General features: G+C 42.9%; 1 protein-coding gene across 1 annotated transcript; it reads left to right on the top strand.

Annotated features, from left to right (window-relative positions):
* Nucleotides 1-8,534: 8,534 nt before the first annotated feature.
* c1qtnf6a (C1q and TNF related 6a) lies at nucleotides 8,535-60,291 on the top strand. The gene is made up of 3 exons (XM_084328827.1): nucleotides 8,535-8,650; nucleotides 26,649-26,867; nucleotides 59,709-60,291. Exons 2-3 carry the CDS (start codon nucleotides 26,660-26,662, stop codon nucleotides 60,254-60,256), a joined length of 756 nt encoding a protein of 251 aa, XP_084184953.1. The 5' UTR covers nucleotides 8,535-8,650; nucleotides 26,649-26,659; the 3' UTR covers nucleotides 60,257-60,291.
* Nucleotides 60,292-72,089: the final 11,798 nt, after the last annotated feature.

A 72,089-nucleotide genomic window follows, 5' to 3' on the forward strand; every position in this document is an offset into this window, starting at 1 on the left:
TCAAGTTCACTGCCGAAGAGAATCTCCTTCCGTCTTCCGCCTCCATATATCACGTCCCATCTCTCTCCGACACTCTCTGCCAGACACCGCCCCCTGCTGGTCCTGCCTACTAGGCACACAGGGAAGGATGTTGAATATGGTCCAGCGATACTGTGTATGGTCCATACTCCAGCCGATAGAAGGAAGAGAAACTCATATCATTGCTCGTGGGAATATCAATGATGTCTTTGTGTACAAAGGGGATATAAAACACAAGTCAGCAGTTCTGAATAATAGACAATATTTTCAGGCTGCTACATCAGGTAAGGAATCTATGTTATCAGTGTTAGGATAATCAGACTAATTTTGATGAAGATATAGGCTGTTTTGTGAAATGGGCTCTATCGGTTTTACTGAAAAAATGCAAGAGGAAATGAACACAGCGATTATCAGCGCGCGCCTCGAATGGGCGTGCGTGTATGTATAATATTGATCATCTAGCGTTTATTTGAAAACGATTCATAAATAGGCCGACAAATATCAACGTTCTGGAATATTCCAGTAAAAGACGATTTTCATAGAATGCCCCAGAATGGACAGTTTTTTACCTCAAAACGGGTGCTTTTCAAAATGCTCTCAAATGGAAATGAAGCGATAAAAAACCAATCTGCCTCGACAGCACTGACTGGAAAAGGATTCTTTGATAAGCGACGGGCAGATTAGACATTATTTAAAACATAGATTAGGCGATATTAACGATAACATTAAAGTGGATGGTGGCATTGAAGCGCTAACTCTGGCGCCACCTCGTGGCATAGAAAGTGTTAATAAAGAACCTGGGGGGACTAACCCCTTGGATCAAATCTGAGGTCACTAGTCTTGGGGTTATCATAGATTCAGAACTGAACTTCAATTCTCATATTAGCAAAGTGACGAAAACATCGTTCTTCCATCTCAGAAATATAGCAAAAGTACGACCATTTATTAATCAGAACGATGCTGAGAAACTAATTCATGCATTCATATCTAGCCGGTTAGACTACTGTAATGCACTTTTCACAGGTGAGGTCTCCCTAAGAAAACCACAGAGAGGCTTCAGCTAATCCAAAACTCTGCAGCCCGACTGCTAACTAGAACCAAAAGGAGAGAGCTATTAGTCCAGTCTTAGCTGCTTTACACTGGCTTCCTGTAACATTTAGAATTTACTTTAAGGTCCTTCTCCTTACATACAAAGCTCTAAATGGACAGGGACCTAGCTACATCGCCAACACTCTAATAAATTACACACCAGCAAGAACACTGCGATCATCAGCTGCTGGACTACTAGAGGCTCCCAGAAGCAGTCAAAAGAGGATCGGTAATGCGCCTTTATCAACTATGCCCCAAAACTATGGAATAAACTACCCCAAAACACCAGGGAAGCCAACTCGCTAGACATCTTTAAAAGACAGCTTAAAACCTATCTCTTTGCTCAGGCATTTCACTGATAGATATCTGCTACCACCTAGTGGCAAGAGGAAACATCAGGGATATCCTGACACAACTTGTACTTACCTGCACTATTCTTACCCTGCCTACTCTTATACACTGCCTATCAAATTCATGTGTCGGTTATTGCACTTTTTACTTCTTACTGATGACAATTTTTAAACTGAATCATTTTAAACTATTTTTATTATTTGCTAGATCCAAATGTGAAACACTGTGATTATTTGTATTACTGAATAGAGAGCCTATTAGGATGCTAGATCCTAATGTGAAACACTGTGATTTACCATACCTTGCTATGCTCGCTCATGCCTGTATTTTTTATGTCCGTTCTATTTTATAATTTTTAGACTATTTTTAAACTGAATCATTTTAAACTATTTTTATTATTTGTGTTACTGAAAACTGTAAGCAGAGAGCCTATTGGGATGCTAGATCCTAATGTGAAACACTGTGATTTGCCATACCTTGCTACCTGTCTATCTTTTTTATGCCTGCTTATGCCTGTATTTTTTACTGTTGTGAAGCACACAAACTGCAACCTCTGTATGAAAAGTGCTATACAAATAAAGTTATTATTATTATTATTATTATTATTATTATTATTATTATTATTATTATTATTATTATTATTATTATTATTATTATTATTATTATTATTATTATTACTTTTAGCAGAAGTCAGATCGTGTGTGTTTGACATATTCTGTCCATTTCGACCAGATCCGGTAGAACTTCTCCTGCTGAATTTGTATTGAAAATGACATCTTTTCCATTATGTAGATGTCATGAGTTACGTCTATCCAATCATCTACTGTAGGTGCCTCTGGTTTTAACCATCTTCTTGTGATAGCTTTCTTGCTTGCTATCAGAAGTATCATTATCAATTTTTTGTTGTTGAAGTCCCATTTTTCATAGGGAATATTTCCTAGGTATAGGGTGTCAAATTTGAAGGGGATGTCAATCTCAAAAATTGCTTCTAGGTTCTTGTGTATCTCTTGCCAGTATGGTACCAGGGTTTGGCATTCCCAGAATATATGTGAATGATTGGCTTCGTTTAGCCCACATGATCGCCAGCATTTTTTCCCCGGTCCCCTGATGTTTTTTTTGTCATGGGGTGATAAAAAACCTTACTAGGTTCTTCCAGCCAAATTCCCTCCAGTTGTTTGAGCCTGTTGTTTCCCATTGTTGTGTACATAATCTGTCCCATACCTCTCCTGAGATTGACATATTGCGTTCTTTTTCCCATTTCTCCTTTATGTACATTGTGTTAGTTGATTTCGATTTGGCCTGGCAGAGTCCTCCGTATATTCTGGACACGATCCTATTACATTTTGATGATTTGACTGCTGATGTAAACACTTCCATGATTTCTTGTTCTCCCGTTCCTATTTCTCCCATAAAATTTTGATTGAAGTAATGTCGTACCTGCAGGTATCTAAAGAAATCTTTTTGCTCCAGTCCGTGTCTTCTCTGTAGTGATTCGAAGCTCTGAAACACCCCTTTGTGGACAAAAGTAAAATAATTTGTTAGGCCTTTATCTGTCCATACTTTGAATCTGCCATCTGATTTATTGGGGGGGAATTGGAATCGAATGCACACCATCTCAACATTCTGAGAGGACCCTTCACTCCACACAGCTTGATCGTGTCCTGCCAGATTCTCACTGCTACATTAATCCAGGGGTTGTTTTTTTCTTTCATGTTGTCTATTAATTTGTTATCTGCCACTAGTGCTGCTAGTGGGACCCCGTTTCGTTTTCAATTTCCTTCCATCTTGCTGAATACGATGGGGCGCACCAGCAAACTATTGGCCTCAGTTGGGTTGCATAGAAGTAGTCCCATAAGCAGGGTAGGTTTATTCCCCCTTTTTCTTTTCTTGTCTGTAGCGTTTTGTATCTGATTGTGGGTTTTTTCCCCTGCCAGAGGAATCTTGATATTAGTCTATCCCATTCCATGAATTGCTTAGTGGGTATCTCCACTGGGAGTGTCTGGAGCAGGTATAGTAGTCTTGGTAAAATGTTCATCTTTATTGAGTCCACCCTGGAGGTTAAACTTAGGAAGGGGATGAGGCTCCATCTTAATATGTCTGACTTTAGTTTTTCATTTAAAGGGCCATAGTTTGAGATAAAATATTTTTGAGATATCCCTTGGCAGGTTCACACCCAGGTATTTTAGTGAGTCTACATCCCATTTCAGATTATATTTCCCTCTAATATGGTTGGGAGGGTTGTAGTTGAACGTAAGAATTTGAGTCTTCAGGCTATTTAATTTATAACCTGAAAGCGTCCCATATACTTCTAGTACGTTCATTAGTTTTGGTATCGTCTGTGTGGGTTGCGTTAGGTACCCCATGACATCATCTGCAAAAAGGCTTAGTTTATGTTCTCCGTCTGCCATGCCCACTCCTTTTATGTCAAAATTTTGTCGTATCCATTGGCTCAGTGGTTCTATAAAAAGCACGAACAGTCCTGGAGAAGATTCTCCTTATCCTAAACATTGACGCTTCATAGTGAGACAGGATACAGGTGCCGCCAGGGGCGCTGGTGGTCGCTGGGCAGGGAGGACATCAGGTGAAGAAGAATGGGTTCAATGCACGGTGCAGCAGGGAGGGGCTTTCTCTTCGGCGTTCTCCACGGAGGGAGAAGGACATGGAAGGAGAGCTCCAGGGATTCAACACGTGAAGAATAAACTCAGTTACAAAACGGGTTATCCTAGAAGTATATGCGGTAGTTTAGCGTTTGATTAATGCGCCAGATAAACTCAGTTACACAACGGGTTATCCTAGAAATATCTGTGGTAGCTTAGCGTTTGGTTAAGGTGCCAAGAGACACTGTGAATGAACCAACAGGCGAGCATCGCCGAAGACCAGGTGGTAGATATTGTTCACCTTGCGGTAACGTGTATAGGCGGCATAGCAGGAGGGTTCAACACGACCCACAGCTTAGCTTTGTTTAGGCGAGCACCACAGTTTAGCCCGCGCGTCGGCCCACCTCTTCAGCCCAGCAGAGGATGCCACTACACTGCATGCTCCTCCAGCCCCTCCAAGCCGTTTCCCCAGCAGCTCACCTGCCCCAGTGTCTACCCCGCCCCGCTGTCTGTTATCGCGGGATCTCCGACGGCCATCTTAACACCCGGACTAGTGGTGATGAGAGTAGGCCCGCCATCTTGGATAAGTACATCGGCGCTCTGAGTGCTGGAACGTTATCGGTAGACGATTCACTGTGTGTCGCAGGCTCTCTAAGGGCGAAGATAAACAGTGCTTTTGTAACGGGGAAGCCCGTGGGTATGTCCACAGTCACGGAAACAGGTGTGTTGACGAGTGACTGTGGCAGTGCGGGCTGGTAAATTAAACTCACTTCCCCATAACAGGGTTAACAGACGCATAGGTACGGTAGTTAGGAGTGAATTCACTTCTTAGTGCAGCGGCCTGTGTCGTCGCCCACGGACGCGGGAGCCCCCTGTTTGACTCCCCCTCGGGACATTAACATTTAACATCAAACACAACGCAGACCAATATGATCCGTCACAGTGGTGCCCAGTGACCCGGATGTCCTGAGGGGCGTGAGTTTAGGGAGGTGAGTGTAACGGGGAAGCCCGTGGGTATGTCCACAGTCACGGAAACAGGTGTGTTGACGAGTGACTGTGGCAGTGCGGGCTGGTAAATTAAACTCACTTCCCCATAACAAGGTTAACAGACGCATAGGTACGGTAGTTAGGAGTGAATTCACTTCTTAGTGCAGCGGCCTGTGTCGTCACCCGCGGACGCGGGAGCCCCCTGTTCGACTCCCCTTCGGGACATTAACATTTAACATCAAACACAACGCAGACCAATATGATCCATCACACTTTGAACAAATGCTGGTAGCAGTGTATAGGGGCGCCCCAACCATTTCAAGCCGGCTTTAGCTAGGACTTTATTTGCTAATGTGGGCCCACTGTTCATTTCTTTTGAGTGTAATGATAACATGTGGTTCTTTATAAAATTCCCATTGAACTCCTTTACTATTTACCTGGTTCTCACCTACCGCGAAGCGGAGCAGTAGATACTAGATAACCCTTAAAGGGAAGAGGTTCTTACTGTGTCTGTAATGTAGAGCGAGAGCACTAGGTGCCCAGTGTGGGAATAACTTTCATCCATGTGGGAATAACTTTCATCCATGTGTATTGTAGAGCGAGAGCACTAGGTGCCCAGTGTGGGAATAGCTTTGCTAATTGAGTAATGCACTTGTAAATTGAACCAAGTTATATAAAAGGAGACGTAAATGGGATCACTGTGTGCGTGTCTTTAATGTGCATTTCGTCTAACCCTTTTCTCTCCGGGTAATGCTCATTATTGTTTAACCCTTTCCCCACCCCCTGCCTAGTTTATTGTGAAAGGTCTCCACTCATCATTAAGGAAGAGTACTGCTTTGGGGAGCGAATATATCATCCATCTTACTGCCATCAGGTGTGGGAGGGCTCAGGAAGTATTGGGGGAAGTGTGGGTGTGTGGGGAGCTACTGCTGATCGCCCTGGAGGGCAAGAAGGACCAGAGTACCATCCCTAGGTCAGTGAATCCTAGGCCCCATCCACTCCTGCTGCTTGACCTCCACTTCAACATTCCTGGCCTACAGTCGGGGATCCAGCTGACTCAGCTCTGCTGCGTTCCCGCTACCAGGTGGCCGTGTACATTGATTGATTGAAAACTTTATTAACAGATTGCAGAATGGGTACAGTACAGTACAGCTCAATACATACAATTGTTAAGGGGATGCAGACCAGAGAAAGACTTTCGTCTTGTTTACATCAGGGTCCCCCATTTTCAATTAATCGTAACATATATGACATACATGACATACAGATAGACAGAACTGCTACATCTATACATTTATGACATATCAGATTTGCAATTACAGTACTGTTTGTGATACAAAAAGAGTCCAGGAAAAAAAAAGTATATACATTTGACGTAGAAACTGTACATTGGATTGGGTAGGTGGGGGTGGGGGGGGACTGTACATTGGAGGTGGTTGGGTGGGTGGGGGGTTGGGTAGGAGTGGGGGGGGGGGGGGTTGGGTAGGAGGGGTGGGTGGGCGACACTGTACAACTGTACAAACAAAACTGTACATTGGATTATTGACAAGACCATACTTGGTAATTTAGGCTACGTTTAGACGAGCGTTTTGTGAACAGAAACCGCAAAAGTCGTCTTGCGGTTTCACTTTTAATTTTGCGTTTAGACGAGCGTTTTGGGGTGGAATTCTCTGTGCAGATGAGGCTGTAACGACGGAGCACCGCTGTCACACGATTGGCGCATATGTCACATGACGTGCTGTGAAGACCCGCCCTACTCTGCCTCTGATTCGCAGACTGTGGATGGGGAATGTGATTGGACCAAAGCAGAGTCACTCACAGACAGTGGGTCCACTCACGCCGCGGGACAGATTCTTGTGTATTTAACCCTTTCACTGCCACACGACAGCCGGTTGTGTGATAGTAAAGGGTTAACCTTCTGTCGTGTGGCAGTGAAAGGGTTAAAAGTACTGCTATAACGCTACGTTCAGAACACAGAACGGCGCGGGCCAGTCGAGGCACCTGCTGGCCCTGTAATTGGAATGAGTACACTTTAAATCCTTTAACGAGGATCCATTGGAGGGCAAGTCTGGTGCCAGCAGCCGCGGTAATTCCAGCTCCAATAGCGTATCTTAAAACTGGACTGATTCTTGTGTCTTTAAAAGTACTGCCAATGTAGCCTTCAAGTGATCTCCGTTGATATAGTCAGACATACTTGCTTTGTTTACGTCTCGGCTACTGGCGCTTACCTGCTACCTGTGACGTAAGCAGTACGCGCGACCAGAGCCGTGACAACCCTTTCGTCATCGTTTTAACAGATTTATACGGTTTGATAGTTTAGACGAGAGCGCAAAGCTTTTGCGTTTCTAGGAATTCCACCCTGGAAGGTAGTCTCACTTTTTTGCGGTTTCACCCCGTAAAAACGCTGTTTCCGTATAAACGAAAGGCACATCCGTAAAAATATTTTTGCGGATTCACCTGCTAGCGTTTCCGTCTAAACGGGGCCTTACTGTACATTGGAGGGGGTTGTGTTCGGACATTTACAGGGGCCAGTTTCGCCACATCCACTCCCATAAAGCAGGGATAATCCACCCTGCTACATTTGTCTCCTTTTTTTATCCCTTCTCTCTCTCTCATGTTCTCATCTATCCATATACAACTCTCCATTAGTTCTCTCTCTCTCTCCCTCTCTCTGTCTCTCTCTCCCACATGCAGCTGTAAGTTAACAGATGGGAGACGTGGAGAAAGAAGGGACTTCAGCAGAGCGGAAATGCAGAACTGAAGGCCAGGGAGAAGATGACTTGTATTTAGACCCTATAGTCGAACCTCCCATCCACACTGATATTTTCACGTGGGGGCGTGCACGTGTGTGTGTGTGCATGCATCGTTGTGCCTGTGCCTGTGCATGTAATTGTGTGTGTGTGTGTGTGTGTGTGTGTGTGTGTGTGTAGGTGTGTGTGTGTGTGTGTGTGTGTGTGTGTGTGTGTGTGCGTGTGTGTGTGTGTGTGTGTGTGTGTGTGTGTGTGAGAGAGAGAGAGATATAGAGACACTCTGGTTGTCTCTAAATTATGGGTTATTGGAGCTGCTTCACAGCAGGAAGTCCGTATGTTTTGTGTTTTCCTTCAGACCATCACAATGGATTGAGGATACTGGTGAAGTTGTACACAATCCTCTCTTTCTATTGTCAGCAGTTCCTTTTCTCCGAACTTGTTCCCTGACTTATTCCCTTTTATTAGCCAGTACAATGTCACGGTTTGCTCTCTCGTAGGCTGTAAATGTCCATTTAATGTTCAAAACTCTGAGTCTGCTGGATGATGAATGTCTGTAGTCAAGTGAGTTGTTTTCACAATGTGGCTTTTGTCTCTGAAGTTGCGGGAGCCGGGAGGGGAATTCGTTGGTATATAAAAAAAAAGATTCCATTAATCAATTTAGACTTTAGAGGGATGATGACGGGAGAAGATCTCGCTTGACACACAAAACTCGCGCGCACACGCTCACACGCTCACACCAAAACATAGAAAAAGAGAGCGTGAGCGAAAGAGAGAGCGAGAGAGAGTCGGAATTTTCCCATTCTTCTCCCTCTTGTTCTCCTCAGAGGGTTGACGATCTTGCAGAGACACGTGAAAGAGGTTAGTCTTATTTCTCCTAGAATCTCTTATTAAGTTAATTAACCACCAACTTGCACCAGTGTATACGCGCCTTGGGAACAGAATGTTGCATCGCGACGGTTGTCATCCATTATTGATGGAGAATGGAACGAGCGCTGGAACTTTTGTGGAAACCCGGACGCGCGCCGGTTACGCATAGACGACCTCAGTACTGTAGCCACGAAGTCGAAAGCGGGATCGCGGGATTGATCACCCTGATAAGGATATATGGCAAATCTTTTGTATTTTATCTGTATATTCGCTCTTTACACCCTCGTGTGCTGTTATGTATGGCCCGGGCAGGGTCTGAGAAATGTCCGCGCTTGACCGAAATGTGTGTTTGTATTTACGCACTGTGCAACACTATATCCAAACGTCGTGTAGAAATACAGTAGATGTATTGTAGATGTCTTGAAGTACCAACATGGCCGCCCAAGACAACCTTTCAGGTTGACTACATGAGTTTTTGACTTAGGAGGTCTTTGTGTTGTTGAACACCTACTTTTGGGGAAGGTCAAATCAAGATCTTTACCATCAGGGTGAGATTCCTGTATCAATGGACTGTTTCTCAGGAACTTTCTACTTGTGTTATACCATAACTTTATGCTTATTTGCTTCAGTAGGCTAAGCATGCCAGATGCTTAGTATCTTAAATAACTAAGCATAGTAAATATCCACACACTGCTTAGGCAAACATATGTCTTGGAAATCTCCAAGCTATAAAAGCTGTCTTGAAAAGAAGCCACAGATTCCCACCATCATGGTGAAGTGCATTAGGTTGGCTACAGCACCTTGCACCCTCTTTCCCTGTTTTGACTGAGGGGTTGCTGTTGAAGATTATTCAATGGTGCGAACACACGTACACATACACACACAGGGGTGTCATGCAAGCCAAAATTCTATGGGGACACGATTAGGGGGGATATCAAAGGCACACAAAACATTTGGATTTTCTTTGGGTGTGTTTTGCTGTGCACAGATTCTGCACAGTGATTGATTGAATGAAAATTGTATTAACAGATTGCAGAATGGGTACAATACAGTACGGCTCAATACACACAATTGTTAAGGGGATGCAGTCCCCCATTTTCAATTCATAATGAATTGTAAGTAAGGGTGCAACTTAACTGTTTAGATTTTTTTAGATGTCTCTGAGATTATGTGCAAAATAAAAATAAGTGTTGTTTTATGGTGAAATGCCCCTTTACGCTGTAACCTACATCTCCACCGTATATGAGAGTGCTACGTGTTTACTGAACTGTTGTGAACTGATTTCATCCTGAAACTTTGGAAGAAACCAATGCCATAGGGAAAATGTGTGTATGACTTTTTGAGGTCTGATTTATAACATAATTAAAAGAATATGTTCGTGGGGTGCATAGCCCCCCACAGCTTAAATGGGCATGACATTTCTGCACACACGCGCGCACACACACACACACACACACAGTGAATACTTCCTTACAGTTATGTTAGACTAGTGTTTTTGTGGTCGTTTTTTTAATACGTTTGAATACGTTTCATGTCCCTTTTACACAGAAATGCGTTTTTTGGCGGATACGTTGTGGCCCTACTGAAACGCTAAATTGTGTTTTCCGTTTTTGAGCAGCGCCAAAACTCGCCGACAACAGTCGTGTAGCCTTCACGGAGCCGTTGTTGCGAAAACGCCCATGCGCAGTAGATACCATCTGCGTGCCCTTCCGGTGACAGCAGAGCTGTCCCAAATAGCTGCAGCTACCATGTGTTGTCAAGTTATTGTTATAAGGACCCCAGTCCAAGCTACAACAGTCTGCATTCCCTTAACAATTGTTTGTATTGAGCCGTATTGTATTGTACCCATATGCAATATGTTAAATAAAGTTTACATCCATTCATTCTGCTAGCATTACCGATTGCATGAGCAGCAAATGACATGTCGTCAGCTTGTGACTGCAACTTGTTCCTGTTTGCGGACGACTCAGCCCTGCTGGTCTCTGACAAGAACAAGTTACAGGTTGAAAAAGCCCTCAGCTCGGAACTAGGCAAAATCTGCATATGGCTCGCCGACAACAAACTATCATTACACATGGGCAAAACAGAGTCCATTCTCTTCGGTTCAAATAACAAACTCAGCAAGACCGACGGCTTCTCGGTTACAGTGGGTGACAATATTATCACAAGGAAAGATGAAATTACCTACCTGGGTTCCATCCTAGAGGCTAATCTTTCCTGTGACAAAATGGCATCCAATGTAATAAAAAAGGTCAACCAACGAACGCGATTCTTATACCGGATCTCCTCTCTGGTAAACAAGAATACCCTGAAGACTCTAGCAGGAGCACTCATTCAAGGGTACTACGACTATGCTTGCACCTCATGGTACCAAAGCACCTCAAAGGCACTAAAAAACAAATTACAAACATCTCAAAACAAGCTAGTCAGACTACTGCTTGACCTGACTCCTAGAACCCACCTCACCCCTGCCCACTTTGACAACCTAGGATGGCTTAGAGTAGACAACAGAGTACAGCAACTTGCAATGGGCCTGGTCTACAAGATACACTACGCGACCAAGGTACCCATGTACATGTCAAAATACTTCCCAAAGGTCAGTGAATACCACGATCACAACACCAGAGGGAGCTCCACAAATCATGTAAAACCCAGATTCGGCTCAAACAAGGGACTAAACACGTTTCGCAATTATGCCACATCAATGTGGAACGCCCTACCTAAAGCTGTAAAGGAATGTGAATCACTACCCACTTTCAAAAACACTCTCAAAAAACACCTACGTGAGACTGCAATTCGAAACTGGCCCCTACAAATGTCCTAACCTAGTTGTACAGTAAATGACCAAGTAAGGCTTTGTCAGTATTCCAATGTACAGTGTAAAATGTGTGTGTGTCCCCTACCCAACCCCCCCCCCCCCCCCACCTCCAATGTACAGCCCTCACCCACCCACCCAACCCCACCCCACCCACCCAACCTCCTCCAATGTACAGTTTCTATGCCAAATGTATATACACTCTTTTTCTGGACACTTTTGTATCACAAACAGTACTGTATTTGCAAATCTGATATGTCATAAATGTATAGATGTAGCAGTACTGTCTATCTGTATGTCATGTATGTCATATATGTTATGATGAATTGAAAATGGGGGACCCTGATGTAAACAAGACGAAAGTCTTTCTCTGGTCTGCATCCCCTTAACAATTGTATGTACTGAGCTGTACTGTACTGTACCCATTCTGCAATCTGTTAATAAACTTTTCAATCAATCAATCAATCAGCTGGCTAACGTTAGCTATCAGACCCTGTTAGCTCAGAGCTCTTCTTTCAATCTTTAACAAGCATTAAACAAATGGCCCAGCCATCTATTCACCTTTGTTTAATACACACAGCGTTGTCTCTAATGTTATCTAGCTACTGATAGCTCCCGATATCATCAGTTTGGTGCTGGCTAACTAGCGTGAGCTAACATTAGCTTCTAGCCACAATGCTATACTGTTATAATGGCATATTCCATCCACGTTAGCATGCAGCTAACAATCCCCCCGCCGATCCTTTTTGAGACTAAACTATCCGCTCTTGGTGGTCACTTGTGTTGATCTTAGGCAGAACACACAGTGAATGTATCCGTTTTGTTTATTGCACTTTTATTACACTTTGCTGAAAAAGAAGTGCTGCATTGGCGGCGCCCGCTTGTTGACATTTTCTTTGCAGGAAGTGTATTGGCACATTAAAGTTCTGATTGGTTGAAAATTGCCTTCATGTTCGCCACCTACTGCCACCTACTGCTTTGGCAGTGTACTACATCACTGTGCTCATATGACAAAACGAAAGTACTCGGGTTGCAAACGTATGTCTCACTTGGCTACCGTTGCGTTGCGATCTGGAGAAACCGAAAACGAAACTAAGGTGTAACCGGCGCCTAATCTCCTCTACACCCATTTATTCAGCTGTAAACCACAGCAGACTGTCAAACTCTGTTAGGCATGCTTATATTAGCATACCTTCTTCTGCCTACTAATAGACTGTGTGTGTGGGTGTGTTTATACAGGACTGGGTCAGCTGGAGAGTTGGGTCTGTTGTTGAATCACCTATAGCACAACTTTGGCAAATATTCTTTGTCATGAAAGCTGTGTACTGTTCTTGTCACACCAAACACAGAAGGCCACCACATCAGTGGCGTCGTTAGCCCTGGGCTTCCGGGGCTTTAGCCCCGGATGTTTTTCTCCTAGCCCCGGATCTAAAAAAAAAAAATGTTTACATTTTTTTTTTTTTTTTTTTTTTTTTAATTTTTTTTTTTTTTTTTTATGTCAGCATCCCCATTGTCTGTGCTGAATGTTTGTTAGTGTTTGGTATTTTTTGTTGGTTTTTAGTACTTTTACAAAATTTTAGTAAGTAGTTTTCATTTGATCCTATAATTCTTTCATTCACCGATTTGTGGACTTTTTTTTTAGTGTCCTGAAAGGCGCCTTATAAATCAAATGCATTATTATTATTATTATTATCATCCAGGAGGGAAAAGACACTTTGGATAGTAGGGACTGCATCTCTGCCTGTCCTGACCAGGAAACACTTTGCAACTGTGATCTCCTCTGGCAATAGTTGGATATTGTAATGTGTGGCGAGGGGTTGCAGCAATTCCACTGAGAGAAACTGGTCTGAGGCTGGATAACATGCCTGTATGCCTCTCATAAATTGTTATCCAACTCATGAGAACCTGCTCTCAAGCTCTTGCAGCATTCTGTCGACGACTGGATAGAACAGTCTCTGTCTCAGCTGATCTCCTGAGCTGAGGTCTGAGCTTGTGCCACAAGATGACTCAACTACATACTCGTCCATCCTTTTCTGCTTCCTCCTTTGGCTGGTAGTATGTTCCTCAATCCAAAGGCCATTACATATGGCCTTTGTCCTGTCATACTGCCATCTCTGATGTGCGATAACCTTTGAGTGTGTCCTGCACTGTGCTTTTAAATAGTACAGATATTGAAGATGTGCACTTTAACGCAGCAGCACCTGGAGCCATCCATACCCATGTCCAGTGTCCTATAATAAGCTTTAATCGAACCTCGGATAGTCCGGTTGGTTTGGGGTGGTGTGAAAGCTCATTCACTCTTGCAAGTGAACCCTGCTGCGGTTCATTTGAGATGTGAATGCAAAGCGGACCAAAGGCAGGAAAAGACCCAAAAATCGAATCTTTTTTTAATGAGAAGACTGAAACATATGTATATAATGAAACACACAATAGTTTTTTTTCGATTGCCTAAGCATGATTTTGAAAACGGGGCCCGGTGTTTCAAAACACACAATTAGCACAACCACACACACAATTATCAGAACACCTCAGATCCTTTGCTAAATTAAACACTTGTCAAAACCATACACTAATTTTGTTACCATATGAAACACACGTTACATAATGACTTAATTCTGTTTGAACCAGTTACACACACTGCTGTGCTTAACCTAAAACACATTTAGCAATTCTACTTCTCAGTGATTAGAGTACTGTAAGTGAAGTACGCAGATAATGTGCAAATATACAATAAATTCACCAAACACTATACACAAGACCAATGCTGTAGACTGATGAAAATATAATTTATTTATCTACATATACCCAAATCAATGATGCAGACTGATGAAAAAAATTACATTTTCTCTCCATATAACCAAATCAGTCAACATTTCAACATGGAGAATCACAACAATACATGTCCCAGTTTTCATGCTACTATGTGCATAACACTGTAAGCTCAGCAAATATCAGACAAACATAAAATACTGTATCCAGTACAGGTTAAAATTACAGTAACACAATTTTTTTTTTGAAAAAATGTAAACAGAAAATACTAGACATTATCTCTTTGCCTAGCTGGATCTGGCAAGATAATTTTTTGTTGTGATTCTCCATGTTGACTGATTTGGGAAAATGGGAGAAAATGTATATTTTCATCAGTCTGCATCATTGGTTGTCTTGTGTAGTGTTTGGTGAATGTATTGTATATTTTCACGTTCTCTGTGTACAGTACTTCACAGTCCTTCCATTTTGGTTGAAGACAGGTGAACTCACCTGCTGCATTTTTATAGTGCTTAAACCTGATTGTGTATCTACAATTAACTGTGTTTTTATTTTGTTATTGGTGTATATGTGTATGTATGTACAGTATATGTATATATATTATATGTATATATGTATATTTGTACTCCTGTTGGGGCTTCTTGGACCAGATCAATGTTTTATCTGGCTAAATAAATAAATAAATAAGAAACTGATGATTTGGTCCTGTTAACTTTGAATTTTCTAGGGACTGCCCATATCCCTCTCATGGACCTTACTTTGAGAACCTCTAATGATTCTAGTTATTCAGTATTCATCTCTAATTAATCTAAAATTGCGTATTTCTGTGCTTAAAAAATAAATAAAAAACACCCCCCCTGGGCTGAATCCCCCAATGTTTTCTAACCCTAAAAACGCCCCTGCACCACATACAGTGTGCCCTACTATAGCATAGAGTAGATCAGAGTAGAGAAGAGCAGAATAGAGTAGGGTAGAGTACAGTAGAGCAGTGATGCCTAGAGTAGAGTTGACTAGAACTGAACAGAGTGGAGGTGAGTTCAGTAGAGTAGATACAAAAAAAGTATTCAATATCCTGTAGGGTTAATTTACATAACAGCCAGGCATCAAATGAAAAAGAAGGCAATAAATGACTTGCTGTACTAACTACCTGAGAGGGATTATTTGCTGTACTAACTAGACCCTGAGAGATTATTTGCTGTACTAACTAGACACTGAGAGATTATTTGCTGTACTAACTAGACACAGAGATTATTTGCTGTACTAACTAGACACAGAGATTATTTGCTGTACTAACTACATTACATTTACATTTAGTCATTTAGCTGACGCTTTTATCCAAAGCGATTTACATGTTCTGTACGACAAGCCATCAGGAAGGGCACAACTCTATCAACTGAGCAACAATGTTCATCAAAGTGTTGAGTGCTACAGTGTAGGTTAGTTTATTAGGACAAGTGCATGACAGTACGGTTAGTTAGGGTTAGATTTTTTTATTTTTTTTAAATTCAGATAATGGTTGAAGAAGTGCGTCTTTAACTAGACACAGAGAGATTATTTGCTGTACTAACTACTAACTAGACCCTGAGAGATTATTTGCTGTACTAACTAGACACTGAGAGATTATTTGCTGTACTAACTACTAACTAGACCCTGAGAGATTATTTGCTGTACTAACTAGACACTGAGAGATTATTTGCTGTACTAACTAGACCCTGAGAGAGATTATTTGCTGTACTAACTAGACACATAGATTATTTGCTGTACTAACTAGACAGAAATTATGTGCTGTACTAACTAGACACCGAGAGAGATTATTTGCTGTACTAACTAGACCCTGAGAGATTATGTGCTGTACTAACTAGACACTGAGAGAGATTATTTGCTTTACTAACTAGACACTGAGAGATTATTTGCTGTACTAACTAGACACTGAGAGAGATTATTTGCTGTACTAACTAGACCCTGAGAGAGATTATGTGCTGTACTAACTACCTGAGAGATTATGTGCTGTACTAACTAGACACAGAGAGAGATTATTTGCTGTACTAACTAGACCCTGAGAGAATATTTGCTGTACTAACTAGACCCTGAGAGATTATTTGCTGTACTAACTAGACCCTGAGAGAGATTATTTGCTGTACTAACTAGACACAGAGATTATTTGCTGTACTAACTAGACCCCGAGAGATTATTTGATGTACTAACTAGATACAGAGATTATTTGCTGTACTAACTACTAGACCCTGAGAGAGATTATTTGCTGTACTAACTAGACACCGAGAGATTATTTGCTGTACTAACTAGACCAGTGGTCACCAACCTTTTTAAACCCAAGATCACTTTTTTTTTGGTGAAGGCAAGATCTACCTATTGAAGCGTTGAGAGAAAAAGACAGCCAAGATTGTACTTTAAACTAAATTACTTTTATTTGCCTGTATTCTAATTACATGCAATGCTTTGGTCCAACATTAAAACGTCAAAGTAGAACTGTAATATGTACTTTCTCAGTCAGTGCTAAGTGCAGTCATCTTATGCAGCATCACTTTTCACATCAAAACAAAAGTAGAACTGTAATGTGGACTTTCATATTATTAACATTGACAAACATATTTACAATTAGCATTTTATAAAGTAGAACTGTAATGTGTACTTTCTCAGTCAGTGCTAAGTGCAGTCATCTTATGCAGCATCACTTTTCACACCAAAACAAAAGTAGAACTGTAATGTGGACCTTCTCCTATTAACATTGTCAAACATATTTACAATTAGCATTTTATAAAGTAGAACTGTAATATGTACTTTCTCAGTCAGTGCTAAGTGCAGTCATCTTATGCAGCATCACTTTTCACATCAAAACAAAAGTAGAACTGTAATGTGGACTCTCATATTATTAACATTATAAAATGCTAATTGTAAATATGTTTGTCAAAGTAGAACTGTAATATGTACTTTATCAGTCAGTGCTAAGTGCAGTCATCGTATGCAGTATCACTTTTCACATCAAAACAAAAGTAGAACTGTAATGGAAATGGAAAGTCTCAAAGATCTACCAGTCGATCGCGATCGACGGGTTGGTGACCACTGAACTAGACACTGAGAGAGATTATTTGCTGTACTAACTAGACACTGAGAGATTATTTGCTGTACTAACTAGACACTGAGAGATTATGTGCTGTACTAACTAGACAGAAATTATGTGCTGTACTAACTAGACACCAAGAGAGATGATTTGCTGTACTAACTAGACACTGAGAGATTATTTGCTGTACTAACTAGACACTGAGAGAGATTATGTGCTGTACTAACTAGACCCTGAGAGATTATTTGCTGTACTAACTAGACCCCGAGAGAGATTATTTGCTATACTAACTAGACCCTGAGAGATTATTTACTGTACTAACTACCTGAGAGAGATTCTTTGGAAAATCTTACAATAGGCTACTAATGCAGACATCATCTTGTATGGCTATGGGAACGGGCCTTTCTGCACATGGGTAGTCTATCCGGTCCATTCTGCTCTAACCCAGCACTTATATAGTACATTATACTCTAAATGGTAAATGGTGCATTTATATAGCGCTTTTATCCAAAGCTTTTACCCATTCACTCACACATTCACACACCGTCGTTGGAGGCAACCATGCAAGGTGCCAACCTGCACATCGGGAGCAATTAGGGGTCAAGTCTCTTGCTCAAGGACACTTCGACAAGCTGCCTGGTAGGAGCAGGACTCTAGTGTTGTATATTGTATTATATATTCTCTAATCAGTAAACCTGTCCTTTTCATATAGGGTCCACTCCTTACTTCCTATTGGTCATAGCGTTATCACTCACAAAGAAGAAGGTTGTTAGGATATTAGGGTTTCAAGGTTGGAGTCAGATCACTGTCAAAGTGTCAATTCAGTAAATTCAGAAAGCTGAATCAAAATGAAAGTTTTGAGAGATAGTCCTATGTAACGCATCCAACCTACAAAGAAGCAAATGAGAATAAATGCTATCATTTGTAAATAAATTGTGATTCATGTTTACAAATCAAATTGATTGAACTGAAAGTGAGTGTATCCACCATTGGACCACCACGCTCTTAAATTAGTCTAATCATTTGTGTTAATTGTGAGCAAGAGCAGTTCACACAGGCTTCCTATACTCACTTCATAAAGATTCCATATGATGGTAATTTCCTAGTTTACCATTAATATTTTTATGGTTTATTTACAAACATTAGCATATTTCTATGGTCAAAAAGCACCTAGTTACAGCTTTGTGTGCACTGCAGCAGCCAGGCTCACTCAGCTTCAAGCAGGCGTTTTTCGGATCCTGTCTTCATTTAGAAAAGTCATTCAAACGTCTCAAGTTTCTTCAAATGATGAAAAAATACATGGTCCAAATGTATATGAATTGGAATGGATGACGATTAGCGATAGTAAAACAACATTTTGCATCATCTACCTGCCAACGTTTTACCGGACCAATCCTACCCATTTAATCATGATCCTGCCCTACTCTCACTTGGCACGGAGCGAGTGTTCAGAGTAAATGCAGATCAGTGTCACATTAAATGCAGGTCGATGTCAACCAAAACGCAGAGCAGCGCTTTCTGTGACACCAAGTGAGCGGCACGGACGTCCGCGCATTAGAAAATTGGAGCTTCGCCCTTGGAGTCCGCTTTGAGTCCGAACGGACCTCCGCGGAGTCCGGTCCGCGTACGTTCCGCTCGACTATGGGAGGGCCTTAAGTCAGGAGTCAGACCACAGTGAATATTAAACATCAATAGACATATATGGCAAGAGTAAACTATTGTGTTACATAGTCATAGTGACGTAGAGACATGTAACGGAAGAAAAAAATGGACTAAAAACTGTGTTTTCTGTCAGAGAGAATAACTCCCTTGGGCGTGGACTTTGTAACTGCAGATGTTCTATTAGGCATGCACCTCCAGCGATATAACACGTTAAAAGTAAGGGGGAAAACCCAAAAAGCACAACATGGCCTCTTTAAAAAGCCAGCCTCTTGACACCTAACTGTTGTGAGGCGGAGTAGCCTATGGGAATTCTGAGGGTGATTTATGATTCTCGTCACATTTATGGGCACCCTGTGGTCTGTCACTGCCACTCTGGCACTGGACCTCTTGTTTGTGTTGGATGGCTTCAATATATACTGGGCATTTCTTTACCCGATGACAGGCGACATGCAACCGTTCATGCCTGGCTGAGCCAGAAGGAATCAGTGTTTTTTGACTTGAGAAGACCTCAATCCTCTTGGCTCCTTTTCGCCATTCCTGACCTGACCCTTCCCTGCTCTCTTTGGGCTAGTAAATGTTTTCCTTGGCTCAGGATCCCATTCTTCTCTCTTTTCCAGTAGCAGATGCTTAGGGACTCTGGTGTTTAAGGGATTCTTTCCCATTGATACATGTGGTTTTTGGACAAGTTTTTCCCTTCACCTGCAAACGTTGCCTCGTTTGACTTTTCCACGTTGGTGTTAGCAAAACATTTAAATAGAATACTCTGGATTATGGAATGTCTTTTCGATATGTGAACAAATTTCTCTTTTATTTCTCTTTTAAGCAGAATACTTTGAAAACGCTATGATCTTTTGTCTCAAACACCCAAACACCTTTTCTCCTCATCACAGTGGTTAGGACTGAAAGACAATTAAGAGGAATATGCCCCAGATGTGTCCTACTCGCTGCTTGTGGGAACACTTTGAGTACATCAGTGAAGTCACACCTTTTTAGGGTTGGGTACCGAATTCTGTACTTTTAAGGGTACAGACCGAATGACATTGGTACTACCGAGTACCGATTCACGCTAGATCAATTACATATTTAGTATAATAATAAGAAGAATTCATTACATTTATCTAGCGCTTTCTAGACACTCAAAGCGCTCCCCACAATGTAGGGTGGAAATTGCCTCCTTCACCACCACTGGTACTGTAGCACCCAACCTTGGGTTACGCAGGCTCAATGGCTGCCATACACTGGCACCAGGCACACATCACACTACACAATGGCTGAATGGCTCAGGAGACAGGGATTGATATCAGCCAATTAACACTTTCTGTGCCAAAAAACGTTGTTATTGGGCGCCGACAGTTGAGTGCCAAAAACGTAAAAAGTCATTTTTGGATTGTTTTTCCTTTTTTCGATATTTAAATTTTTTTCGACATTATTCATCCAGGGACCTTGGTGTTACTATAGGGAATGAGTCTGAGATCGCCAAAGTGCAATACCGGCCGCATCCAGCTAGACGGCGGTATCGAGCACCCTTTGAAACCTTATATCTTGGCCTGTGCCACGGTCAAATGTCACCGTTTTCTGAGTAAGGACTATCTGACGTCAATTTTAGCTTGATCGTGCAATGCTTTTATACCGATCGGGCTGATAAGCGTTTTTAGTGTTCAATACGAATGGTGGTAATCAAATAATCAGAAACGACCCCCCCCCCCCCCCCCCCTTCCATGCATTCATGATGAAACATAATACCTACTATATAGATTTGATTTGGGAATAGTAGCGTGTCCAGGCAAGAAACGCCAACGCTTATAATATAATTGACGTACAAGGCTATTACTCAGCCTTTCGGGAATTACCCCAACCACTCTGAAATTATACTTATATTCACCATGGGATAACGCGCAAATGTATGCATGGAAAAGTTATCTCTTTTTTGCATCTTGACCAGAAGAAAGTCACTGTCAAATGACCATAGTATTGTATCCATGGCTATAATATAGAAGTGTTTCTCAACTGGTGGGTCGCGACCCAAAAGTGGGTCGTGGGGCCATTTTGAGTGGGTCGCGTCGCAGATGTGTGTGAAAAAAAAGAAAAAAAGTAAAACTTTTATTTTATTTTTATTTTTTTATAATATCTTTTTTGCACTACCTATCTTTGTGAAAGTGGCTTCTCAGCTCTGGTCCAGCTGAAGACAAAGCAGAGGAACAGATTGGACATTGAGCATGACCTCAAGTTGCTTTGTCTACCATCACCCCAGACTTTGAGACTCTTGTCAGGAGCAAACAACATCCCCAGTTATCCCATTAGTTCCCTGGGATGTTAAGATAAGAAGTCTGCTAAGAGGGATATATTATTTATTATTATTATTATTATAATTTTATTTCATTGTGTTTTTAGCCCTAGTTGCACTTTTGTTGCAACCCCAGTTATCCCATTAGTTCCCCCAAACTTACTGTAGGTCTGTTTAGGGATGCACCGATCCGATATTGGTATCGGTATCGGCCGCCAATATCAGTAAAATAGCTGGATCGGGTATCGGTAATTTTTTTTTTTTAATATAGGATTTTTTTATTTTCTTTTTTTGAATAATAAATTAAATAAGAAATAACCATTCAGTACATTTATATCTATGTGTTAATTTGTTACATTTAGTTTCACTAAGTTAGGAAAGTAATGTTTTAAGTCAAGCCTGATGTTGCCTTGCACAAAAGAATGATCCCAGTCTCTTCCACACAGTGACAGTGAGGCATACAGTTTATTAATTGAATGAATGAAGTTTATTTTCTGTCTTTGTTTACAACAAATCAAAAACACACTTGTGATCCTTTACAATTCTTAAAAACAAAATATATAAAAATTTAAAAATTTAAAAAAACGTGGATACATTTTATTTGTTTTAACTTTTTTTTGGGGGGAGATTGGTATCGGTATCGGGACTGAAAAAGTCAGATCGTTGCATCCCTAGGTCTGTTATGTTAAGCTAAGAAGTCTGCTAAGAAGCATAATTATTTATTATTATTATTATTATTATTATTATTATTATTATTATTATTTGATTTCATTGGGTTTTTAGCCCTAGTTGCACTTTTGTTGCAACCCCAGTTATCCCATTAGTTCCCCCAAACTTAGGTCTGTTATGTTAAGCTAAGAAGTCTGTTAACCCTTTCCCCACCAATAACGTCATACGTTTCAAGTTCATGCGAATTCTGCCAATAACGGCGTACGACGTGATTCTGATCATATTTCATATTTTCGCCATTGTATTCATATTTCACTCACGGAGCCTTGTCGGATGCTGTGTGAGCCAGCACAACTCTGCAACGCTTAAATACTGCCACCTGGTGGCTGATCGGCGAGTTGCAACCGGAAGTGGATCTCTTGTGATCCCGGTGCGTCTCCCTATTCCGTCCAGCCACTCGTTTATCGTCGCGGGACTCAATACACACACCGTGGATATGGATCCGTTGCCATAACTCAATAATCTACATGACTTGGGCGTGTATTAGTAATATACAAACCGGAAATGGATCGCCTCGATCCCCACCACATAACTGGGATCTGTTTGCTCCACTCTCATCGCCCAACGGTACGAGGAGACTGACGTGAGTTTCAGCGTTTTTGTTTATCATTTTCGATACAAACTGCTCTGATCTATATATCACCCATACTACATAAATCATTTAACGTCGGTCACGGAATTATAAACGACCCCCCCCCCCCTCCTTTCACCCGCGCATGATCAGTCATAATGTTTAGGACCATGTACAGTTGACATTTTTAATATAGCGTTGATCGGTATCAAACGGCATTTGATAACCTAATATATGCATTTATGTCTATATCTCACGTTCTAGGAAATACTGCAGAAAACGATAAAAACATATTTATACTCTAGACGGTATTTTCGTATTAATGTGTGAATGAAAAAGTAAAACGTTCCTACATCCTGAACGATAGATAATCGATGTTGAATGGGCCATAGTAATGTCAATTTAGCAATACAATTTAAAAAGTTATAGCCCTGCAAAGAAGGTGAACATCTCCATAGACTTACAGTACTGGCAGAGAATGGTATAAGATGATCAAAGTGGTGGCAGGGAATGGGTTAAGAAGCATATTATTTATTATTATTTTATTTCATTGGGTTTTTAGCCCTAGTTGCACTTTTGTTGCAACCCCAGTTATCCCATTAGTTCCCCCAAACTTAGGTCTGTTATGTTAAAGGGGAACTATCTTATAAATGGCCTTTTTGAGTGTTTAGCATTGTTTCCTAGCTATGTGAACTTATATTAATATGATCTATGTCTCAAAATTCTCATATTGGTGCATTCTTCCAATTCTCCTCTCACAATATTCACCCTCACTGAACTGAGTCGTTTGAAAATGTGCCTATATGTGATGTCATATAGTCACTGCTGCATGTTAATGTTCAGGCGAAGACGACGCTCCGCAGTGGTTTAGGAGCCCAGGCTCAAAACAGCTCGAGATCTTGAGGTAGAAAAATGCTGTTTTTGAGGACTTGATTAGAAATACAAAACAATGAATAAAAAAAATATATATATTACAGAGGTGTTCCATAGACTCACAGGAATTGTGTAAAAGTGCCCAAATAGTGAAAGAAATAGTAAAATAGTTCCCCTTTAAGCTAAGAAATCTGCAAGAAGCATATATTATTTATTATTATACAACGGCATGCAAATTTCTCTATTCTGATTGGCTGAAACAGTCCATTTACACGTATGTATCCTTCATAATCCACGCTCCTGGTCCCAGGACCCGCCCACCACCGAATCACATCACTCCGCCGGATCACTCCGTCGGAAAAAACAAGATGGCGGACAATAATCTTTAACAAATGGATATGTTGATAGCGTCATAACGACTAAATATAAAGCGATTCTGTCAAGGGGAACGTGTTAGTATTTTAAACAATGTTGGATGATGTAATTGATGGGTCTTGACTCAATCTAGAACAAAAGAAAAATCGCGGATTGATTGATAGATTAATTGATTGATTTAAATTTCTTCCTTCCTACTTTCCGACTGCAGCGTTCTCTCTCACACTGTCCGACGCTGGCGTACCCACAAACACACACATACACACACACACACACACACACACACACACACATACGCACACACACACTGTGACACACACACACACACACACACACACACACACACGCACACACACACACACACACTCCTGTCTGCAACAGCGGGGGAGTCAGACTGAGAGAGAAGCAGCGCTGTTTTAAGTGAGCATGGTCTATTGAATTGATTGATTGGTTGATTGCTAATTTTATTACTGTACCCCTGGTTTCCAACTGGTTAAGTTTAGGCTAAAAGAAATAAATAAAAAAATAGGGCGAAGAAAACGTTTTTTTCCTATAGGGCAAAGAAAACGTTTTAATAAATTTTCAATCAATCATTCCAATAATACACAGTTGGATGTGTTAGTTGGTTGGATGCACTTCAAGCTGCTTCCACATGAGGCAACTTCTCTCAATCATTCCAATAATACACAGTTGGATGTGTTAGTTTGGTTGGATGCACTTCAAGCTGCTTCCACATGGAGTTGTGGGAACTACTTTTTCTGGCGGATGGTTTTTTCAATAAATCTTCGATTAATGTGTGTTTATTGTATAGAAATAAGGTTGGATGAATCTGGCAGTTGTATAAAAGCTTTACACCACGTGCAGTCGTGATTTGTGACCAATAAACCATGCCTAGGGGGGTCTAACGACCCTCGGCTGCGCCTCGGGCCTAACAACCACCCCTAGGCATGGTTTATTGGTCACAAACCACTCCTGCGTGTGATGTAATGCTTAATTATTTTATTTCATTGGGTTTTTAGCCCTAGTTGCACTTTTGTTGCACTTTTTGTGTTTATTTCATGTTTTTAACAGTGCATGAAAGATTGTGTATTACTTTTTTTTTGTAAATCATAGTGGTTAAAAAATGTGGGTGTGAGTTTTTTTTAATTCATTGTTTTGTATTTCTAAAGTACTCTAAAGCAGCATTTTTCCACTTCAAGATTTCAAGCTGTTTTGGGCTGGGCTCCGCCCATACTTGCAAAGCGCTTTGAGTGACAGTCACTCACAGTCTGCACTGGCAGACAGAGAGAGACATAGAGAGATAGACAGGGAGACTAATTAATTTAGCCGCAGGGGGGCATAATCCCACGGGACAATGCATTGGTAACTTGTTTCAAATGAGAATATATACCCCTGTGAATATTATTGCACAGATCGGAATACGCGTGGGAGTGTGCGTGTGCGCTATGATATTTTGCAACAGGTTGACGAGTGCCGACAGAGAGAGCAGAGAACGAGCGAGAGAGGGAGAGAGAGTGTAAATGCTCCGTATCCCTCTCTCTCCCTCTCTGTCTATCTCTCTCTCTCTCCCTCTCTCTCGCTCGCTCATTCTCTGCTCTCTCTCTGTCGGCACCTGCGCCACATCAACCCGTTTGAGGAAGTGTCAGTATTTCCACTCGCTCTGTTGTTGAGCGAATTGTTGATTGTGGGGGGTGACTACAACCAGTGCCTTATTCACGTCAGCGAGCGAGTCAAATCAGAATGGCTTAGTTCAGTGAGGGAGGATCTCGTGAACTCGAGACTGGACTGATGAGCCAAAATGAGAATTAGAGACACAGACCCCATTGATACAACCCCACATTGCTAGAAAACAATGCTAAACTCTGGAAAAGGCCATTTATAAGACATGGGACCTTTAAAGCGTTGGCATTGCTACAGCGGGTCCCGTCTAATAGCTGGCACTGAATGTGTTAAGGGGAAGGGATGATTAGGTCGCCTAATTTGACCAGGAACGTCGGGGAACCCCCTACTCTTTGCGATAGGCGACCAAATTCAGTCAGGACCTCGGTTTAGCATCTCATCCGAAGGACGGCACTCGCAGCTGTACAGTGTCCCTATCACCGTAACAGGGGCATTGTTATCGACTAGTCCAGAGGACAGAGTGCCCCCTGCTGGACAACAACAGTCCAGAGATCTACTCAATGTACTCATGTAGCCACGCTGCCGGACAAGAGTGTAATATACTAGACAAGAGGGAGCCTTTTCCACAAATATACATATTACTATCCCATCTCTTGGGTCTTTGGAAAGACCAGACGAGGTCAGAGGAGTTTGATAATATTTACTGAGGACGGCCAGATAATGTTGATATTTAATTTAAACATTTAAAAACATAATGCATGATCATGGGTTTATTTGGGATTTTTACATTGGATTTATTTTGTGTGGTGTGTTACAACAATAAATAACAAAATGTTCTAAATAAATAACAATGTTGAAATTGAGAAGTTTTTTATTTTTATTTTTTACAACTAAAATTATAATTTATTTCCAGTTGGGTACCGATACCGAAGTCCAGGAACAGGTACAGGTACCGGTACCAGTTCAAATGTGAATGGTACCAACCCCTACGCCTTTCGTTATTGTAACTTTTGAGAAGAAAGTACAAATCCACTTCCTGAAAGTAACAATGCTAAGCAGACTCAATAAAACCTGGAAGACAGTAGACATCCGGGGCTCTTCTTTAAGGCTACCGAAGGGGTACCCAAAACATAATTTATTACTCAACCATCATAAAGTTAAGACTGCTGAACCGCCCTACTGAAAAAACTACGACCTTTGACCTTCCTCCATTAGGTGTAGCAGCCATGTTGGACGTCCTCCTCCTGCTCCCTGTGCTTCTCTCCCTCCCCTCCCTGGTGCTCACCGTCCCTCCACCCGGTGTGTCTCCAGGCCCCTGCAGACGCTGCTGTGACCATCTGGAGCCAGCAGAGGGCAGTGCAGGGCCGGCACACATGTCAGGGCTCAACCATATGCCAGAGGTCCGCACCTACATAAACATGACCATCCTCAAAGGTAAAGTATCGTATTTATGGAAATTAACTATAGTAATACTAGTATTCCTCTAGTTTTTCATGCACAGTAGATTTACCAAATAAAGTGATAGTGATTTATAGTAATCCTGGGGTTTTTTTTACACTAAAGATTTACCACAGAAATACTGTAGTGATTTATCATCATAGTATTGTATGTACTTCCACATAGTATGTTGTGGAATATTATAGATATTAGACATGTATGGTGAATCACTATAGTATATAACATAATATACTGTATAAACATAACCATCCTCAAAGGTAAGGTTTTCTTCAGGCATGGAATCAATCTGCTACTCAGAGCTTTAAGTCACTGCCCCAAGTGCCTTAATAACAAATCAATATGCTACTCAGAGCTTTAAGTCACTGTCTGCCCCAAGTGCCTTAATAACGAATCAATCTGCTACTCAGAGCTTTAAGTCACTGTCTGCCCCAAGTGCCTTAATAACGATTCAATCTGCTACTTTGATCGATAACATTTTCACTAATGTTATAAATAATAGAATTGTGTGCGGACTGCTGACAAATGATATAACAGATCACTTACCAGTTTTTGTAATAATAGAAGATAATAATCAGCCAAAGAGGGAATCTCAGAAAATGTGTAATAAAAGGCACCTTTCAGAGGACTCAATAGGGGCACTCAAAAGGGAACTGGCTCTCCAGCAATGGGTTGAGGACGGGTGTTTGAAGCAACTGATGTGGACTCAGCATATGGCTGCTTTCTGAATACATTCATGACTTTATATGATCGTTTCTGTCCTATTGTGCAGCAAAGTAGCCGACGAACTAGGAAGCCAGATAAACCATGGATAACAAAAGGAATTTCAAATGCCTGTAAAAAGAAGAATACTCTTTATAGAGATTTCATCAAGCATAGAACTAAACAGAAATAAATAAAATATAAAATATATAAAAATAAATTAACAGATAGGCCTACTATAAGAAAACGTAAGAAGGATTATTATAATAACTTACTAGAAATGAATAAAAATGATATTAAAGGAACATGGAAAATTATAAACACAATAATTGGAAAATCAAATAACAAACCAGGCTATATTGATCAGTTTTCTGTAAATGGAACGGAAATAACCAACATGCATGAGGTAGTGGAGGAGTTTAATAATTTTTTTTGTAAATGTTGGCCCAGATCTTGCAAGGAAGATCAAGCCTCCACAAGGGGGAGCTATTGCAGAACAATACATTGATAGGAATTAGGGATGCAGACCTACAACAGTTGCTAACAAATATTACAGGTGAACTGGGGAAGCTGAAATGTTGGCTTGATACTAACAAACTCTCCTTAAATATAAGTAAGTCTAAATGTATTTTGTTTGGTAATAAAAAAATACATCCGGATACTCAAGTAGAGATATGCATAGATAATGTTCATCTTGAAAGAGTAAATGAATATACTTTTTTGGGGGTCGTGATAGACCAAAACCTCAGCTGGAAAACTCATATTAACTATGTAAAGAAAAAAACAGCGCATAGCTTAGGTATCTTAAAGGGGAACTATCTTATAAATGGCCTTTTTCAGTGTTTAGCATTGTTTCATAGCTATATGGACTTATATTAATATGATCTATGTCTCTAATTCTCATATTGGCGCATTCTTCCAATTCTCCTCTCACAATATTCACCCTCACTGAACTGAGTCATCTGAAAATGTGCTGATTTGTGATGTCAGAGAGATTCCGCTGCATGATAATCATCAGGCCCCACCGTGGTTTAGGTGCCCAGGCTCAAAACGGCTTAAGATCTTGAGGTAGAAAAATGCTGTTTTTGAGGACTTGATTAGAAATACAAAACAATGAATTAAAAAAAGAAAAATTACAGAGGTGTTCCATAGACTAACAGGAATTGTGTAAAAGTGCCCAAATAGTGAAAGAAATTGTAAAATAGTTCCCCTTTAAGAAAAACCAGATACATATTAAATTTGAGATCATTATACACAATTTATTGTACTCTTTTATTACCATATCTAACTTACTGTATAGAAACTTGGGGAAACACATACAAAACTAATCTGAATCCTATTATCATCTTACAGAAAAAGGCAATAAGGGTTGTGAACAATGTTAGTTATCTCCATCCTACAAACACACTGTTTTTTGAACTAAGGGCATTAAAGTTCCTCGACTTAGTTGACCTTAAAACAGCAGAGTTAGTTTTTAAAGCTAGAAGTTATCAACTGCCATGTAACTTACAAATTTTGTTTAAAGAACGAGAGGTGACGTATAATTTAAGAAGAACACTCAATTTGAAACAGCCTAGAGCTCGAACCACACTTAAAAGTATGTCTGTGTCAGTTAAAGGAGTGAAACTCTGGAACAATTACCGGATGAAATAAAAAACAGCAGGAGTATTTTTAAGTTTAAAAAGATGTTTAAAAACTGGGTTCTAGAATCTTATAGTAAAATTTAACCTACAATCTGTTTTTCTCTACCATGAAACTCTGGTATTGCAGATGAATTTTTGGTTTTCCTATGTTGGCTTATGTTCTTTTCAGGAACGGTTTTTGTTGATTGTTAATTTTTTGTTTGTTTGTTTTATCTTGCAAACTTTAACTTTTTTTGTTCTTTTCTGGATCGGTTTTTGTTGATTTTTGATTGTTGATTTATTGTTTTGTTTGTTATATTTTGAAAACTTTAACTTTTTTGAATTTGTTCACAATGGATTCTTCAGTTGGCTTGACAGAAAAGTAAAATGAGGAAACTGCCCCCCCCCCCCTTCATCAGTCTAAAGTAATGGGGTGCAGTTACACAGGGAGAGATGATAGGGGGCGGTATCTTCCCAATTGAGCTCAGAGAGAGTCTGCATCACTAACCTGAGGCTCGATTGATGAAATATGAATTAAAAAAAAAATTAAAAAAAATACGACAAAGAAACGCTATATAGCGTTGGCGGCACTCAGCGGTCGGCATGAACTAACGACAAAACACGTGGCTGGCATTCAAAGTGTTAATAACGAATCAATCTGCTACTCAGAGCTTTAAGTCACTGTCTGCCCCAAGTGCCTTAATAACGATTCAATCTGCTACTCAGAGCTTTAAGTTACTGACTTCCCCAAGTGCCTTATTAACGAATCAATCTGCTACACAGAGCTTTAAGTCACTGTCTGCCCCAAGTGCCTTAATAACGAATCAATCTGCTACACAGCTTTAAGTCACTTCTCCAAGTGCCTTAATAATGAACCAATCTGCTACACAGCTTTAAGTCACTTCTCCAAGTGCCTTAATAACGAATCAATCTGCTACACAGAGCTTTAAGTCACTGCCCCAAGTGCCTTAATAACGAATCAATCTGCTACACAGCTTTAAGTCACTTCTCCAAGTGCCTTAATAATGAATCAATCTGCTACACAGAGCTTTAAGTCACTGCCCCAAGTGCCTTATTAACAAATCAATCTGCTACACAGAGCTTTAAGTCACTGTCTGCCCCAAGTGTCTTAATAACGAATCAATCTGCTACACAGAGCTTTAAGTCACTGCCCCAAGTGCCTTAATAATGAATCAATCTGCTACACAGAGCTTTAAGTCACTCTCTGCCCCAAGTGCCTTAATAATGAATCAATCTGCTACACAGATCTTTAAGTCACTGTCTGCACCAAGTGCCTTAATAATGAATCAATCTGCTACACAGAGCTTTAAGTCACTGCCCCAAGTGCCTTAATAACAAATCAATCTGCTACACAGAGCTTTAAGTCACTTCTCCAAGTGCCTTAATAATGAATCAATCTGCTACACAGAGCTTTAAGTCACTGCCCCAAGTGCCTTATTAATAAATCAATCTGCTACACAGAGCTTTAAGTCACTGTCTGCCCCAAGTGCCTTAATAATGAATCAATCTGCTACACAGAGCTTTAAATCACTGCCCCAAGTGCCTTAATAACAAATCAATCTGCTACACAGAGCTTTAAGTCACTGTCTGCCCCAAGTGCCTTAATAATGGCAATAACAATTTACTGACCTCTGAGACTAAATTAGCTTGGAAGAAAATGTGGCAATAATACAATAATTCTGAAATCTAGTGGTATTCCCCAAATGGTTGGATGAATGCAACCAGGGTTTAGATAGTTTAAACTTTGTTGTGTATAGTAAAACAGTCAAATATCACAATATCGTTGAGTCTTTAAAGACCCAATCAATGAAGCAAACGGATAGACCCACCACCAAAAATAAATAGTTTTCATTCTCTAGTTGATTGACTGAGCTCTTGATATAGTAACACTACATGTAAATATAGGTTTTTGTATTAACACTATTTTGTGACAGTAAAATATTTGTTTACATTGGTAATCTTTGTTAACACTAGCGTAAAACACACCTGCATTGTGATTTACAACAAGTTAGCTTACAACAAGCTAGAGATCAAACTCTTCAATAATGTAATGTATATATACCCACATTCAAGTCAAGTCAAGAGTTTTAATTGTCACGGCATACAGGTATACAATGAAATGCGGGTGGTCTTGCCCGCAACGATGTGCAATACAGTGGTACATATAATAGAATCATAAGAAGGAAACAACATTGTGCAGTAACAGGTAGCAGGTAACATGGAGTGACATCTCGGTATCTGTACATAGTTATTTACAGAGCATGTGGGACATGCTAGTTAGCTTTGGTAGTGCAATACACTGTTCCTGTTATTCTAATTTAAAGTGTCCTTTCCTTTGGCCATAAGTGTGCGTGTGTGCGACATGAGTGTGTGCCCGCTCATGTTAAAGTGTTAAGTGGCTGCTCGTGTGTGAGCGTGCACAGTGTGCGTGTCGTGTGTGTGTTCATGTGTGCTTGTGTGTGGACAGTTCAATGTTCTGAGCACTCAATGTTCATTGTTCATGGCTCTGATGGCCTGGGGGAAGAAGCTGAGCCTAAGCCGCTCTGTCCTAGTAGCTGGGGTTCGCAGGCCTCAGCAGCTGAAACAGGCTGTTATTGGGGTGGTGAGGGTCTTTCATTATCCTGCAGGCTCTGGATTTGCACCTCTTGTTGTATAGAACCTGCAGGGGGGGTAGTGCAATACCCGTGGTACGCTCGGCTGAGCGCACCACTCTCTGTAGGGCCTTCTTGTCCTGTGCCGTGCTGTTTCCATACCAGGCAGTGATGTTTCCGGTCAGGATGCTCTCTACAGCTCCTGAGTAGAAGGACTGGAGTATCTTTCCCGATACTCTGAACTTCCTTAACTGTCTCAGGTGGTAGAGACGCTGTTTCGCCTTCTTTACTACTGTGTCTATGTGTGTTGACCATGTCAGGTCCTCTGAGATGTGGACCCCCAGGTACTTGAAGCTGCTCACCCTGTCCACGGTAGCCCCGTTAATCATCAGTGGTGTGTGCGTCTCCTGCTGTCCTCTCCTATAATCCACAATCAGCTCCTTGGTTTTACCAATGTTCAGGAGCAGGCTGTTGTCCTGGCACCAGCGTTCCAGTACCTCAACCTCCTCCCGGTAGGCCTTCTCGTCGTTGTCCGAGATCAGCCCCACCACCACCGTGTCATCTGCGAACTTCACTATGGAGTTGGAGCTGAACTTGGCCACACAGTCGTGTGTGTAGAGTGAGTACAGCAGGGGGCTCAGAACACAGCCCTGGGGGGACCCGATGCTCAGGGTGATGGTGTTGGAGGTCTGACCCCCCACCCTGACCGCCTGGGGTCTTTCGCTCAGAAATGGTCAAAGAAATCACAGATCGGAGCTTTTAAGTATAAAGGTTCATTAGGGCATATTTCTTCCAGTCAGGGCCTGCAGGCTACATTGATCCAGTCAGGGCCAGGCTACATTGATTCCTTTTGTCTTTCTATCAAGTATCAACGTCTGTCTTTAATTCATTGGAATTGACGGATATGTCACCGTCCGTTAGCAAAGCTGTTGTTTCTGCAAACCACAAACCAACAGACATTTATACCTTCCTTCTGTTTTCTGAACCACTGCTCGTGTGTCGTAGAACCACTGCTCGCGTGTCATAGAATCACTGCTTGCGTGTCATAGAACGTACGGTTATGTATATAAACATAGTTATATGAGTATAGTGACGCTCAGCGTCATAGTGCAATACTCTTCATATCCAGTATTGAACTGAAATAAATTCTCACATGTACCTTTAATACCATCATCTGTCTGGCCACACCCCCATCCGCTACCTACATAAGCGGGGGTGTGGCCATACCATCAGCTCCTTCCCAATCTTTCACCACAAGGCAAGATCAAGGGGTCCTCAGTGAGTCCTGACGCTGAGCATCACTATACTCATATAACTATGGTTATATACACCGTACGTTATATATCGTATAGCTCTGCTCAGCGTCATAGTGCAACACAGGAGCTGAGCAGAGCTGAAGCTCAACAAATGTACCCGCTAAGGCCCCCCACAACCATCAGAACCGGGGAGGACCCGAGCCCCCCGAAACCCCCTAGCGGAGGACGGGGGCGTCGGGTCCGACTGCACGAAGAGGAGACTTCAGCAACTCAACGCACAGGGTGAGCAGACCGTGGGGCATACCCACGACTACACAAACGCACAACCCGCATGCCACTAGGGAACGAACGGAAAGGAACAAACCCCCGTTACCACCCCTAATATCACAGGGTCAAGAGAAAAACCAACCCTGTGGCAAGGCCGTAGCAGCGGAGCGCGAAGGAGGACCCAGACCCAGAAGGGACTGGACCCCCCCGGAAAAAGGGGGCCTGGAGAGGCCAATGACGCCACAGCATCGAGACCAGGGGCGGAGCTAGGGGGTGGCTACCTGGGCTCAAGCCCCGGATGTATTCTGAAAAGCCCCGAATCTATTTAAAAAAAAAAAAATCTTTTTTTTTTCTTTTTCTTTTTTTTCAATTCATCATTGTTACATGAAAATATGTTTGTACCAGATTTAGCAGAAGCTAATTTCCATCTGTGGTCTATCCAGCTGCTAACTGTATTTGAGTGAGTTAAGTCTTGGTGTTATGGTAGACTCAGACCTAAGCTTTAAATCACAATCAACAAGTTGACAAAAACTTAATTCTTCCACCTTAGAAACATAGCTAAAGTACGGCCATTTATAAATCAAAAGGACGCTGAAAACCAGATCCATGCCTTTATCTCAAGCCAACTCGACTACTGTAATGCACTCCTTACCGGCCTCCTGATTAAATACGATGATAACTATTTTATTGCAATGCACTATTGCATTATTTTATTCTATTTTACTAACTATTTTATTGCACTGCACTATTTTACTTTGTATCAGTGAATCATAGACGCCTGGCCATAAGAGCATTCGGAGCATCTCTGCTCTCCCACTATTGAACCACTTTTTGATTATATGAAAAATATGATATATCCCCCCCCAATATATAAATCTAACCATAACTATGTTATGGTTAACTGAGTTTTATAGTGAAAAGAGCAGCTTTATTGGTCAAGATTGAAGGCTCTATATTGCAGGAAATTGCACGTACAGGTTCATTAAATTCAAAAAAAATCTGTCGTGGAGGGGGTCGTGCCTGAGCCCATCCAAACCACCCCTTGCCTGCCCAAAAAAAAAAATTTTTTTTTAAAAAAAAACAAAAAAAAAAAACAAAAAAAAAGGGGGGGGCCCATCTGGGCTAAGCCCCGGATCTCCTACAATCCTAAATCCGCCCCTGATCGAGACCTCACCAGGCGGTCACTAGTGACACCGTCCCCCACATCGCCAGCGTATTCGGACAGGGCCCATCCAAGAGCAGGCCCTTCCCCCCTATAGCACGCCGCCTAGCTCACTGATCCTGGTGGTATACTCAGGCAGTCACCCATCCAAGTACAACCCAGGCCTGAACCTATACCGCTTCCGAAATCGAACGAGATCGGGCGTGTTCAGGTTGACATGGCTGTAAGCTCAAAGCACTCAAGAGGCTACACCCACAGCGGGAGCAGGCAGCGCACCGGGGAGACGACCCCCAGAAGAGGTTGATCCCTCAATCCAGGCAACAGGCACTTGACCTGAGCCTGGAGCACTGCGGACTAGACGGGCGCCAAAGGGGTCTGCTGAAACAGCACCCCGGCGGAAGGGGCGTATGTTGGCATTGTTGTGCATGTCACAGCCTCCACAAAAAAAAACCCAACTCTCTAGAGGGGTCGAGGCAGAGAAGGCTGACACGATTGGCAGACATCATGAAACGTGTGGGGGCACACTCAAGCGGCCTAACCCGAGAGTTGACTCCGCTGCAACACACCAGGGAACCAACCACCCCCTTGGTGGTCGTTCCTATAACCCCTCAAGAAAAAACTCCAAAACACAACTGCGGGTATACACTGGCTATACCGCAGTACAAGTGTTTCAGTTTTCAAAAAGGGGTTATCCCAGGCCTACGGGTCGACGAAACAATTTCGGACCGGGCCTGGCGTACACAGGAATGCCAGAGGAGAAGAATCACCTCAACAGCCCCCTCCCAGCCATGCTTAATCAGGAGAAGAGAGGGGCGAAAATAATGGAGAAGGACCAGGCCCCCTTAGCACAGCGCAAGGTACAACACAACATGGACCAAGCAACAGTGAGGGGTAATACGTAGTAACACAACCATGAACATCTCCATAACGTCAAACCCTGTAACACCCGGACCGACCCGGCATTTCCCCCCCCGAAAAAAGCACAAGTCCCTCAGGGTACCAGAACAGCAGATCTGCGTCCCCGGCGGACAACTGACCTGGACCGGCGCGACCAGAATCAGTCCTGTGCCCTAATCACGCCGACATCCCCAACACTAGGAGGGGGGTAGGTACACGCGTCGATCCAAAACATTACAGAGGGCGCCACCCAGACGGTCCCTTCCGTACCACGCTCGGTGGCCCACCCCAAGGGCGTGAGACCCCTCTACCTATGCTTTGATCTATTCCATTAACATCCCCCAGATATGAACGAGAATTCGTCGAGACAAACCTAGTAAACTGGCGCTCGGAAGAGACAAACTCCATCCCAGTTGCCCCATAAAAACGCAGTTTTAATGATGAGCAACCAAGGCGCGCAAGCCCATGCGTGATTCCTATCAGAAGCACCCAGGGCCAGCACTATGTACACGTCGAGACCCAAAACACATCAATGGATAGTCTAACAAGACACCAGATACCGTTCCTCCAAGCCGCCTGGGAGAACGACAAGAAGCCGCTTTTTTCACAGAAAAAAATACGGACATGGGTCCCATACGACGCGGCTGAGGGAAAACAACACCCCGTCAACCATGCTCCATAAAAGAGGGGACGGGGAGCGACGTAACCTATGACGGGGGAAAAACCATGACTCAACAGACCATTACCGGCGAGGAGTCAGGGAACTCCCTAAACGATACCCCGTCAACCTGCTCCATAAAGGAAAGGACGGGGAACCCCCAGAGAGACTTCCCACGTGAGCAATAGATTGAAAAGACATATTGCAACATTGAGCTATGTAACAATTGGATTAGGACTCTCCGAGGAGGAGGCTCTGAAACTCTGAGGCGGCTCCCTCACTGAGAGGGAGACTCTAACTCACGAGGAGGCTCTGAACTCCCAGAGGAGAAGACTCTGAAACACCCTGAGGAGGAGGCTCTGACCCAATACACACACTACCAGTAGGGAGCAGAGCAGAAGAACAAACGTCTCTACTGCGTTGCATCACCCACCAAGCTCAATACACAACAGAGCAGAACTTCTTTTTAAGTTCTACTCACCTTGACAATCTGAGGAGGAGGCTCTGAAACTCTGAGGAGGCTCCCTCACTGGGAGGGAGGGTCTGAACTCACAGGAGGCTCTGAAACTCCCCGAGGAGGAGGCTCTAAACTCCCTGAGGAGGAGGCTCTGAAACTCCCTGTAACAGAGGTACATAACATGGAGCCTGAATAACCCACGGAAGTCTTACCAATAGAAACGCGCCCAGTGACGTACTCTATGGCGGGGGAATTTCCGTGGTCCACCGCCCAATATGGCGTGGGACCAGGAAACCCCCCCCCCCCCTACCCTGTAACGCGCTGATCCAGCAACGTGACAGGAAGCCCGAAGGACAGGGGGTTTTAACCCCTGACCAATCAGAAAAAGGGGAGGAAGGTTTTACCAGTTCACCCCTTTATGACCCTTCACCCCTGATACGATGTAATGTCAAAGTAGAGCCATGACACCAGTCATAGCATGCTACCTGAAGCGTTTAACAGCTTCACATAGACTCATGTGCGAACCCTGCCATCTGAATTTTACAAAGAAAAACACAGACCCAGAGAGGGCCCCTTTAAGAGCCCCGGTACCAGAGCTTACACATGTGACTTCTGTAGGCCAACACCTAACCCAGTTGTGGATCTTAACGACACACACAACCCTCCATCACAACAAAAAAGGCAAAAGTACACTCTCACTACCGTAAGAGGAACGCAGTTTTTTATAACGAGAGAAGACACAAGTCCTCGATTACGTACTGGCCACAGGTCTTGCTAAGTCCACATGATAGCGACCAAAACAATCTTTTCCCTAGGAAAAAATCGTTTTCTCAAGCAGGAGCACAACCCCAGCAGAAGCTGAGGAATTACACCGTATCCCCACAAACATAGTGAAAACAATATATTGTAAACAAAACATGTTTGAGAGGAGGGGGGGAAGCCCCAGGGAACCGGGGGGAATCACCCGTCCCCACCTTACCCTTGATACGACTAGGTTGAACAGGTACCCCTGTTAATATGTGAACACGCTACTTGTTTATTGTCATCACAGGCTGAGAGAAGGACTCACCCCTCGATCATATGTCACTAAGCACAGCTTTGCAGGGTTATTAACCCAACTAGTTGTGAGCTCAACCACATTAAACTAACGTTACATGAACACACAAGTTCTCATCACAACCAAACCAGTTAATTTTTACTCACGTAAAAAACAACGCCGATTTTCTAGGTAGAGAGAACTATACCAGCGACAAGACAATTCACACACAACACATGTCGTATCCCCAATGTAGTGAAGCAACATACGTTTTGGAAAAAAACATCGTTATTACAAAACATTTAGAAGGGAAGGAAGGAAGAGGCGTTAAGTGTCCAGAAGGACTCTTACCTACACCATGAGCGCAGGCTGAGAGTATTGCACTATGACGCTGAGCAGAGCTATACGATATCCACTGCTCGCGGGTCATAGAACCACTGCTCGGGTATCATAGAGCCACTGCTCATGTGTCATAGAACCACTGCTCATGTGTCATAGAGCCACTGCTCATGTGTCATAGAACCACTGCTCATGTGTCATAGAGCCACTGCTCATGTGTCATAGAACCACTGCTCATGTGTCATAGAGCCACTGCTCATGTGTCATAGAACCACTGCTCATGTGTCATAGAACCACTGCTCATGTCTCATAGAGCCACTGCTCATGTGTCATAGAACCACTGCTCATGTGTCATAGAGCCACTGCTCATGTGTCATAGAACCACTGCTCATGTGTCATAGAGCCACTGCTCATGTGTCATAGAACCACTGCTCATGTGTCATAGAGCCACTGCTCATGTGTCATAGAACCACTGCTCATGTGTCATAGAGCCACTGCTCATGTGTCATAGAGCCACTGCTCATGTGTCATAGAGCCACTGCTCATGTGTCGTAGAACCACTGCTCATGTGTCATAGAACCACTGCTCGCGTGTCGTAGAACCACTGCTTATGTGTCATAGAACCACTGCTCGCGTGTCGTAGAACCACTGCTCATGTGTCATAGAACCACTGCTTGTGTGTCATAGAACCACTGCTCATGTGTCATAGAACCACTGCTCGTGTGTCATAGAACCACTGCTCGTGTGTCATAGAACCACTGCTCGTGTGTCATAGAACCACTGCTCATGTGTCATAGAACCACTGCTCGTGTGTCATAGAACCACTGCTCATGTGTCATAGAACCACTGATCATGTGTCATAGAACCACTGCTCGTGTGTCATAGAACCACTGCTTGTGTGTCATAGAACCACTGCTCATGTGTCATAGAACCACTGCTTGTGTGTCATAGAACCACTGCTCGCGTGTCATAGAACCACTGCTCGCATGTCATAGAACCACTGCTCATGTGGCATAGAACCACTGCTCGCGTGTCATAGAACCACTGCTCGCGTGTCATAGAACCACTGCTCATGTGTCATAGAACCACTGCTCGTGTGTCATAGAACCACTGCTCGTGTGTCATAGAACCACTGCTCATGTGTCATAGAACCACTGCTTGTGTGTCATAGAACCACTGCTCGTGTGTCATAGGCACAAGAGTTGTCAGTTTGGGTTTGGATGACTGATATACCGGTATGTATCACATGCATTGCGTTATGCTAGAAGGTTTTAACATTATTCATTCTATATTATTTACCCTCTATGTTCTTATAATAATTTACCAGCATTCTATGCACCTTCTCCCTGGTAGTGATGTAATATCTAAAAACATTATATGAAAGCAGCTTGAATAGGTTGACTTGACAGGAGAGCAATATGAAGAATATCCACTATGGATGCTATTTAGATATAAATCAGTATATTTATAAATTAAACACATCATCATCATCCACCAAAATAATATACACAGAGAAAGGAAAATCTGTACAAAAGTAGGCCATCCTATCTTGCCAAGGAGATGTGGAAAGGATGTTAGGATATTTCTATTCAGAAACACATGTGAAATGCAAAACCTTTTACTCGCTAGAGCATGGAATATTTACAGATGTCCTCCAGGTTAAGAAAGAAACCCCTACTTGGATAAAGACTCATGCTGGCATGTTGACTGAGATGTTACAGCATGTTTTTACAGTAGGCAAAATAAACCTTTATCATCATCATCATAATCATAATCATCATCATCATCATCATCATCATCATCATCAAGCAAAATAAGATACATCTAGAGTCAGGCCAATTAGAAGAGTATAATTTCACATATGAAAAGTGGGTTATCCATTACAGTCAAGGAGAAATGGAAAACAACATAGCAATTAAACAAAACACCATTTTTGCTGGTAAGAGAATCACTTTACAAAATATTACCTCATGTCTAAAAGCTCCCTCTCACTCCTCTGTTTCCTTTCTCCCCCACTCCCTTTCTCTTCTCCTCTGCTGTGCCTGTGACTCGGTTGCTTTGAAGCAAGGTTGGGATCAATTCACTTCCAAACAGAAATGGTAATTTACTTGCTGATGGTTTTCATTCACTTTTCAGTAGGTTAGGTTACAACCTTCTCATGCGCAAACATTTTCTCCCAATATTTTAATCCCAAAGGAAAAGAAAACACTTCCTGAATTCACCGAATTGGTCCCATATATTATATGTAGGGCTGGGACTTTATCGCATTAATTTCGATTAATTAACTACAGAAACAATTTAAAGTAAAAAAAAATGTATGCATTTAATCGCATGATGATTTTTCTTTATTGTGTAAGAATGTTACCTTTCAAAGGAGACCAGACTCATGCATGTGCTATAAGTATAAAGTATAATAAATCGCAAATTGTTATGGTTTGTTCATAAAAAATAAATAAAATAAGAGAAATTGAGATCAATCAAGAGTATTTTTTTTTTCAATGATCAAATGTTCTGGAATGTACTTGAAAGTACTGCGTTTTACTTTTACCTCGAAAGTGCTTGAGTTTACAAAAGGTCCTTTGCGCTATATATATATTATTCCTAAAATTGCTGCACTTTGTTAAAAATAGCATTGATCTGTTTGTCTGTGTAGTAGCTAATACAGGATTTTGCTGCTTAAATGTATGTATAATGTATATTCATTTGATATACCCAAATTCATTTGAAAATGCACCTAGTGGTGGGACTCGATTAAAAATGTTAATCGAATTAATTCGAGACTTTATAGTTAATTAATCTAAATTAATCACATTTTAATCGCATATCAATATTTTATGCGAAAAGCAACATTTTTCAATTCAAATAAATGTTGGTATACGAGTTGGTATCAATGAATATACATTATACAGTACATACGTTTAAGCAGCAAAATCCTGTATTAGCTACTACACAGACCAACAGATCAATGCAATTTTTAACAAAGTGCAGCAATTTTAGAAATAATATATATATATAGCACAAAGGACCTTTTGTAAACTCAAGCACTTTCGAGGTAAAAGTTAAACGCAGTACTTTCAAGTACGTTCCAGAACAGTTGACCATTGGGAAAAAAAACTCTTGATTGATCTCAATTTCTTTTCTTTTATTCTTTTTTATGAACAAGCCAGACTAAGAAAAAAAGTTATTTGTGATTTATTATACTTTATACTTATAGCACATGCATGAGTCTGGTCTCCTTTGAAAGGTAACATTCTTACACAATAAAGAAAAATCATCATGCGATTAAATGCATAAATTTTTTTTAACTTTTAATTCTTTCTGTAGTTAATTAATCGAAATGAATGCGATAAAGTCCCAGCCCTTATATTTGAATGATTTGGTCTTAAAGGAACATGCCAACATTTTGGGACAAGCTTATACTGTCTCCTCCAGAGATAGACAAGAAGATAGATACCAGTTTCCTCTCTGTGCGTTCAGTAGAAAGCTATCTGGCTGCATGTTAGCCTAGCTTAGCACAATGAACGGAAGCGGATATGACCGGTTAGCCTAGGCATTGTCTAACTAACACCACTCCCGAAGGCTAACCGGTCATATCCGCTTCCATTCATGGTGCTAAGCTAGGCTAACATGCAGCCAGATAGCTTTTTTTTTTATTTTTATTTTTTGGTCTTTTTCCCCCTCCATTTTCCTCCGATTTTCTCCCATCCCAATGTTAGTCGTATGCCAATTCCCAGTCCCTTCCTGGTCGCTGCGCACTTACCCCCCACAGTCAGATCATCTGGGAGAGTGGAGGCTACCACGTGCTTCCTCCGACACACGTCCAGCCAATCACCGCTTCTTTTCACCTGGCAGCGCGGATTCTCATTGAGAGGGCGTAGCGTGTGGGAGGACCACACTATCCCCCTCAAGTCCAATCCGCGCTTAGCAGGCGCCCCGACCGAACTGTAGGAGTCGCTGTTTACAACGACCCGGACCCACCCCGCCAGCTTCTCCCACCCTCTAATACAGCCAATTGTATTAGTGCAGAAGGCCAGCCAAGCTGGTGACAACCCCGGAGCTGTGAGCTGGATTCGAACAGGCGAATCCAGCTCACAGCTCCGGGGCTGGTGACGAACGCAATCTCCGCTCGGCCACCTAACCGCCCTAGCCAGATAGCTTTCTAATGAACGCACATGCAGAGAGGAAACTGGTATCTATCTTCTTGTCTCTCTCTGGAGAAGATGATAAGCTAATTTCCCAAAATGTTGGCATGTTCTTTTAAGTCATGTCTTCTCTGTTCTCCTGGTCAGAAAGATCACCACATCCCAACCAGACCGCAGGACACTGCATAGGATGTAGATTTCACGCCAAAGAGGTCCTGTCAGTGTCATGGTTGGTGTAGTGGAGAACCCAAAACGCAGGACCAACAGGCAGAGGCACAGGCAGATGAAACCCAACCCAGTGTATATTTATTGACTTATAGCAGGCAGGGAAAAAACCAAGGCTGACAGCCGTGCTGACTAACCAAAGACAAAACGCCTGCAGGAGCTAAACACGCAGGGGAAAATAACTTAGTGTGAAATCTGACAGTGAACAATGACACCACAAGGACTGAACAGAGGGAGCAAACATGGAGACACATGGGAAGGATTACAAATGGGAACAACCTGGGCTGATTACAACAAGACGTGGCTGAGGAAGACTCAGACGACAAAGAATTAGGGAACCTAGACAGTGAACATATAGAACGACATGATCTAGAAAGTAACACAAAACATAATACAAATAACTGAACCAAGACAAGAGAAACATGGAAACACTAAACCTAGACAAGAGACGCTTAATACATGGAGCAGCTAAACAACTGAACTAAATGGGGGAACGTGAACGGGAGGGAGAGTGAGAGAGAAAGGGAGAGCAGGGAGAACAGAGAGAGAGAGAAAGGGAGAGGAGAGAGCAACGAGGCCAGGGAGAGCAGGGAGAACAGAGAGAGAGAAAGGGAGAGGAGAGAGCAACGAGGCCAGGGAGAGCAGGGAGAACAGAGAGAGAGAAAGGGAGAGGAGAGAGAAGAGAGAGAAGAGAGAGAAACGAGGCCAGGGAGAGCAGGGATAACAGAGAGAGAGAGATAGAGAGAAAGCGGGGGAACAAATGTCCATGGCAAAAAGGGGGAGAGAAGTCCATGTTAAACGGAGTGCGTTGCGGTGGCGATTGAATGGAACTCAATTGACTCATTGATCATCTTTAGCCTCGTAGGCATATTTATTTCTCAGGCGGGGCGAGATGCGGTCGTAGTGCCGCTATATCAACAACAATCATTGACAAATAATAGACCGGAACAGGAATGGAAAGGAAACGTCAGTGACGTCACATACTGGATTTACTACATCGCCCTCTGTAGAACACAAATGAGCAAGGGCGCACATAATAAAAATATATTTAACACCCCCACTCGAACTTAGCTTATTGTGGTACAAAACAAAAATATATATATATATATTCTCCCTCTTTGGCCTTCAATACAAAATAAACAACAACTAAAAAAAAACATATTGGCACATCCATGCTTTTCTTTCACTCTAACTAAGTGCCAAACAAATACTGAGCAAACTTCTTCAGTTGTAGCTTAGTGGCTGGTTTTGTCATCACATCAGCAATCATGTTGTCAGTAGGACAATATTCCAAACATATCCTCCCACTATTCACAGTTTCTCTTATGAAGTGATATTTTATATCAATATGTTTACATCTTTGCCTGTTTACAGGATTCCTGGCTAGTGCAATAGCTCCTTGGTTATCATCATAAACCTTGGTTTGTGCATACTGACATCCATCAATACCCTTGAGTAGCTGTTGCAAATACATACACTCCTGTATGGCTGATGCTAAGGCCATGTATTCTGCCTCGCAGGTAGAAAGTGCAACTGTTGGTTGTCTTCTACTCTTCCATGAAATGAGAGAGCTTCTCCCACTTAGACTGGCACAGTACCCTGTGGTACTACGTCTGTCTACAACATCTGATGCCCAGTCAGCATCACTGTGGACTATTAGGCCTAGTTCACCTGTATCATTCTTTTTAAAACATAAGCCACGGTCTGTTAAGATACCTTAAGATACCTGAACACATGTTTTACAGTGTTCCAATGCTCTTCACTTGGTTCAGAAAGATGCTAGGAAAGTTTACTGACTACAAAACTTAAATCTGGTCTAGTGCATGTAGCCAAATAGATCAAACTTCCCACTGCCTCTCTATACATCCTCGGGTCTCCAAATTTTTCTGCATTTTCTGTGTATTCAAGTTTTGATTCACATGGGGTCTCTCTGGACCTACACTCTTGCATTCCAAATCTGGAGAGGATTTTGTTCACATACCTCTGTTGTGACATTGTGACTTGACCCTCTGACTGGTTAAAATCTATCCCTAGAAAATGTTTTAATTTTCCCAGATCCTTCATTTTAAACCTCTCAGCAAGCATCATTTTGACACCTTTCACAACCTCCTCATTGTTACCAGCAATGATTAAATCATCAACAAATACAATTAGAATCACTTTTTCATTTTGTTTTTCCCTTGTGTATTGGCAGTTATCAGCAGGATTTTGTTCAAAACCATTCTCAGTGAGATATGCATGTAACAGAGCATTCCAGTTTCTGCCTGACTGCTTTAGACCGTATAGGGATTTCTGTAATTTGCATACTAGCTTTTCTCCTGTTTCTGACTTTATCTCATAACCTTCAGGTTGTTCCACATAGACCTCACGATCAATTGGTGCATGCAGGTATGCAGTTTTGACATCCAATTGATGTAAAAATACATCTTCCTGCACTGCCTTTTGCATGACCACTCTAACCGTTGTCATGTCAACTGTAGGTGAGAATGTTTCCTCGTAGTCAATACCTTGCTTTTGGCTGTAACCTTTTGCCACAAATCTTGCTTTACATTTGTCTGATCCATCAGTATTACTCTTGAGAGCATAGACCCACCTCGCCCCCACTGCCTTTTTGCCTGGTGGCAACTGGGTGATCTTGAATGTGTCATTCTCTTTCAGTGACTGTATTTCATCATTCATTGCGTCTACCCACAGATGTGACTTGGTTGAGCTTATGGCATCCTGGTAATTTTGTGGTATGTCACAAACTGCTCTATAACAAGAGTCTACACATGTTACCAGTCTGTCTGCTGTATCCTCAGTCACATAATCCTGAAGGTACACTGGCTTTCTCCTAACTCTAGGTGGGTACCTTCTACCCTGACACTCAGTGCTAGGCTGTTCACATTTAGCCTCAGAAACATCACTTTGAACACTTTGACCTGATGCATTTTCCATTTTTTCATCATCATTTCCCTCATTTTCAAGGATCCTGGGGTGTAACTGTGCATCTCTGTCCTGATATTCAATGTGTGATCCATGTGTCTGTGTTTCTTTTTCTTTGGCTGTCTCATTTGTGAACTTCACTAACCTGTGTTTTCTGACCTTCTCTGTGTCTGGATAGTACACAAGATAAGCTGGGCTGTTTTTGTCATAGCCAATAAAAAGACCCTGCTCACATCTGGGATCTAACTTCCCTTTCTCGTGTGTGTAGGCAAAACATACAGAGCCGAATTTCTGAAGTTTGGACATGTTTGGTTTCTTGCCTGTGAGCATCTCATATGGTGTCTTCTTTGTGCGTCTACCGTAGCACCTGTTTCTCACATAGGCTGCCGTCTGTACAGCATAACTCCACAGCTTGTCTGGCAACTTACTGTCTAACAGCATACACCTGCCCATTTCATAGAGGGTTCGCCAACCTCTCTCTGCTGTGCCATTTTGGTGAGGTGAATAGGGTGCAGATGTCTCATGCTTAATCCTATTTTTGGTTAACAGTGCTTTGAATTCCTTGCTTGTAAATTCACCTCCATTATCAGATCGTAAATATTTCACTTTTCCATAAGGGGCTGAGTCTGCCAAGTACCTCTCTGTGGCGTGTACTGCATCACTTTTGGATTTGAGAAAATACACAGTCATGGCACCCGAGTAGTCGTCTGTAAAAGACTGTGCATACTTATGACCTTCTAAGCTTGGGGTTCTCATGGGACCGGCTAAATCAGTGTGGACCATCTGTAAAGGTTCTGTAGCCTTTCTGTCCGGCTCCCTATTCCTTGTCTGGGTGAATTTACCTTTTGTACATATTTCACACAGCTGTGCTGGCTTGACTGCACTGCCTCTTATCTCCATACCTTTTACCACACCCAGTAACTTTTGTACATCCTCATAATTGCAATGACCCAATATTTCATGCCAAGTTTGCATGTCATGACATATATTGCATGTATCAAATCTTTTCTGAACAGTTGGCAAATAAAACAGATTACCACTTTCATGGAGGTCAAACCTGTTGCCCTTCTTGGCGATCATGTGGCTGTCCCCCTTTTTGAAAGTCACCGTTGCTCCTGCATTGGTTGCTCTTGCCACTGAGAATATGTCATGTGGATACATCGGCATATACAGTGCATCCTGTAGCTGTGCTCTTTGTTGCCGTCCCTCGTTGTCTAGTAGGTAGATCAGCGCCGTTCCTCTGCGTTGTGCCAACCCGCTGCACTTGGTCCCATCTGCCAGCTCCATTGAGTGGGTGTCAGGCTGGAATGTGTTGTCAAAGCTCTTGAACTTGGCAATATCATTCACGATGTGGGATGTCGCTCCGGCGTCCACCATGATCCCCTTTTTCTTCACGCTGGCTGACGGCCTCTCGTTGTTTGCATGCTTGGCCATGAAGCATTGATCGTCGTCGTCGGTGTCCACCTCTGCGACCTTTCTTGCTCCTTCTTTTCCCTTTTTCCTGCACAGGGACTCTGTGTGTGTGTTGCTCTTGCAGTGACTGCACCACACTTTTCGGGTGCACCTGTTTCGGGTGTGTCCTCTTTCTCCACACCTGTGAATGAATGAAATTAATGAATGAATGAATGAATGAATGAAAACTTTATTTAACAGATTGCAGAATGGGTACAATACAGTACGGCTCAATACATACAATTGTTAAGGGGATGCAGACCTGAGAAAGACGTTTGTCTTGTTTCCATCAGGGTCCCCCATTTTCAATTCATATAGACATTTATGACATACATAACATACATGACATTTATGGCATAGGGACATATAGGTATTTAGTACTGATACATTTGTGACATAGGCGGTATTCAAATATACAGTACTGTTACCCCTAGATCCTGACAGAGTATATACATATGATGGGGAGGGGACTGTACATTAGGAGGGGGTGGGTGGGTGGGAGGGGAATATACATACGGCGGGGAGGGAATATATACATGCGGTGGGGAGGAGACTGTCTATTAGGAGGTGGTGGGGGTTTTGGGCATTTACGGTGGCCAGTTTCGAATTGCAGCCTCCCGTAGGTGCTCTTTAAGGGCGGTTTTGAATGTGGGCAGGGATTCACATTCCTTTACAGCTTTGGGTAGGGCGTTCCACATTGTTGTGGCATAATTGCGAAACGTGTTTAGTCCCTTGTTTGAGCCGAATCTGGGTTTAACATGATTTGTTGAGCTTCCTCTGGTGTAGTGGTTGTGGTATTCACTGACCTTTGGGAAGTATTTTGACATGTACATGGGCACCCCGGTCGTATAGTGTATCTTGTAGACCAGGCCCATTGCAAGTTGCTGTACTCTGTCGTCTACTCTAAGCCATCCTAGGTTGGCAAAGTGGGCAGGGGTGAGGTGGGTTCTGGGGTTCAGGTCAAGTAGTAGTCTGACCAGTTTGTTTTGTGATGTTTGTAATTTTGTTTTAAGCGCCTTTGAGGTGCTTTGGTACCATGAGGTGCACGCATAGTCATAGTACCCTTGAATGAGTGCTCCTGCCAGAGTCCTCAGGGTATTCTTGTTTACCAGAGAGGAGATCCGGTACAAGAATCTAGTTCGTTGGTTGACTTTTTTTATTACATTGGATGCCATTTTGTCACAGGAAAGATTTGCCTCTAGGATGGAACCCAGGTAGGTAATTTCGTCTTTCCTTGTGACAATATTGTCACCCACTGTAACTGAGAAGCCGTCGGTCTTGCTGAGTTTGTTATTTGAACCGAAGAGAATGGACTCTGTTTTGCCCATGTGTAATGATAGTTTGTTATCAGCGAGCCATATGCAGATTTTGCCTAGTTCCGTGCTGAGGGTTTTTTCAACCTGCAATTTGTTCTTGTCAGAGACCAGCAGGGCTGAGTCGTCCGCAAACAGGAACAAGTTGCAGTCACAGGCTGACGACATGTCATTTGCATAAATTAGGAAGAGTAGCGGTCCTAGTATGCTTCCTTGTGGAACACCACAGCTCACTGTGAGGGGGGGGGGATAGAGTACCGTTTACCTCTACCATCTGTTCTCTCCCCTCCAGGTAGGATTGCATCCAGCTCACTGATAGGCTATCAAAACCAATTGCTTTTAGCTTGTCCATTAGAATGGAGTGATTGACAGTGTCGAAGGCCTTTTGTAGGTCCAGGATGACCATGCCGCAGTATTTGCCAGCGTCCACCTCTTGTTTGATGTGGTCGTTCAAATAGAGGAGGCATGTGTCAGTGGAGTGGGACGTTCTGAAGCCAGATTGGAATTCGTAGATTAGGTTTTTTTCCGCCAGGTACTTTTCGACCTGTTCGTAGACTATTTTCTCCATGACTTTCGAGATGGAGGTAAGAATAGAAACAGGGCGGTAGTTGCCTGGGTCTAATTTGCTGCCCTTTTTGTGTAGAGGGGTCACTCTCGCAATTTTGAAGTCCTTGGGGACGTGCCCCTGTTTTATAGAGAGGTTTATTATGTGTGTGATGACTGGGGTGATGGCGGCTGCTGCGTCTCTGAGGAATTTGGAGGGGATGTTGTCATGGCCAGTGGCCTTGTTAGGTTGGAGGGCGCTCAATTTTTTGAGTACCTCATCGGTTGTTACCATTTCAAGTTTGAAGTCGTCTTTGTGGACCCCTAGGTTTTTGTAGTATGCTACTATGTGTTCTACCCCATAATGCCCTGAGTGGGAGGGTAGTTTGTTTACCAGTGTTGTGGCTATGTTTGTGAAGAAGATGTTTAAGTAATTGGCTACATCCAGCTTGTCTGTGATGAGCGTGTTGTCCGTCTTTATGTTTATGTTTGAGAATCTGGTTTTAAGTTTTTTACTGCAGCCTAGTTGATTATTGAGTAATTTCCAAAGTTCGCGGGGTTTGTTTTTGTTTTCCTCAGTTTTGTCGTTGATGAAATTTCTTTTTGCGGTTCTGATCATGGTGTTTACGTCATTTCTTAGTCTGTTTCTTTGGATTTTTAGTTCAACCACGTGGGCTTGGAGTTCACTGTTTGAGCTTTTGGAAAGCTTTGTCTGACTTTTATGAAGTTCAGAGCATTTTTTGTCTCTGGTTTTCATAGCGGCCAGTATTTCAGTGTGCATCCATGCCTCAGCGCGATTTTTAACCCTGGTGGTTCTTATCGGTGCCATGTTGTTGAGTATTGCTGTGAATTTGGTTTTGAATCCAAGCCATGTTTCTTCAACCTGTGTACCACTGAGCTCATCTGACCAGTCCAAGCTCCCCAGTTCTAGGTTAAAGGCCTCTCTAGAGTAAGTTTTGAGGTCTCTAGATGTGACTGTTTTGTGACAGCCGGCCTTCTGTTTTAGCTTTTTGCGGGTACAGAAAATCATATAATGATCACTTAACCCGCATGCTATCACCCCTTTACTGGAGATCATGGACTTGTCAGAGGTCAAAATGAGGTCAATGGTGGTTTGTGTCGAATCGCATACCCTTGTGGGTTGTGTGATTAGCTGGCTGAAACCGTGCAGGTCAGAAAATCTACTGAAGGCCTTGAAGACGGGTGCTGATTTACGCAGCATATCCGTGTTCCAGTCCCCAATAAGAATTTTTTCTACCCCCTCCACCCCAGCTAAACACCCATCAAGTGTGTCATAAAACCCACTCTGTTCTGGTGGTCTATAGATTGTGCCTACTAGTACCGGTTTCGCCCTGTCTAATAAGATTTCAATCCAAACAGTTTCAATTTCATCATGGTTAAGGTCAGTACGGTTGATGTATTTGGTATCCTTGTGTATATACACACAGACGCCACCTCCATACTGGTTCCTATCCCTCCTGACTATTGAGTAGTTTTCAATTTCAATCTCTGGATCCTGTACAGATGAGTCTAATTTTGTTTCTGTGAAACACAATATGTTAGCCTTACCGTTTAAAAACAACTGTTTGATTTCAGCCAGTTTCGGTCTCAGGCTATTTGTATTCAGATGAAATATGTGAAGTCCATTTTTGCTTGTAATAAGTTTGATGTCGTCACAGTTGAGGTAACTCTGTTCCATTGTGTCCTGTCCTGTGGTGGGGGGAGGGGGGGCGTTGTTGCTGTTTGTGCCGTGGGTGGGGAGGGGGGGGAGGGGTGATGCTTTGTCCTTTGCTGGTGTCTGTATTCCTTTGTGTGAAAGCCCGCGATGTGGGGGGGGGGGGCTGGTTGATTACAGATATGTCTGATTGTACTCCATTGTGGGGGAGGGGGGGTGCCTTTTGTCCTGGCCTCGGCCCGGGTAGACTTGCTGGCATGGCGGCCTTGGCGGGGCCAGCCAAGCTAACCGTCGGGTCCTTGGTGGTCTCGATGTCCCGCGCCGCTCTTCCTTTAGCCACTCGCCGAGTCCGCTGGGGCTTCTGTGAGGGTATGTCGCCGCTTGCTGGTCGGCTGGTGCAACTGCTGGCTGAAGCGTCAATTGCGTGGATGCTGTTGATCTCCGGCGCCGGTGTGAGGAGCGATGCCTCGCTGTTTTGTCCCCGCGACGTGCTGGGCGCCTCGGTTGTGAACCCCGGTTCCTTCCCTCTCGCTGTGGCCTCTCGTGGGTTCTTTTGCAGGGGTGGCAGAGGAGGAATGTTGCCGTTGATCATGTCGTTAGCCGCAGTATGTGTGGGTAGCCGTTGATCTGTTGTGCTGGCTGCTGCTTCTTGGATCAGCAGATTTGACTGTAGTCTCTGGTTCCGTGTCATTACGGGACCAGGGTTCTGATGAATGTCACCCGACATGAGCAGGTATAATAAAAACATTGATCTCTTATTACACTTGCCTGCCGGGGGTAATTTCTTTCGTTCCGGATTTGCAGTAAGTACTGTGTGGATGGTCGTGGCTCCGAAGGCAGGATGTTTCCTCTCCGAGCCCGTTAACAAATAGAAGTCGCAATGGGACTGCTGTTTTACGTTTTCGCTATCCTCCACTTCTGTCTGGAGTTGCTGCTTGAGTTGTGAATTCAGGTACAAATCCATAATCCACAGGAGGGAAAGTAGAAAATGCGCAAAGTACTTTGTTGTTGTTGCTCTGTTGCGTTGGTTACGGGAGCTACGTAAAATGCGACCGACTGTAACATGTCAGAGTGGCTTCCCCATCCTTCCTATATGTCTTGGTGCCTTGTTTGCTTTGCCTTGTGCTAGTCTTCATCACACTGTCCGTATATGCAGTGCCAGTTGTCCTCATTTTCTCAGACTCTTCATAGACTCTTAGTCTTCTCTTGAAGTCTTTGAATGTAACATTGTCCTCATTCTGTGTTACATGGACAGCTAGTGGCCTAAATGAGTCTGGTAATCCATTCAGAATAGTGGCTACAAGCAGCCCATCACTCATGTTCTCTCCTGCATCACGAAGAGCTGAAATTATATTCTCAGACCTTATCATGTAATCAGTCACAGTCTCATTGTCATCCATTTGTATGGTGGTCAATGATGTGTACAGGTTTAGAATCCTGGGCTTGCTTTTTCCCGAATAATGCTCCCTCAATAATTGCAGGGCTTTCCTCCCATCATCGGCCGCATCATGTCTTATCAATGAAAGGCTCTTATCGTCTAGCGCATTCACTAATTGGGCGTAACAGTCTGCATTCCTCGCTGCGTCTGCAGCTAATGCAGCTTCACCAATGGGCGCTCGCAAAATCGTGTCTTTTAGCTTCAGAATGTGTAAACGGCTAAGGAATCTCATCTCCCACAGATCATATCTATCTTCTTTTCCATCGAATATAATCTGCTGGTGTATTGTTCCTGCTACAGCCATTTTCACGTTTCTTCAGAGTTTACTATATCCAAACGTTCGGTTGCGGCTTGTAGAAACTCCGTGACGTGTCTTCACTGTTCACGGAAATCTCCCGGTACCGTCTTCATTCCCGGTTTAGTTAGTATATTATTCTATTCACCTTGTCGCTCTAGACTGGCATTCCTGGGCCCATAACCTGTTAAACGGAGTGCGTTGCGGTGGCGATTGAATGGAACTCAATTGACTCATTGATCATCTTTAGCCTCGTAGGCATATTTATTTCTCAGGCGGGGCGAGATGCGGTCGTAGTGCAGCTATATATATCAACAACAATCATTGACAAATAATAGACCGGAACAGGAATGGAAAGGAAACGTCAGTGACGTCACACACTGGATTTACTACATCGCCCTCTGTAGAACACAAATGAGCAAGGGCGCACATAATAATAATATATTTAACAGTCCATGTCCTGGGAGAAGTGGCCAAGAGAGAGGCAGAGGAGTGTGTGTGTGTGCGTGTGCTTGTGTGTGTGTGTGTGTGTGTGTGTGTGTGTGTGTGTGTGTGTGTGTGAGAGAGAAAGGGGCAGTCCATGGCCTGGGGGACGTGGAAAATGGAGAGAGGGACAGGTGTCCCAGACCATGACACACAGTAGATCAACACAGTCTGGTTTGTTGATTGATTCACACACGTAGGAATACCCTTCCGTGTTGGAAACAGAACACCAGCATTCCCCACTGAAACAGAGTGGTGTTTGAAGAGTACAGGTCTGTTCTCCAGGTCAAGCTCTGTTCTCCAGGTCAAGCTCTGTTCTGCAGGTCAAGCTCTGTTCTGCAGGTCAAGCTCTGTTCTGCAGGTCAAGCTCTGTTCTGCAGGTCAAGCTCTGTTCTCCAGGTCAAGCTCTGTTCTCCAGGTCAAGCTCTGTTCTGCAGGTCAAGCTCTGTTCTCCAGATGCCCTGGGAAGCTTTATTTTTTTTTGTATCTACTTTTTCTCCTTATTTTCTATTTTTCTCCCTTCCCCAATTTCGTATTGTCCAATTCTACCCTCCCCTGTCTCGAACGCTGTTAGGCCATGCCTCCCACAAGCCGGCTGCAATGTGGACGAAGCCTTACATCACGTGTCCCCTCCGGTACACGAGGAGGCAGCCGTCACATCTTTTCACCTGCACAGCGCAACCTCTCAGCGGCGAGGGTCTGCATGGGAGGGACACGCCGCCCCCGCTGCTTCCTGATTCTACTGCGCAGGCGCACCAACCGACCTGTAGGAGTCGCTGTCCACAACGCCCACCCACCAGCTTCCCACCCCCTAATACCGCCAATTGTATTAGTATGAACGACCAGCCAAGCTGGTAGCAACGCCGAGAGCTGGGCTCGAACCCAGCATCTCCTGCGTTGGTGGCGAGCGCCTTGCCCACTGTGCCACCTAGCCGCCCTCCCTGAGAAGCTTTCTGTACCCTGACAACGATCCATCATCGGTCTAAGATGATGCCGGACAGTGCGTGAACCTCACAGTGCTACTGCTCTCTTTGATATCTGAGTTACAACTGATAATGATGTTCTCCCCCCACTGAGAAGAACTCTGTTTGGGAGGAAGCCTCATGGTATACAAACAAACTGAACCTTCTGCCATTCTCTCTCTCTCTCTTCTCTCTCTCTCTCTCTCTCTCTCTCTCTCTCTCTCTCTCTCTCTCTCTCTCTCTCTCTCTCCCTTATTTTTCACTTTGCATACATTCCTTTGCATAAACTCACATAAAACGACTATATCCACAATCCAAATGAACAGAACCTAAATAATAAAGCCACAGATGAAAGGAACATGCCAACATGGTAATAGCTGTATTTTCAAACACAATGTATAGGAAACGGTACAGATGATACTGCTGGAATCACATAGCCAATAAAAGCTCAGACTGCAGTAGTAACCTATTTTCCAAACTGCTCAGCCTCCTTGAAAGATCCATCATCATCACTAGCCTAAGTATATAATATAACCTGTAGGCTGTAACCACACCTCCACACACTGATCTGATATAACTAGAGGGGGGGGGGGGCAATAATATCCAAGTGTATGACTTGCATGCCTACCTTAACATTTCAGATTGAGATTGAGATTATTTTATTGTCACATCTTTTTTTAAATGTACATACATTGACGTGAGATGCTTGTTTTTCCCAGCTCCTCAACCATAGTAGATTTGTAAACATAATACACAATATATATAAAAACTATAACTATAAATATAAATTAGACATACACAACGTATATTATATCTATACAAACGATACAATAGTTGGCAGCAGTGTGTGTGACTGTGTGTAATAAGTGTGCTTGTGTGGTTTGTAAGTCACTTACAGTGATTTTGTGTGTATGCTCATGTGATAGTTTAGAGTATATCCGTCAGTGGTCTGTTTGCCGGGTGGAAGTAGCTGTTCAGTGTTCTCTTGGACGTGGACCTGAGACTGCAGTACATCTGCCAGACGGCATGAGCTCAAACAGTTGGTGGTTTGGGTGGCTGGGGTCTCTCAGGATCCTGTGTGCCTTGCTGAGGCACCGCTCTGTGAATACTGTCTATGGTGGGTAGTTTGCATCTGCAGATCTTTTAGGCAGTTCGCACTACTCTCTCCAGTGCTTGGCGGTTGTTCTGGTTGGTGTTTCCAAACCATGAGGTGGTGCATCCCATCAGTATGCTCTCCGTGGTGCCTCTGTAGAAGGCCCTCAGGATGTGTGGCCCCATGTCTCCTCCTATTTGTCTCCTGTGGTGGTAGAGGCATTGCTGGGCCTTTTTTACCACATGGCCGGTGTGCACTCTCCACTCCCAGGCCAGCTTCTCACTGATGTCGAATCAGGAATGTCGGGGAACCCCCACTCTTTACCATAAAGGCCCCAGGTTCTTCAAAGGTCCAGTCCATGGTTTTGTTTTTACCATATAAATATGGAGTTATATATATTCACATTCTGAAGCAGAATATACAGTAGGTCTGATTTACTCCATTACCAACCTAACAATCCTTTCACAAAATACAGCACATATTAAAAAATAAAACTGATATTTTATCTGTTGTCTTGTGTTAGTCCTTGTATCAGAAAGCTGTTCAATCAACTGACGGCCTGGCTGTAGTGAGTTGGATCATGGATTGGGCCTGGCTGTAGTGAGTTGGATCACGGATTGGGCCTGGCTGTAGTGAGTTGGATCACGGATTGGGCCTGGCTGTAGTGAGTTGGATCATGGATTGGGCCTGGCTGTAGTGAGTTGGATCACGGATTGGGCCTGGCTGTAGTGAGTTGGATCAAGTCTGTGAGAGTCTGCTGTCTTACGTCAGCCTTAATGCTCAACCTGCGTATATGTGTGAAGGCAGAGCGAGAGGCAGAGTGAGAGGCAGAGGGAGAGGCAGAGGGAGAGGCAGAGCGAGAGGCAGAGCGAGAGGCAGAGGGAGAGGCAGAGCGAGAGGCAGAGCGAGAGGCAGAGCGAGAGGCAGAGCGAGAGGCAGAGCGAGATGCAGAGTGAGATGCAGAGCGAGAGGCAGAGCGAGATGCAGAGCGAGAGGCAGAGCGAGAGGCAGAGCGAGAGGCAGAGCGAGATGCAGAGCGAGATGCAGAGTGAGATGCAGAGCGAGAGGCAGAGTGAGATGCAGAGTGAGATGCAGAGTGAGATGCAGAGTGAGATGCAGAGTGAGATGCAGAGCGAGAGGCAGAGCGAGAGGCAGAGCGAGAGGCAGAGCGAGAGGCAGAGCGAGATGCAGAGCGAGAGGCAGAGCGAGAGGCAGAGCGAGAGGCAGAGCGAGAGGCAGAGCGAGATGCAGAGTGAGATGCAGAGCGAGAGGCAGAGCGAGAGGCAGAGTGAGATGCAGAGTGAGATGCAGAGGGAGATGCAGAGTGAGATGCAGAGTGAGAGGCAGAGGGAGAGGCAGAGGGAGAGGCAGAGCGAGAGGCAGAGCGAGATGCAGAGTGAGAGGCAGAGCGAGAGGCAGAGCGAGAGGCAGAGCGAGAGGCAGAGCGAGAGGCAGAGCGAGAGGCAGAGTGAGATGCAGAGTGAGATGCAGAGTGAGATGCAGAGTGAGATGCAGAGTGAGATGCAGAGTGAGATGCAGAGTGAGATGCAGAGCGAGAGGCAGAGCGAGAGGCAGAGCGAGAGGCAGAGCGAGAGGCAGAGCGAGATGCAGAGCGAGATGCAGAGTGAGATGCAGAGTGAGATGCAGAGTGAGAGGCAGAGTGAGAGGCAGAGTGAGAGGCAGAGTGAGATGCAGAGCGAGAGGCAGAGCGAGATGCAGAGTGAGATGCAGAGCGAGAGGCAGAGCGAGATGCAGAGTGAGATGCAGAGTGAGATGCAGAGTGAGATGCAGAGTGAGATGCAGAGCGAGAGGCAGAGCGAGAGGCAGAGTGCAGAGCGAGATGCAGAGCGAGAGGCAGAGCGAGAGGCAGAGCGAGAGGCAGAGCGAGAGGCAGAGCGAGATGCAGAGCGAGAGGCAGAGTGAGAGGCAGAGTGAGAGGCAGAGTGAGAGGCAGAGTGAGATGCAGAGTGAGATGCAGAGTGAGAGGCAGAGTGAGAGGCAGAGCGAGAGGCAGAGCGAGAGGCAGAGCGAGAGGCAGAGGGAGAGGCAGAGTGAGAGGCAGAGCGAGAGGCAGAGCGAGAGGCAGAGCGAGATGCAGAGCGAGAGGCAGAGCGAGAGGCAGAGGGAGAGGCAGAGTGAGAGGCAGTGAGATGCATAGAATAGAATAATAGAATAGAATAGATCTTTATTGTCATTGTTACAGTTGTTACAACGAAATAAAAAAAATGCAACCCTAGGTACTAGTAAAAAAATAAAAACAGTCCTAAACACAGTATTAAATATAAAAACAGGGGTGGGGCATAAATAACATTAATATAAACAGGGGGGTGTAAAAGATAATTGCACTATCCCTAATGTTGTGTGTGCGTGTGCGGGGGGGGGGGGGGTGCAGGGGAGACTGTTGTTTTAAAATGTAGCTGAGTTTAGTGCACATATGGCCCTGGGATAAAAACTAAACATCAGTCTGTTAGTCCGGGTGGGCATGCCGCTGAAGCGCCTGCCCGAGCGCAGCCGCACGAGGTGCTTGTTGCCCGGGTGGTGTGGGTCCTTCAGTATTTTTACTGCTTTTTTGAGGCAGCGGGAGTTGTATAATCCCTCCAGTGAGGGGAGGGGGCAGCCGATAATCTTCTGGGCCGAGTTGACGACCCTCTGGAGCGCCCTCCTCTCTGCGGCTGTGCAGCTGAGGAACCACACATTTATGCAGTAGGTGAGGATGCTTTCCACGGAGCAGCGGTAAAAAGACACAAGCAGGTCTTGTCTGAGGTGGTAGTTTCTCAGTACTCTCAGGAAGTAGAGTCTCTGCTGTGCCTTTTTCACTATCGCCGTGGTGTTGATTCTCCAGGTCAGGTCATCCTCCAGGTGGACACCCAGGAACTTGATGACCGAGACTCTCTCCACACATCCCCCGTCGATATACAGGGGCTGTATGTCGGTCTTCTTCCTCCTGTAGTCCACGATCATCTCCTGGGTCTTTAGCTTGTTCAGCTGTAGGTTGTTATCCTTGCACAGGGCTGACAGCTGCTCTATTTCATCGCGATGCAGAGTGAGTGGCAGAGTGAGAGGCAGAGTGAGAGGCAGAGTGAGAGGCAGAGTGAGAGGCAGAGTGAGAGGCAGAGTGAGATGCAGAGTGAGAGGCAGAGTGAGATGCAGAGCGTGACTGGGTCAGGGGGGAAAGCACACTGGGTTTTCTGAATAAGGGAGAACAGTTCCAGGTTCTTTATTATGGGCGGTTCAGGTGTGCCAGCTAGCTCCCACAGTTCCAGGTTCTTTCTGTGGAATTTTACACTGCAAACAAATCCCCATCTTAAAGAGGAATGTCACCCATTTTAAGAATTCACAGACACTATGATGCTCCTGTGCCCCCGGGACAGTTAGTCAGGACATGTGAACCTACTCTGTCCTAAAGAGAGAGAGAGAGAGAGAGAGAGAGAGAGAGAGAGAGAGAGGGGGAGAGATCTGTGATGCTACCTGAAGAGACAATACATGGGGCATTGACTTTGTGAGGCCATAAAATGTTTATGTGAATTCACACGTCAAAATGAGGTTTGTATTCTAGTATTGCTAACAGGTCTGAACATGAATCTTGGGTGTAAGAGCTCCGCACAAAAATGTTATGGTCTCATAAGTCAGAGCCACATTTATTGTCTATGAAGCAGCCGCCGATTTGACATCCCAGTGACACCACTGATTGGAGGTCTCTCTCTCTCTCTCTCTCTATCTCTCTCTCTCTCTCGCTGATTTCCAACTTGTATTGAAACATAATAATGAATTGAGTGAAATTTACTGTAGGCTTCTTTAGATGGAGATTATTTTGCTGTGTATGATCATTGACATGTTAGACATGTTAGACTTAAATGAGTTTCTCGCCATCTTACATGAGGTCAGGAAAACCTCCCTATCTCTAAGTATACCATAGCAGCTAAACTAAAGCAAGTCTATTTCTTTTCTTTTTTATTATCTTTTTCCCCCTTTTTTTTCCGTTTTTCTCCCCTCCCAATGTTAGTCGTTATGCCAATTCCCAATCCCCTTCCTGGTCGTTGCGCACTCTACCCCCTACCGTCGGTCTGGGAGGGCGGAGACTATCACATGCTTCCTCCGACACATGTGTAGCCAGCCCACCGCTTCTTTTCACCTGGCAGCGCAGACTCCCTGGGAGAGTGTAACGTGTGGAAGGTCACACTACCTCTCCCAGATCCTTCCCTTGCTGTGCAGGCGCCCCGACCGAACTGTAGGAGTCGCTGTTTACAACGACCAGGACCCACCCACGCCGTTAAACTAAATCAAGTCTATTTCTAAGTATACTATAGCAGCTAAACTAAATCAAGTCTACGTATTTATAAGTATACCATAGCCATAGCAGATAAACTAAATCAAGTCTATTTTAAATATACATTTTTTGTGCTTTCTTTATTTTTCACCCATCCCAATTTAGTCGTTATGCTAATTCCCTTCCTGGTCGTTGCACGCATTGCCCCACTGTCGGCCTGGGGAGGGTGTAGAACTACCACATGCCTCCTCCGATACATGTGGAGTCGTCAGCCGCTTCTTTTCACCTGACAGCGAGGAGTTTCACTGGGAGAACGTAACGTGTGCGGAGGTTCACGCTATTTCCCCCAGATCCCCTCCCTGCTGAACAGGCGCCCCGACCGACCAGTAGGAGTCACAGTTTACAACGACCAGGACACATACCCCACCGGCTTCCCACCCGCTAACACTGCCAATTGTGTTAGTAGGGACGACTGACCAAGCCGGAGGTACCACTGACAGCTGGATTCAATCCCAGAGTCTCTGCGGTGGTAGGCGAGTGCTTAGTCCACTGCGCTACCCAGCCGCTCCGAATCTACTCTATTTCTAAGTATAACATAGCAGCTAAACTAACTCAAGTCATAGTGAGCTCATTTCATTCACCCCTGAGCTAAATATTTTGGAAACTTTATATCTATGTACAATTCCAATTATGTTATTTACTTTACTTTACTATTTATGTTATATACTATTTTTGTCCCATAAGTAGGAATGTTTCATGACTCCTTCACCAAGCCAAACTATAATAAACTCAAACCTTAACCACAATGCATTGTGAAATGTCAAAGGTTGTCTCAATTCCTGAGAAGCAGACTTTTAGAAGACACCAGAGGGGGGTGGGGTGGACAATAAATAACTTGACCAGAGTTCTCCACTTCTGAAGCAAAGCTCAGACTATTAGTGGAGGTTTCAAGGTATTATTTCTTTCATATCATGCACATGTTTTTATTATGGTTCACAGGTGACAAGGGGGACCGCGGTGACCGGGGAACTCCCGGCAAATCTGGACAGGAAGGCTCTCCGGGCTCCAGCGGGCCCCCGGGCCCCAATGGTGACAAGGGCCAGGCAGGGCCAACAGGGGACCCCTGCAAGACCCAGCATGCTGCCTTCTCCGTCGGCCGCCGCAAATCCCTCCACAGCCTGGAGCTCTACCAGGCGCTCATCTTCGACACGGTCTTCGTCAACCTGGACGATCACTTTAACATGTTCAACGGCAAATTCTACTGCTCCGTCCCGGGCATCTACTTCTTCAACATCAACATCCACACCTGGAACTTCAAGGAGACGTACCTGCACATCATGCACAACGACTCGGAGCGGGCCATCGTGTACGCCCAGCCCAGCGACCGCTCCATCATGCAGAGCCAGAGCCTGATGCTGGAGCTGACGCGGGACGACGAGGTGTGGATCCGACTCTACAAGCGGGAGAGGGAGAACGCCGTCTACAGCGATGACGTGGACGTCTACATCACCTTCAACGGATACCTCATCAAACCCAGCGTGGAATAACGATCCACCTGGGGGGGGGGGGGGGGGGGGGGGGGGGGTGGACAGGAGCGAAGGCGTGTGATGTAGGCCGATCATTCTCGACGTGGGATTGATTTCTCTATGACTTCATTGACTAGAAGTCGAGCCCGATGAGAGAATGGGAAAATGGAATTCTGCACTAAATCATATCCAACAACAAAAATCTTCTAGGATGGGGCTGAGACAAAATGTTATCAAATAGTCTAATCATGTGCAACAATTTGGGGGCAGAGAACCACTGATGGAGGCTACTGGACTAGAGGGTTGGATCCACATACAATGATTGACCTATCTCAAACCCTGCTCTATTTTCTTGATCCTCCAATCACAACTGTTGCTTCCCCCGCAGGTCCATTCACATTCATTCTGTTCTGGCACTTTGATGCTTGTATAAAAAAAAACATTCAGATGGTCCCACACTTGGCCCCATGTTCACTGAATCTAAGATAAGCTAAGAGTCTTAGTCTACCCTGGTATAAATAAACAAATTAAGCGCGTTATCAATAAATATAGTTGTGTGTATACAAATCACAATTAAGGTGCTAGTAATTGAATGAGTGATGTGTGAGTCCTTGTGCAAGGTGCACCAGAGTCCATGCAAGGTTCAGTAGTTAAGAGTTCTAACAGTTCTCAAGTTCTCCGGCTGTTAGTTCTCTGGCTGTTAGCCAGGTCAGTCCTCGCCCTGGCTGTGGAGCTACTGCCACAAAGGACTGACTGAGTTGATTTGTGTGTGTGTGTGGGGGGGGGGGGGGGGGTCTATGGCTAGCTCCTCATAGAGGGGATCAGTGTCAGTGGCCAGTTTTTGTTGTGACAAAATTCTCACAAGATTACAATCCTGAAAGCATAAAAAATATGTATTTTGACCCTACAGTATATGACTTTAAGGACGACTCTGATCCCCCAACACTAAAACATCATTCCCTCACACCTAGATGGACACAAAACAATGAAAAGACATTTAATTTCATAATTCTTTTTTTTTTAAACAAGCACTGGGACCTAAAATGGTCTTGGGGCGTAGTGTATTCATAGACTGGGTCTAAAGGTGAAACTTAATTTCATAAATGTTTGTCCTGCTCTGAAAAAACAAAAACAAAAAATAATCCAGCATGATGCTGTTTCTGTTTGATCACCGTTTATCAGAACAGTGTGTGTTAAACTGTGTTCCAAATGGAATAAACACTAACTGAACTATTCTAACAGGGGTCAGTTTGGGTTATCTATCTAATAATATGTTGAGAAAGGCCTCTGATCGAGCCCAGGGAGAGATAAAAAGGCTGGTTTCCCAAAACACTCAAACCAATTGCTGTTTTATGACCATTTTGCCCTTTTGGCCTTATCTGAAATGAAAGGGAGGACAGCCTGTGATTATATCTTTGTCCCTGGAATGGCCTTGTGTAAAAGAGTGGGGATGTATTTTTATTTTGATCACATACACTGGTGCTTCTCAACGTGGGATCCGAGGACCTCCAGGGGTCTTTGAGTGGGTTCTAGGGGGTCCCCAGAGAAATTGGGAACAGTTTTGATTTCAGTTTATTTGTTTATTTGTTTATTAGCAAAGGATCCCCATTAGCTGACGCCAAGACGTCAACTAGTCTTCCTGGGGTCCGAGACAACATTAAAACATTACAACATATACATTGCAATTAAAACATAATACAATTAAAACATAGCAAGACGTACCAACCGAGGAAACACAAGAACATTAACACACAAACAAATTATATCTAAATATATACATCAACGGTAACATATTACATAACTCAACATTATCAATATTGGCTCACATGTAAGATTTTAATTTATTTTTGAAGCTTGCTACACCTCTTATGTCACGTATGTCACTTGGAAGATAATTCCATGCCCTGATAGCCCTATATAAAACTGTTCTTTGCATACTGTTAGTATTTGCATGGGGTAGAATAATCTGCCCTCTACTTTCCCCTCTGGTAAAATGCATGTGCACATTTGAGCTGTAAATTATTTTATCCGTGATATATTTAGGACTGTGGGTTGTGATCACTTTATGAAAACAAATAAGTTGGCAGAAAGTCTTTTCTCAACACTCCGCCAACTAAGACGTTCATGCATTTGAACAACACTAGTCCTATATGAACAACCAAGAACCAGTCTTGCTGCCTTATTTTGTACCACTTGTAACCTATTTAGCAACTGTTTTGAAGCAGAAGCCCACACTACAGAACAGTAATCCAAGTGGCACAAAACCAAAGCACAAACAATCTGATTAAACAATGCAAATGGAAGGAATGGTGCACATTTCCTGGCAGTAGCAACAGCTCTACCCATTTTAAAAACAGTTTTGTTTATGTGATCAGACCATGATAAAGTACTATCAAGGCCTAGAAGCTTAGTTTTTTCAACCTGCTGTATAGGTTGACCTGCAATTTGTAGCAGTGTTCGAATTATGTGGGGGCCAATGGGGGCTCAGCCCCCATAGATAGTCTGAGCCCCCATAGTCAACAATACCTGTGGGGGTCTCTCAAAAAATTAATATTAAATTTTTTTTTTTATATATTTTTTTTCAATGTACGAATTAGTATTATTTATGTTACCTAAATAAATTCGTAATAGATAATATTTGTCTTTTCAGTTTTTTAAATAACCAAGTAATTAATGTTAAATAGGCTGCGTTTCACCTCCAAGCCGCTATGTGTCGCCCATGAGCGTGTCTAACGCTACTCCAACCCACTTGGTGAAGAAGAAGCAGCCAGCTTAACATTATGTAAACACAATTGTCTCCTGCAACTGCGACTCAAGTAAAAATTAAACAGTGTACACATCACATGCCGCCGAAAGAAAATGCTTAACCATGCCACAAGGCTGGACAGCTTTGTCTTTATAAAAAGGCCAAAGACTAGTCAAAGACTTCGACTAATGCTGTTAGTGCAGCAGCTAGCAGCGCTACTGGTTGACAGTGCTAGTAGTGAGTGGACCTTTTGGAAAACTAAATACAGCTGGTTATTTGCAAGGTAAATGCTGCTGTTAAGTGCCATACAACTATTTATTTTCCATTCGATTTTTTTGTTAGTTTTTGATTTAAAATATAAACAAATAAATGTTCATTCAAGTTCATAAATTTGGTCTCATTTCTCAAATTAAATTGTTGTATTATTTGATCAGATGCAAATAAGTACATATGGCATTATATATCAGAGGTGAGTAAGTAAATTAACAAATATTGATGGTTAAGAATGAGACTGAATAATGACATCACACTATAGTCTAATGATTAGACTGTTGTGTGATGTGATTGATTGATTGATTGAAAACTAACATATTGCAGAATGGGTACAATACAGTACGGCTCAATACACACAATTGTTAACACTTTGGTTGCCTAAGGTTAAATTCATGATATACCATAGATTGCCAGCGCTATTTGTCTATGGAGAAAGTCCCCTTCTTTGCAGGGCTATAACTTTTTAAATTCTATTGCTACATTGCCATTATTAGGGCCCATTCAAAGTCCTATATGTATTGTTCATTGTGTAGCAACGTTAAACTTTTTCATTCACATATTCATAGTAAAGTATGGTCTAATGTATAAGTATGTTTTCATCTCTTTCTGCAGCTTTCTCCAGAACGTGATCTATAGCCCCAAATACATTATATTGATGATGCAATACAGTTTTATGGCAATCAGCGCGATATAAAAAATTACAACTAGACGTACTTCTAGAAGTTACTGCACGTCATCTGATGTTGACCGGATGGGCTAGGGGCCGTTTATAATTCCGTGGGCAGCGTTATACCAATCATCTAATGTGGGTCAAATGTTGATAATAGCAGTTAGTATCGAAGACGGTAACGTTACACGCTGAAACTCACCCCAGTCTCCGCGCGCCGTTGGGCGATCATCATAGAGTTGAAATCTTATCATTATGGGATGTAAATTTACCCGGTCCATCTCCAGCTTGTATAATGGTATATACGTCCAAATCATGTTGTTTATCGAGTTATTGGCAATCGATCACTGTGTAGCGTGACGAGCCAGAGTCGCGGGACCTATAGCGAGCACCCGGAAGTACTACGGACGTAGCACAACCTCTATGCCACTTCCTGTTAAAGCGATTGCGCCGATCGGCCACCAGATGGCGCTCCTGAACCGCCAGAGAGCTCAGTGGGTCCTGCTGGTGGATCTCAGGCCAGCGGAGGGGACATATGAATCCGATCGCAGATTTTTGAAATATTGATATAAGGACGCTGTACAGCGTCCCCCGGCAACTTGAGCATGGCCAGCAATGACGTCAAAACACGTTTCATGGCAGTCAAAGTGTTAAGGGGATGCAGACCAGAAAAAGACTTTCGTCTCGTTTACATCAGGGTCCCCCATTTTCAATTCATAATGACATTTATGACATACACAACATACAGATATACAGATCATGACATTAATGACATACATGATGACATAGATATACAGTACTGTTACATTTGTGACATACAATATATACAAATATACAGTACTGTTAAACAGAGATCCTAACAGAAAATGTACATTAGGAGGGGGGGTTTGGACATTTACGGGGGCCAGTTTCATTCGTTTTCATTAGTATTAGACTCTGATCCTAATGAGATATTCCTCTAAATATGACTTTAAAAATTGCCAAAATTTCAGGAAAAAAAAGAGTAAAAAAAAAGAATTCAGGGGCCCCCATAGCTCTCAGGTGATAACTTGAACCCTGATTTGTAGAACCAATGTAGGTTTACGTGCCAATCTTTGATTGGTCCCAAAAAGCATAGAAACAGTTTTTGATATGTTAAGCACCAACTTATTTGTTTTTATCCAGTCATATAAAATGTCCAATTCACCAGCCAAAACCTGATTAAGCTCAGAGTTTGTAGCTGCAGCATAATAAAGGGTTGAATCATCAGCATATAATATTGAGAATAAGAGGGGCCCCAGGCAACTCCCCTGTGGGACACCGCATTCTAACCCTCTGCTGCCTGACAAAGCACCATTAAAATAGACCATCTGAGACCTCGAGGACAAATAACTCCTTAAAAAAAATTGCTGAGTTATTAAAACCATAGCAGATGAGTTTTTGTATTAAAAGATTGTGATCGATCACATCAAATGCTACTAGAAGTTGGCCCAATGTATGGTTTCTCCACTGCTACCTCTTCAGCTACAGTATAAGACAGTTATGGAGTTCTGAACTCTGAACTTGTTTCTAACAAACAACGATCTTCTCAGATGTGGGGGGTCTGCAGTGTATCGATTTAAGGGTTTCCTTGCCATGAAAAAGGTTCAGACAATTGCAAGGTATCCCAACAAAAATCATCAACATTATCTATGTAACGATGTACCCAAGAATGCCAAGAATGAATATTCAGTTCATATTTCACAATCTACTCAGTATTATGCTTTGAATAGTTAGGCATAATATCCAAGTGGTTTCAGTTTCTGTCAGAGATGGGGTTTTCATCAATCCATGGAATCAGTGATGAAGGGGTTAAAATACTGCCCTCCATCCAATACTATTATAAATACTATCCTCCATCCAATACTATTATAAATACTATCCTCCATCCAATACTATTATAAATACTATCCTCCATCCAATACTATTATAAATACTATCCTCCATCCAATACCATTATAAATACTACCCTCCATCCAATACTATTATAAATACTATCCTCCATCTAATACTTTTAGAAATACTACCCTCCATCCAATACTATTATAAATACTACCCTCCATCCAATACTATTATAAATACTATCCTCCACCCAATACTATTAGAAATACTATCCTCCACCCAACACTATTAGAAATACTATCCTCCTCCACCCAATACTATTAGAGATGCAGAAATCAGGCAGAAAGAATTATGATTCTCCATTAGTGCTGTGAGTTCATGAAAATATTGTAGTTGAACCATGAAATTACATCAAAAGATTGTCACATCACAGTGTAATTTGTTCTGGGAAAACCAAATATTATTATACTGTCAAATTTGTTTTTAATTCTGTGGTATGATATTTTTGGCTGAGCCTCCATCCCATATGAAAGTGCTCTTGAACTGACTCAACTGGCAGCATAAGAAAACTATTTTCAGGAACTGAAAACAACATATTAATTATCCCATTGATGCCCAAGTATTTTTACAACGTGCTACAGATGGCTGTTTGTTTCTTGAAATCTTTTTGGTAATACCAGAAGTGATGTAATGGAACTAATCAGGAACTTTACGTTAACAAACCGTTAATTAACCATCAGTTACTCAAAGGTCTCGGATACAGGGAAAATCCTTCCAGAATGGCTTCTACTTCCCTTCCCAATCACACATTGAATAAAGAGCTTCATTTGACTCTCTGATAACCCTGATTTTCCATCTGCTTACCTCTAATTCTAAAAGTTAACTATGAGTTAAATAATATTTGTTCTTCCTACACCTTGTGAAGGTATAGCGGTAGTTTTGAATCATTACTGTTATTTGTGTCCCTTGAAGTGTTAACACATTTTCTTTACATGGGAGACAATATCGACTGTCACAAAAAAAGTTAAATAAGTACATTTTAAAGGATCAATAGGCGGCCACGAGTTCCGGTAAGGGGCAGGAGCTAAAACAACGACATCCAATCAAACGAAGTCAAATGATTGGAACGAGCAAGCTGTCTATCAAACCCTCTAGTAACGTGTTCGCTTGTTATGCGCATAACAGCTGCGCACATACACAAGGCCTGCTGCTATAGATGCTAGCTAACTACCTAGTGGGGTGTGGCTTTGGAGGCATCCTGATGCATTCTGATTGTGAATATTGTTCTGCCCAAAAGCAACGGCCGCCTATAGCTCCTTTAATAAAAGGAAATTGGGAGGGCGGCTACGTGGCGTAGTGGGCAAGGCGCTCGCCACTGGTCGTTCATACTAATACACATTGGCCGTATTAGGGGGTGGGAAACTGATGGGTGGGGATCGGGCGTTGTGGACAGCGACTCCTACAGGTCGGTTGGTGCGCCTGCGCAGTAGAATCAGGAAGTGTCGGGGGCAGCGTGAGCCTCCCACGCGTTACTCCTCGCCACTGAGAGATCGAGCTGCGCAGGTGAAAAGATGCGACTGCTATTACCTCAAGTACCGGAGGGGACTTGTGCTATGTATGACTTAGTCCACATTGCAGCCGGCTTGTGGGAGGCAAGAAACAGCGTTCGTGACAGGGGAGGGTTGAATTGGATGATACGAAATTGGGATTGGAGAAAATATAGAAAATGGGAGAAAAAGTGGACCAAAAAAATAAAAAGGAAATTGGTGATTTAATGATACATGGTTTTGTGGAACACAAACACAATATTGTGTCAAAGGTTGTGCCTTGTACTGTATTTTGTCATGAAAGGGGCACTAAAACAATACAAATAAATGTTGCCCATAATCTCACACACATCCAAAAACTAAACAGTTTTGCACTCATTCATTTAGTTTGACAGTAAATTAGTTTGAATTTGTCCACCAGTGATGTAATCAGGGACATTGAATCCTTGTGTTAATTACAGCTCAATTAAATTACAAGGTATTGCTATTTCTTCATCTACATTATTTCATTGAGCTGTAATTAACACAAGACAAGGATTCCATGTCCCCGATGACATCATATAGTTTGGCCAAACTCAAACTCATTTACTCTCAATAACTGTCAAACTAAATGAATGTGTGCAAAACTGTTTAGAGTTTTTGGATGTGTGTGAGATTATGTACAAAATAAATCAGCATTGTTTTTTGGTGAAGTTCCCCTTTAACATGCATGATCTAGGCCAGGCTTGAATTTTGAATACCGGTAGGTCGAATTATGTTTTGCTGTTCAGATATACTTGTTTGGTGCTAAACAAGTGTGTCAGTATTGACACTAAAATATCTTTATTTTCTTTCTCCCTTACACCCTATATATTGTAAATATTCACCATGAATAAATATAAATGACGTGTGTATTGTACATAGACTGCAAACCCTTTTGGGTGTTGTGATGTATTTGAATAAAGATTAACACACTGACACAGTGGGGATGCTGTAGTGAATTCTACACCAATATGTATCATGTGCACAAAGTGGGTGGCAGTAATCTAGTATAGGTAGGGAGGTCGTCTGGTAGTCTGAAGGTTCCCGGTTTGATCCTGGATCCTTCCGGCGTGTCGAGAAGTGTCTTTGAGCGAAACACTGAACCCCTAGCTGCTCCAGGTGAGCAGGTTGGCACCTTGCATGGTTGCTTGTTGTCAGCGTGTGTGAATGTGAGGCATAAGTTGTGAAGCGCGTTTTGAATGATCAAAAAACTATAAAAACACTATATAAAATGCAGTCCCATCAATTTACTACTTCAAAAAGAGAGAAATTGAGGTTACTAGGCTACTCAGCTACACTCACCACCTGCATCATGGAAACCCATCCAGGTCACAGCCCACACAAAACATCTTAGCAGTCATCCAAAGGGGTGTGCTGTGCTAAAAATGTGCAATGCATTCTTTCCACCACCAGAGTGAAGCAGTCCACACACACACAGGGAGCCAGAGAAAGGGAGAGAAAGAGAGCGAGAACTGCAAATCTTTCCATCATGCCACGCAATCTTTATTTCTCTCTTGTGATCACCAAATGAAGCATTACACCATAATACTGATGAAATATAACACTGCAATAAATTAATGGATCCTGTCAAGCGACAACAGTCTGGTACATTCCATTACTCTCTCTGAGAGAGGAGAGACAGGTAGGTCAAACATATTATCTGGTGAAATGACCCTCCCGTCGTTTTTCCATCCAACTTGTTCTGGGCTGGAATTCAGCCGTTACCCTTTGGCCAAGCGACAAAACAAATAATTATGGATGCATCTTTGAGTAGCGATGATCACAAAAACATGTTCCATTGTTAGTCTCTAATTGGGGCTTCGGCATAAGGCTATGGAAAGGGTAGAGATCATATTTTCAATCACCCTTTAGGTGAAAATTACTCCAGCGTTTTGCAGTTTGGTCAGAAAGTGACAATCCTCAAGCAGTTCAGAGCTAGAGTGCTGATCATATTTGCAAGTGCTGTTCTTGAATCATATTTGACTAGCATTCTAGAATCTATTCTTGAATTTAATCCTAAATAAGTAATCATGGATGAGATGATCAATGGGACCTCGTCAGTGATCCCAGATCAGATCCTACTCTGAGAAGTTTGATCAATAAGAGCTAAACTTGTTTCATGTAACAGACGCATCAGGCTAGTACTCAGATCATCTGTGTTCTATCGTAAACCAAATAATTGCCCTAAAGATGACCTTGGTAGTGAAATTATTGTGGAACTCCAGCCCAGTATGTATTATGTAACTCTAACCAATCCAGGTGTGAACAAACCCATTAAAAGGTGCCATGTCGCAGATTCAGCCAATAGATGTCGTCGCACTAAAGCACCAGCATCTCAGACCAAAACAAAGAAGCGCACACCTTGCCCCCCCCCCTCCTTTTGCATTCTCGGCAAAGTAATTATTTCAAGGAAGTATTTTTAATAAACAATTTCTTGCCTAAAATGTTATTTTTGTTATATTTTAGTTAACCAAAAGAGTTTACTTGAGTGTGCTGCATCGTAAGGGGAGCTGAGAAACAGGGGGCCACCCTAACTAACAGCGCATTTACCAAATCAGGTGCATTCCACATGGGGAATTGGGAAGTAGGGAGGGCATACATACATGCACGCACGCACGGGCTGGCTACCAAAACAAAGAACAGAGAAGCTGGAATAACAACACACACAGAGTGAGTGTGACTTCATTCTCTGCTCAGGACACCATTACTCCAATGTATCTTTACATGGTTAATAGTTGTTTGGTGCAATATTCATCTTCAAAATCTGCAACACGGCACCTTTAAAAAGGCAGAGGTTCAATTTCACACACACAAATCTATACAATCTCATATGTACTGAGACTTAAAAAACAATACAATCTCATACAAAACGCCCTGCATCTTTAAAAATAAAAATAAAAAAAACAAACCAAAAGGCAATGAAACCACATCAATTCAACAGTGTGTGTATGTGACTCTTGGGTGTCTGTGGCACAGATCATGCCCCAATGGCATTACATACAGTAACAAAACACACAGCGGTTCAGTCAGTGTGCAACACTCAAATTACACATCAATCATTAGGCAAGGTAGGTACACTGAGGAATCTGCTGGAAATAATGTATCACTTTAAAAAAGCACATTGAAAATTGACTTGGATCACACAAACAATCCCTCACCACCACCACCAAGCCACAGGTAGTCATTTCTACCAGAGGGGCTCTGGTATTCCCTGTTATCCCCTGGTCCCCCCAGAACTACTGGAGAGGGTAAGTGGGACCAGTAACACTTTACTTAAGCCATACAGTCATAATGGGTTATAAGGTGTTATGACGTCATACAAGTGTACAACTGTATTAATTTAGAACCTCTAGTTCTTCAAGACTTAACGTGTCATGTCTTTGCATGTTGTAAATTGGAAACCGGCCCATCATGATATTTAGTCTGGTTATTGATATGGGTAAATCTGATTTATTATTGATATGGGTCAATCGGATTTATTATTGATATGGGTCAATCTGATTCATTATTAATATGGGTCAATCTGATTTATTATGCATTAGCAATAGCAACGTTCTTGACGGTCATGAAGACGGTTTCAACTTCATGACAAAAACAAACAAACAAACATTATACAATGGACTACATTGAATTCCCTGTCAAGTTGTTATTAGCAAACACTGCAACAGGAAATCAACTAGTCCTGTTCCCTAGCAACATACTTCCACTAAAACCGTCTATAGGCTACTGTATTATGATGTGTTCATTATAAATATCCTTGTAATACTTCATAGATGTACGTTTTAAGTAAAGAGTTACTGAGGCGCCCCAATAGAACAAACAGCATATTATCAAATATACCTTGTTTCATACAGGTGACACTGTATGGCATTCAAAGTAAAAATCATCTTACAAAAATACTTAAATTTTTTTGCTGTGTAAACTTTGTCTCCATAGCAACCAAAGGCACTGTCTCAACTCCCCACTCCTTTTAACACCAAATCGTCGTTTTATTTTTTAACCAGCCAAACTGATTTCAAGGATGGAAAATAATCCAAACAACGATGGCCTACCAAAGTGGCTGTATAGAGTAGACAAGCTTACCAACCACGGCCAAAATCTACCAGCATTTGGCCGACGGCTGGTGTTAATTATAACCTGCACTGCACTCTTATCATAGGGTCAAACTACCTTCCTCATACGCTACATGTACAGTAATGACCTCTGCTGAAGCTGCAGATCTTCCTACAAAATACAGTATTCCAATATTATTCCTATATTACAAAGGTTTGGTCACCAATGCCCAGGTAAACAACTACTGGAGTGTTGACTGGGACCAGCATTCTTCAAACATATTCCCTTAAAATAGAACCCTGGTCCAAGTGGTCGGTCGCTGAATAGAACCCTGGCCCCAGTGGCCGGTCTTGGAATTTCCACATTGTTGTCAAGGAAGTGTCTTTTATGTCTAGACCTCTTTTTCCTCAGTCCCTCTCTTGCTGTATTCCAAGAAATTATTCAATAAAAAAAGTCCAGTTATACGCAGAGCAGGGAACAACAACCGCTAACACTGTCATGGTAGCCATGGTTACCCAGATAATTAGAATGCATCCAAACGGACCACACTGTCTTAATGGTAACTAAATGGCAACAATGTCATGGCAACGAACAAGCAAAATAATAAAATGAAGCATTCCCTTTATATAAAACAAAGTGTACAGAGAGGCGCAGGGCCTGGTCTGTGTGCAATAGCTGAGATGAAAT

Source organism: Notolepis coatsorum (genome assembly GCF_963971535.1).
Source record: "Notolepis coatsorum genome assembly, chromosome: 14".
NCBI lineage: Eukaryota > Metazoa > Chordata > Actinopteri > Aulopiformes > Paralepididae > Notolepis > Notolepis coatsorum.

Coding starts and splice junctions, on each gene's coding strand:
- c1qtnf6a (XM_084328827.1), top strand. CDS start 26,660: ATGTTGGACGTCCTCCTCCTGCTCCCTGTGCTTCTCTCCCTCCCCTCC. Junction 26,868..59,708: donor AAACATGACCATCCTCAAAG/GTAAAGTATCGT, acceptor TATGGTTCACAG/GTGACAAGGGGGACCGCGGT.